Below are 72089 nucleotides of genomic sequence, written 5' to 3'. Positions count from 1 at the left end.
TTCTCGATTTTGAGTGGAAACATTTTGATATACTCCGTATCAACCTAAATTACTCATACAATAATGTATTAAACAACGCTATCGACCCGAAAGGAAGGGCTAGAAAAGACTCCTCCGCCGACATTTTGAAAATGAGGAATTTATAGTTGAGATCATTTGACTAAACATTGTGGGTACTTATAATCTGGAAAGAAAAAACTTTTTTGCTGATTTTGAAAAGGTTATACTTTTACCACTCCAAAAAAACTAAGTATGATTGAACTGTAAGCTTTCGACCGGGACATAAAAACACTTGTAATATTTATTTATTTATTTATTTATTGATTTATTTATAAGACTCTCTAACACTCCCTCAAAGAGAGCTAACAAAATTCATAGTACTGTCTATATTGTGTGTCAGACTATACAATGACAAACACACTGCGCATGATGTATGCATGAGTCTATTGCCATTGTTCTATGTCGCGTATAGCTATTCCGTGAACTTTGTATCACACTCTCACCTCAGCAGCTTCGCACTTGTTGCGCAGGTAGTTCAGTTCTTCCTCGGCTTTAGCGCAGGATCCGCTGCTGTGGTTGAATTGCTGGGTGGTCAGTGTTGACTGCGCGGTTTCTGTAGTTTGATGGTTCGGATTGCTGTTGGTGGTGACAGAGCCACGGGCCGCCGAAGTGTTTTCACCTATCAACTTTGCTGTTACATCGGTACGGTGGTAATGAAGCTGAAACAGAATGGCGCGAAGGTCAGATATGTCTGCTTGAAGTATCGCATATATGACATATGTGAATCGATAATCTTCTTTAACAAAATAGAAAATTTATTTTGAGTTTAGACTGTTAAGAAGAGATAACCGTGCAGTAAGAAATCGTAACGTGAACGAGCCTATATCTTTAAGTGGGAGAAAAACGTTGTACATTTGATTACAATCTTTTGTGATAATAAGAGTGATTTACGAAGTATACTGAAAGTATATAAAAGCAATAATACAATCTATGGTGACTTATGCTACTTTCAACGTTGTGGTCCTGGTAACGCAACTCGGCCTGCTATGGTCAGGCTATCGGATTGTTAGGGAGTATAATGATGTTTGAACATTAGAATAGATCTTGCTTGGTGCGCTATGTCCATTACTTTCACTACAACTTTCAACATTTTGGCTTTACCATGTTGATGCAAGTCGAATTTATAGGAAATTAACGCCGCCAAAGTAATTTTACAGATGGAATTAATTAATAGGGGACGTCGAAAATGTCAAATTTCACGCAAGACATTTGGTTTGTGGAAACTGCTTCAGAAAGTGGGTACATGAAGTTAAGTAAGGTCAAATTTTCTGAGGGCTATGACGTTGACAATGTTGTATCTTGGTTAGTCAATGTTGTATGTTACAAATACTCAAACAAAGTCGCGACCGGCCACTCGTTGGACAGTGCGTAAGTTGACATCGTGTGTCTTAATAATATAAGAATAACATATTTATTTCTTACACGCACTACACATACGCTTCAGTGCGATTCACACATTAAAAAACAAACAAACACTAAATACCAGCGACTGACCTTTCCCCATGAACGGCACAGATCATCTCTTTAATGGTATGTGCCAAGGGCATGCCTTTAAACTTTTAAATCAAAATGTCGCTTTTTCCTAAACCCACCTACTTACAGTATACCTCTACTCTGCCCTGATTGCTACAGTATGGCAGATGTGTGTTTTGAGACAGGAACATGGTGAAAAAATACACGAAATAACTACTACCACAGAATTAAAACTCTTCTATGCTGCTCTAATACTGAATTGTTCAATACCACAAGAAAAAAATAGTTGTACTTCATTTGTATACGTATTTGTATCTCTTGTTCATGGCGACATTTTTTTCATTATATTTACGAATATAATGTACACGTCAACATCATCAACAATTTATTATCTGCTTTGAACTTTACGGGAAAGTACCAAATAAAAAAAGGAAAAGAGTTCCAAGAAACTGAAATTGACCTCTGGTCTCTTGAAATATCAGAGACTCGCAACATATGAGATTATTTTATTTTCTGAACGATGCTCAGATTAGATTTTGACAACGATCGACATTTTGGAATCGTTGTCCAGAATTGCTTAATACTGAAATAGCAAAGTTTCAAATTTCCGCATAACAGAAACATTACCGAACGGTACGACTCTGGGTTTTACTATGCATTCTCACGTACAACGAAATTGCTGGAGAGATCCAGTTGCGTTTTTTTAGATATGTCGATATGTCTATACATGATACGTTCGTCATCGCTATGTACTGTCATTGTGTAGCTGCAAATGATAGCAGAATGATTGATGAGACGGTGACGTAGAAAGGATTATCAATTGGTATAGGTGAAACATGCGTTACAAAACCAGTAATATTGCGGTATTTAATCCGCAAGACGTATGTAAGTAGAGTATTGGCAGTGTCGAAATTGATGACTATGATTTGCTAAATGTTTGCCGTCTCCTTACAAAACTGCCTGAATCCCATTCTGAATGGAATTGTTGCCATAGGAACGTTTCTCAGAAAGATAAAAACATCAGTCTTTCACCCAGAGTCCCCATAACACCCCCTAAGAAAAATTTCTTCCAGCAATGCTATCTTGAGAGAGTGATAATTAACTCGGATGAGATGGTCCCGAATGAGGACTTTGTTAAAATGTTTTAGGGCTGAATATTATTCAAATGTTTTCAACTTTTTAAAATTTTAACGTCGCCTTCTGTACTTACGCAGAATGACAAACACGTCGTTACGATTTGTTCAATTTATGTAACTTTCGATTGATTGTATATAGTTTGTCAATAGAGAAAAGGTTTAGCATTGTGAAAAGACGGAATTCAAATTACACGGTTGCATTTTTAGTCCCTCTTCGGAAAGAGTGACATTTCTTACAAGCACTGTGCATCTTTTTGTTGCTTACTTGAGAACGATATTTTGATTTCTGAGTTATTTTCCGTGCGACGAATTTTCACTCTATGAATAATTGAGTCGCACTCTGGTGGTTTCCATTCACAAAGAAAAATTGTTCTGTTGGCGGCAACAACAAATACCTTGAGAACATGTTACTCCGAAATGCGAGACCAAGTGCCAAGGGCCGCAGCAATGACGTCAACATACTTGTAATCTCTCAAATGTTTACCTGTCTCTGTACCAGGTACAAATCTTTTTACAGAGTCGTCTGATAGCCTAGTGGTTCGAGAAGAACACGAATAGCTGCAGGTACGAATTCAGTAGATTTTCGATCGGATTCAAATTCCCAACGTACGGCAGCCAGTCACCTAGCGAAGACGTAACATTCAAAACCGCTCGGCGAAATCCCCACAATTAAAAAAGAGTGGTTCAATAACCGAGTGATAAAGTTGTTATTCACAATACGAACGATGTTAAACTAAAACGACGATGATTACATGATATGTGTTATACACTTAATGAATGTTACAGCATTTCGAACCCATACGAGGTATATCGTACCTTTGGCCAAGACACCTCATGCACGTCCTCACGCCAAGAAATGCATGGTGATAAAATAAATCCATCAAATCGGGACCGTAAAAGTTATTTACGCGTAAAAAGGGTCTACAAGATAGCAGTATGATGTTTCGAAAATTTAACGTACAGCAGCTACAGCAAAAAACAGGATGGTTGGACAGTCTCATATACATTACGTTTACTTTTTGTACGTCTAACACAAGTTTGTAGATACATTGTAGATAAAAAGAACCGACTCATTTGAGTGAAATACTAATCATGTAACTCTCCACTCCACTGTTTATCTTTGTGTGTCTAGACAGATTGGCATCAGTACCTATACATTGTATTATGGTTTGTTTAGCCAGAGTGCTGTCCTAATTAACTTCGGTCTCTACTATCAACACGATAACTAATTTAGCAATTCCCTTGTGTGTTCTATCCAGACACTCAAATGACTCTGTTCTTTTTATCTACAATGTTATCTACAAAACTTGTGTGCCACATACAAAAAAGTAAACGTAATGTATATGAGACTGTTCAACCATCCTCTTTTTTGCTGTAAAGCTCCGATAGAGTCAAAAGTCGCGCGTCCGATTTGTCGACAAGAAATTTCGCTTTGACCGCACTTCCAAGAAAGACAGTACATTTCCGCTTTAAGTTTAGATGAATTAAACTCAAATAGTGCACTTTAAAATCATATACAGCTTGGTTTACTTCGTTGAACACCCTACACTTTTGCCATCCTCGACACGGTCACGCTGCACGGGACACGGTCACGCTACACATTTCCTCCAAGCAATGTATTCGAACAAAACAACTCTCTCATAGCATGACTGACTTCGATAACAATATTTTCAACAAACAACGATGGAGTGTACAACTGTACAATAATCCATAACAAAACTGAGTACATTATTATGAATTTTGAACTGGTGTTATATCGGCAATTTTTTGCGTGTGTATGCGGTGGGCTAGGTTGTCCTCATGCTTTAAAACAGGGTTAGTGAAATGTCTAGCGGTGACGGAAAGTGTTATGATAGTGAAAGATCGATGACGTATAACTCGACCTCTTTCTGACTAGCAAAGTATAGTTTACATTAGATCTTTGACCGTTCATTGACTCTCTGTGTCCTGGCTTTGACGCATTCATGGGGGACAATATTTCGAGGTAAGCGTTGACGTAGATATACCTGAATGAAATCAACTGTAAAGTTGGCCACTGTTTCGCGGAAGACACATCATTTTTGCTTAAATAAAACGTTTACAGATTTGAAAGCTGGAACGACCTTAAAAACTGTCGTCTGCAGTCTCCATCCGTCATCTTGATTCAAAGAAATCGGCTGCGTATTCATCGCTTGTTTTAATCCGCGCAGCCATGCGGAAAGATCTGACGCTGGGGTCCGTATAGGATCGCATCAGGGTGGAGGTTTTCCTTTTCTAAAAATTGGCATCGCGAGGTCCTTTCGTCAGGAATTTGTGTCAGGCATACAAATAAAATCTGGCGTGTCGCTGATGGTACAGTTCTCGCCCATAAGTGCGAAATCAATTATTGAAATAGCAATTTTGCACGACACCACATGTCGCGATCAACCCATCCGTTAGTCTCTATAATTGTGCGACACCTTCTAAGACGATTAAAACGAATGTCGCAAGAGCGAGGAATGGCAGCGTGGCAGGTAACAAAACCAACTGCGAGTAAATTCCCTGGCAACAGAATGAGGATTATGAGAGAGGTTTCGTTACGTGTGAGATGGACGATCGTAACACGAGACATCTTTGCCATGTGCTCGGAAGGTGGCATATACCCAAAATACAGACGTTCTTTCGCCGTGAAGGATGTTTTGCACTGGGTTATAATTAAGGGCATTGTATTTGGAATACCTCAACCAAGGTTGACGTATTTCTAAAGCAATTGCCTTGACATGCTTAGGAGCACGCATGTAAACGTATTAAGGGTATGGCATTTGAACATTTTTTCAAGAATGACGAACAATGTATGCGCAAAAACGGCGAGCGGATGAGAAGTTGTTCACCACGTAGACTTGTCTTGAACTTCCATTAGGTTTTCTTCATATTTGGGATTTGCACAACGTATGAATGCCCCTATTTTCGAAGAAATACAATAAAAAAATAGAATTTGTATGAAAAAAAGTATCTTTCACTTTTCAAATCGATCACATCACATTTTCATTGTGCATGCTGACGGATACGAGAGCTCGATCGCGCAGCTATTTGGGCTTATATATAGAAAGCATATCAGTTGTGGGAGAGTATAACAATATACCGCTTGAAAGCCACGTTGGGCAGAATAAGAGAGAAAGCCACGCGCACGCTCAAGCAACTGTGCCCCGTCCTTGTGACAGTTTTTCGAAAGGCTAATTGATAGTAGTCGTGTGGTTTCCCATTATGTCCAGGGACATTGGAACGACCAAAACATGGTGGCCTCCCGGTGGTTTGTTGTTCCAATTTGTGAAATTAATAACAGAAAGTGAATATTCCTCTTGATATCAAAAGGGATGACATTTATGCCTTACACGAAGCTACGATTGCGATTATTAGCCTGCAAACACGCATGCGTGATACATACACATACATACATACATACATACATACATACATACATACATACATACATACATACATACATACATACATACATACATACATACGTACGTACATACATACATATATACATACGTAGGTACGTAGATACGTACACACACACACACACACACACACACACACACACACACACACATATATATATATATATATATATTATATATATATACACGTACACACACACACACACACACAAACACATATATATATATATATATATATATATATATATATATATATATATATATATATATATATATATATATATTCTACACCACCACTTACAAGGAGAATGAGGCTCATTTACCATAGCTTAGTCTATTTGAACTGGTTTAAGTGAGATACGGGGATGAACATCCGTCCTTGACAAGGCCCATCGATTTTCATACGTAGTAGGAACTTCATTAAGGGAACTGACGGTGAAAGAATTAATATACCTTCTGAAATTATATGCCAGCCTGGAGCAAAGTGTTCTCTGACTGTTCTGTCGTTATCATACTTATTCAATCTGACCTAAGCTTACATTTGGTCCATACCCGAGTCGTATTCAATTACTAGCCTCGAATTCGAGGCTAGACCTGTAAACTGCTGGAGAGGTTGCTACTTTCAAAGAGTTAGTACAATCATGTTTATGCCGAATTGCACTTCTCAAGTGGAGGTATATAGAGCCGATCAAAATATAAGTGCTTTTCCAGAGTTTCTTATAGGAATATCTGGGAATGGAAAGACAGCATGTGATTTGAGAGAATTTGTATTACGAGAACGGAAAGTACTCGTGTAACCGAGTCAAAATACCATGGTGACGGGGCGTACATTTTCTCTCAGCGCCGACCGTGTATTCAAAAAGAAATCTCTAGATGCTTCAAAACAATTGGTCTTAGTTTTTTACAGAGGAAGCAAGCGCACTGGCATTTCGAACAACACGCCGAGAATACACACTGCGCTTCCATTTATGTGGACGACGAAAAAAAATCGGGGCGGTAACATGTCACACTGGTTCAGTAAAGACACCAAGGGTAGTCGTTTCAGTAAACATCGCTGACTTGGATGACGTACATCCGTATCTGCTCCGCTGTTTGAGGATTTTGCATAGTTCTTTAAAACCCTTTAGTTTCCTGTCGATTAGAACAGACCTTAATATTTTTGCGATAAATGTGCTCCATTGTTCATGTGCACTTCCAGGTATATGTATGCTCCTGGGAGAAATGGATTGGGCCTGTATCGCACTGGTTCCATCACGAGGAGGAACGTCACACAGATAGGAAATGTATTTTGGAGAATGCGGCACATTTTCATGAGCCGAAATGAAGTCACAGGAAGGGTACGGATATTATTTTTTTTCTGCGTGAACTCGTCATCCTTTGTCGTTCGATATTTCGCCGCTCCGGTGATCATCTGCGATAAAGGTGATTCACACAGCGACGTGGTTTAAGAGTTTCTGTAAACAAAATCCGCACCGTGCCGGCGGCGATTTCGCTCTCACAGCACGGTTTGACGATGCTCGCGCTACAAGTATACGCCCTCGGTGCATTGCTTTCATTGGCTGAGGTTTACATTTCAAGAGAGATCCTCTCTCTCGATGTTTTCTGCACGTGAATTCTTGGCAACTGTGGTACAAGACAGACTTTGCGGGCCTGTGTGTATATAACGTGCCTCGCCAGAGTTTTTATCCGTGTCTTTCTGTCGATAAAAGTTAGTAATACGATCTTATCAGCAGTCTTACCAAAATCAGCACACTCGAAAGAGATTCTCGATCCTAGCGAGAGCCAAAGACAACTAATACGACTGTTGACGTCTGATCCGCTGGCGGTCTCTGAATCTCTCCTTGCCTTGAGATCGTGAGACTCGCTTCAGCCTGATGCAGGCTTAACTCTTGTATATCGTTAATAGTGCTTGCAAAAACGCCGCGTTCGAAGTATTCTTGCAGGAAATATAATGTCATTTCTCGACACACCGGTCTTGTAAATAATGACCCTCCTGCGGCAAGTTCTTGCTACGTCCTGTACAATACATCATGTTAACGTTTAATTGATATAAATCTCCCTCGTGACGTAAGCATGGCAGCGTATGTGTGAAATTCTCGTTTGGTAATTAGGGGAGGCATACTGTTGAGCGCATTCTACCGGAATACACCTTGAGGGTCAAAATAGTAAAGTTTATACGAATGGAAGGACCTGGTTTATTTATGGTATCAAACCTGAACAAAAATTGCATCTAATATTTAACACGCACTCAGAACTTTTCTGATGTTAAAGGGGACAGTCGTCGGAAATCTGATCAAAGTTGCCAGGGATCACTACCACTACCGACGTAAACACTTTATCTAGTGTATGCTGGCGATTGATGAAAGTTAAAACATGTTTGTCAACAATAAATATCGTAAATTTTAAAATACAGCTATGTTGTCTTGATGCATATAGATATCATACGTGAAATACATTGTTCGTAAACCAGGAAGTGCACGCGCAGTACCGACGACTACCTCCTTTTAATAATTAGCAATCTCTGCAATTACTCTGTATTTATTGGAATATTCATGGTCTGGCGTCTAAAATACAGGGTCTTGACTTCACCTCCTACTTGCAAGAATTTGATATCATTGGTTTATCTGAGACTTGGGTTAAGAATGAGTCACTGTATTATAATAGTAATGATGGGTTCAGAACATTTCAAAAAGCTGGTTGTAAGAGATCAAAATATGGACGACATCCAGGGGGGATAAATTTATAACGAATCACTCATATCGTCAGTCAGTGATATGTTAAGCAGCTCCGACAACATTATTTGGCTTTCTTATTACAACAATACCGATAAATTTCCTGTCATTGTACTTGCAGTTGTTTATAATCCCCTCAATGACAATGGTAAAGTTGATTCTAACTGTACACTGGATATATTACAACAGGAGTTAGGTAGATTTATTTGAAAGTTTCCTAAATCCCAATTTTATGTTTGTGGCGACTGTAATGCCCGAACTGCGGAAGAGCCTAATTATGCAAATGAGAAAGTTGCCATGTTTGTGTTCCCTGCAGATGTAGTCTCGGATCATTTTACTTGAGTCCTAACCGAAGTTCAAGTGACGATGTCTTAAATAATGCTGGTAGAGGGTTCCTTGAATTCTGTAAAACTACAGAATAAAGATTGTTAATTGGAGACTATTCAAAGAAATGTGTATAACTTTACGTATCTTAGTTACACTGGATGTAGTGTTATTGATTACCTTGCTTAAACTCATGCAGGTGTTTTTTTAAATACCTTTATATCGATAATAGGGCTGGATCTGATCATCAACCCCTTGTATTTGACATTAGCCGTGATGCTCCAAGTGAATGCCTTTCTGACACTTTGCCTATTACTTTTGATAACAACCCTCATACTGGTTTATTTGGGATAGCAATGAACAACTGAAATTTCTTCAGTAATGCAACTCTACTGACGCCGGAAATCAGATCGATGAATCGTATGCCATTATCGACAATGTGTCTATTGAACAAGCTCTTGAATGTCACATTAGTATGATCAAATCCGCGGCAAGTGGAACGAAACGCACTCTTACTTGTGATCGGCAGCAACACACGGGATGTTCTGAAAATTCATGGTGTTATCGACATTGTAAGAGATTTAAACGTATTGTCAACTCGAGATTGTAAGATTTTTAAACGTGTTGTCAACGCGAAATTGAATGATTTTAGAAATAATAGATCCATTTACAACCTTGACTTGTTGTAAAATGGAAACGAGATTACAGGGATTCGATTAATCAAAAGAAGAAAGATCTTAACAGCAGTCATTGGGAAAAATCGTAAACTGCAGCTAGAAGAGTAGATTCTCAAAAGAATTCTGGTCACTTATTCAAGGTAAATCAGTCCCTCCATCTCGAATAATGAGTGATTTAATCATTTTTCAACTTTACTAAATACTCCCGGTTTTTAAAACGATGAATTTACTCAATTTTAGGATTAGTTTAGAACTTTGTCGACAACGCTGAAAATGATGGAGAAATTAATGGATGTTGATTTAGAATTTTTGAACTTTGCTATTGTAATTGAAGAAGGGAATGTGGTGTTAACAAACTCAAGTATGGTAAAGCTCCAGGTATTGATGGTGTGTCACCTGATTTTTTAAAGTATCTACCCATCCTCTTAAAGAGATGATGTGTAAATCGTTCAATTCTGTCCTTGAGTTTGGAAATTTTCCACTGTTTGGGCACAAGGTGTCATTGCATGCCACAATTCATAAAAAGGTGATAAGAATTGTAACGGTAATTATACGGTATAAATCTGCTTGCCATAATGGGTGAATTTTTTTGTTTGTTTGTTTGTTCGTTTGTTTGTTTGTTTTTGCATTTTAGACAATAACCAGTAGACTACTGCAACGCCCTTCTCTACGGTTTACTAGACTCATACATCAGATTACTACAGAGAGCAAAAACCTCGGCTGCCTGTCTCATTACAAAAAAAAAGAAAAGGGATCACATTACACCAATCCTGAAGGAACTTCACTGGTTCCCCGTGTTTGACAGAATTCAGTTCAAAATCCTACTTCTCGCGTATAAATTAATACATGGACTCGCTGCTTCGTACCTGTCTGAACTCATTGAAGTCAACATCCCTAGCAGATCTCTCGGATCAAGTCTACAAACCTCACTTAAAGTTCCACGAACTCTGTTAAAATCATACGGTGACAGATCCTTCTCCTATTAACATGATTGGAACTAAATTGGGATAATTGGAACGGCACAATTTCTCAAAAATTTAAGGAATTTGTTAAATATTACACCATATTTACTAACCATCTTTAAAATTTTACAAAAAATTTGCGATATTGTGCTCATGTTATGAGTAAGAATCATTGCATGACTCCATCTAATGCAATATTGTTCAATACTTATGAACAATATTTATATTTGAATGAAAATATGTGAACTTGTCTATACTTTCTTTGGTACTGATATACTAGTTTTAATCTCGATTTGTTACTTTTCCCCAAAATGAAGTTTTTCGATCGATTTAAGGCTTAGGTAGTCAGGGTCATTTCAAAAGTGCCCTGACTACATTTAGTGTTCATTAAGCCCAAAATTGACGAAAAAGTAAGGGACATTTTAAAAGTGTCTCGTCTCAAAGTCATTAATTAGACACATTTTGTGTCGTTTTTTTAATGACATATACACAAAAATACCACCTTTTCATAGAAATGAATACGATTTAAGGGATATACAATAATTGACGTGTTTTTGTTGTTTTGTTCGATGAAAACAATATTTTAATTTTTACAGTATTCTATCATTTTGTAAAATTTAAGCAGTAAAAATTTCGATTTCATCAAACTTTCGCTATATTTACTCTCATCCAATTATCCCAATTTAGTTCCAATCGTGTTTATTCTTCATCAATTCTATGGAACAAATTGCCAGCTCATATTCGATCAGCTCCCGACATTCGCACCTTCAGATTTATGCTGAAGACTCATTTGCTCAAGAAAGCTTACCTGTGACCTAGTGTAAAGCGCCAGTGAACATTGCTGATGGATACTAGGCGCTATATAAATTATTTATCCTATCCTATCCTATCCTATCCTATCCTATCCTATCCTATCCTATCCTATCCTATCCTATCCTAGACTTCGTGTATGGTTAGGAAAGAATTATCCAATTGTAGACAAACAGGCGGGCTTTAGAAAGAATTATTGTACATCAGATAATATTTTCTTTTTACACACTATTATTTCAAAATACTTGGCTCATAAAAAGTAGATTATAAATAGCATTTATTGACTTTGAAAAACCGTTCGATCGTATCGATCATTACAGTTAGTATTTTAGAAATTTGTTTCAATGTGGATCGTCATGTAAAATTTTGGAGCCATCTAATCAATGTATAGAAATGTGCAGTCTTGTGTCCGGATATCAAAAATTGTGTCCGACTTCTTTTGATTGTAATTTTGGTGCCCAGCAGGGTTCAATACTGTCCCCTCTTTTATTTACGATTTTTGTCAACTACAATACTTATCGTTACCCTGGTGTTGAAATCGGTCCGTTGAAAATAATGTATTAACATGTATTATTTGCTGACGATCTCACACTTGTTAGTTCTACCAGAATAGGAATACAGCATCTGTTTAACCAACTGTATGAGTAATGTTGTGAATGGCTTACAGTAACTGACTGTTAATATTGACAAAACCAGAATTATTGTTTTTAGGAGAGGTGGGCGTCTAGGAAGTATTATGAGAAGTGGTTTTACAATGGTCGGCAGGTCACGGTAATTTCCTTCTGTGGTTATCATGGTATTGTTCTTTCTTGGGCTGGTCATTGGTACCAAGCACAAAAAGCTTTAAGTGACCAAGCTAAAACAACCTTGTTCAGTGCCACTACCTGCCTTTGTAAATTTGGTACATTGCGTCTCTCAACCTCACTCAAAATATTTGACTGTAAAATACCGTCCAATCTCCTCTATGGTGCTGAAATTTAGGGTTTTCATTCAGCGCCACATATTGGAAAAATCTACAACAAAATCAAAATGCTGCGTTACATTTTAAAACAGTATAACAACACTTCAATCATTGCTATGAGGGGTGAGCTAGGAAGACCAACCTCGAAGGTACATATGTATTATAGCAAACAAGACTGTATTTTTAAGACTGTTTAAGCAAAGATGTATAGATATTGATATCCGGGGCTGGATGAATGACTTGAAAAACTCCGGGAGACTAAATACTTATTGTACATTGAAGAAAGAGCTCACTTTGGAACGATGTTTTGACCTGTTGAGAGAAACCTATTTTCAGACTTGCCCTTTGCGAATTTAGAACTTTCATTCAATCACTGAAAATTGGAAAGGGCCATTGGAATTATATTCCTAGACCCGTCAGAGTTTGTGACTTTTGTAGCCTCGGTGACGTCGAAGATTTCATTTTCTGCGTTTTTTTGTCCAAAGTATATGGACTTAAGAGCTAAATATATACCTTACTCTTACTTCTGCCTGTCATTTACAAATTTAAGACCCTCCTTTCATCTCAAAATACCATTACACTAAGGAAGTTGAGCAGATACATTTTTGCGCAACAAAACCACAGGGAAGAGATTGCTAGAGACATCCACATTATAAATATCTCAGATCTTTTGTGTGTATGTGTGTTAGTTCTTTTGAATCATCATTTTTGTCAACTATCGATCTATATTGTTTTCTTCTGAAGTTTGTACATCTCGACCGGAGGCCATAAGCATTGAACAAACGTAATCAATCTATATCAACGTACTACCCGTATCTTGTCTGCTCGAAGGTTTAAACAATTCTGTGTCTATTTTATATGTCTTCGAAACACGTCACGAAACATAACTTCGCCATTGTCAATGACGTACTCATTGGTGAACTTGAAGTACAAAGTCATCATTAGGAAAGATGTAACATTGACTGTGTTTTAGTTTGCGATTTCGATTTCCTTACTAGACCCCTCTTAGCTACTTGTATTTCCGTCAACTTGTTTGGTTTATCCTAAAAGTGGGGAAAGCGAAACTCAACATTCGATGCAGGAAAACGGAAGTTGATCATGAATAACTTACTGTCTATACCATCGCTCCCTGGGGATCGAAGTATACAATCACAATAATTGTCATATTGAACACAAATCTAACGTGGGACAATTTATAAATTCACAATATATTTTAGAACAATAAAAATTTGAACGTTGGTGCATGTCCGTCGTGGCTGATAAAAGTCAGCGAATAGCGTACATGCTCCAGTCTGTTGGTATGTATGATACGGATGACTCACAGGAGCAAGAACGAATTGTTTGGAGATGTAGTTCTGCTATTCGGCATATCTACTACGTTGTACGCAGCTTTTCTCTACTAACGCCGAAATTGGCCTTTCTTCCAGGGCGGGAATGTGAAGGTTACGGCGGAAGACCGTCATAGTGGAATGTATTATTTATACGATTTTCCCACTTTGGAGGAGATCTTGGACGCCAGTAAAGCTATTAGACCCGATGACGTATCAGATGTTTGATAAGTGTGCAGATCATGCCACCATGTAGTCACTTGCCCAAGTATCTCCAAGAGATCAACTAAGTAATATGAAACGTTTATATGCAAATTGCAAATAGTGTTGTAACTTTCTGAATTTTTAGATAATATACCAAGTCTCATGTATCTAAGTTGAACTCACACCACTTTATCAAAGCCGATAAGCAGTTATTCCGTTCAGCCGATTATTCTATTGCACGAGTACAAGTTGACTGTGTTATATTACACCGAATAACAGCATTATGCCGCTCACTAAAACATCAAATCTCAAAAGCATGTTTCAAACATTCCCTTTATCGGTAAGAGGCTTTTCATTGATGGGAATGCTATGGCCTTCGCCTAAAAAAGTAAACAGATTGATCGATCAGGAGGTAATGCCGAAACAAAGGCTTTTCCGAACGCCTTAAGTTTGTGCCTTCATAAAACATAGGGCCAAAGTCCCTGAAGCTACTATAGACATGGATACAAAATTAAGTATTTCCTGACTGTATGAAATTATCTCACTAAGGTCATCCTAGGGACTTGTAAACCAAATATTAAAGCTGTCTGACCAGCGGTTTTGAAAAAACAAGCGATTCAACATTAACAGTCGACAGAGCTTTGCTGTGTTATGTAGACAACAACTTTTTGTGATAAATGTATTGATAAAGAAGGTGGATATCTTTGATAGCTCATTTCAGAATGGCCTGACCAAAAATGGAAAAAAAAATTCTGTAAAAATACAGATTTGCATATTTCATCACAATTTTAACAAATCTAAGTTGGGTTATCCCTAGGGACCTGTATACCAAATAACAAAGCTGTCAGACCAGTGGTTATGAAGAAGAAGATTTTTTATCAAAAACGCCTTTTTTGGCGCTAATTTGCATATTTTCAACAATATCAAAAAATTTATAAAAATGGTTTCTCAAAATCATATATTTTATCCACTCAACAAATATCAAATCAGTAAGTACTGCAGTTCTCAAGATATTTGAATGGACGGACGCCTCATAAACGGACATACATACATACATACATACATACATACATACATACATACATACATACATACATACATACATACATACATACATACATACATACATACATACATACATACATACATACATACATACATACATACACACATACATACATACATACATACATACATACATAAATACATACATACAGACTGACGGTGGACGCTGGACGGATACCCATCCCAATAGCTTCTACAGACTATATTAGTCTATAGTAGCTAATAAACGAGAGTTAATTACATTCTAATTAAAGTAAACAAGGCTTGCTTAAATCAAGATTTACGTGATGAAAAAGCAGCATATCTGTCAGGTTATAAAGAATCTTAAGCTGCTTAACTTATTAGTATTTTCATCCTATTAACCAAGCACATTTTATCTTTCATATTAACATTGTGAGTAAGTTCTGTTGAATAAGTTGAGACTGAACGTACTCAGAGAAAGCACACTGAAGAGACAAATGTTTGAAACTTAAGAAGTTCAAGGTCATCAAAAGCATTATAAGGAATCATGTAACACTTTCATTGCACTGTTTACACAGATTGCATAATTGCTATAAATAGCACATGAGGAATCTTACAGCCCAGCTTTACCATAAAAACCCTATCACTTTGACCACTCTTTTAACTGACCACTCTATTTTTTTCCTCAAAAAGTAATTTCATTTTATCCTTACCAAGTCAACCATAAATGGAAATTAGAACTTTCTCTATCTCTATTTATTTGACCACCCTATCATGACAAACTATTATGAGCAATTCCTTTTAGATCACATACAGGGCACAATAAATGATGGTTCTGAATATGTCAAAGTTGGGATTCAGGAAAGTTGTCTTTACACGTTTTAATCCTCCAAGATGGTAAGCATTTCACTATGAACTGTCAAAAAACTGAAGTTGAACTTTCTGATAATTCTACACTAAAATTATTTTGGCTTTGATGATTTCCTATAATTTTTAATTATTTTTTTCTGGGTGAATTGATAGGGTTTATACAGTACAAGAATTACATACAATGTAAGTCAAATTTTGACCAATAATGACAAAAAAATTCCTTAAAAATACAGATTTGCATATTTCATCACAATTTTAACAAATCTAAGTCGGGTTATCCCTAGGGACCTGTATACCAAATATTAAAGCTGTCTGACCAGCGGTTATGAAGAAGAAGATTTTTTGCCAAAAACACCTTTTTTGGCATTAATTTGCCTATTTTCAACAATATCAAAAAATTAAAAAAATTAGTTTCTCAAAATCATATTTTTCATCTACACAACAAATACCAAATCAGTAACTACTGCGGTTCTCAAGATATTTGAGTGGACGGACGCCTCACAAACGGACATACATACATACATACATACATACATACATACATACATACATACATACATACATACATACATACATACATACATACATACATACATACATACATACAGACAGACAGACATACAGACATACAGACTGACGACGGACGCCGGACGGATACCCATCCCAATAGCTTCTATAGACTATAGTCTATAGTAGCTAATAAAACTCGCAGCAAACAGGGTAATATAAAACTAACATTTATTTTTAATTTCAAAATGTTACAACTCTGTATGCTTAACTCATACAATGTTATCGCGTTCTAGTTTGCGTTTCCCTTTTCAGAAGGGAAGAAAATATATACTAATGGAAGATATCGTCAAGTCAGCGTCTGCATTGCCTGGAAATACATCAGTTTGAAAGTCTAATTTCTCTCAAGGGATTCAGTGTTTCTTATTCAGCCGATTCTTCACCCAACAACCAGATGTGCAATTCGCCACGACACCCCGAAACGTGAATCTCTTCCCTCTGACGTCATAACTTTTAAGCCAGACTCGGCGTGAAGCGAGAGGTAATTTAAACTCCTCGGAGAATTCTTAACCGACTTACTCATCAAATGTGTCACGCTGTGACACCATTCAAGGAGAGCAAAACCATTATTTGATCAATATGGGAGATGCCTCTGAGATCCGATTCCTTTCACAGCGATCTGCTGCCATAAAACAGTGTATCGCATTTGGCAAAGAAATCGTGGGCCTATATGACAATCATTCGAACACCTCAGGCAGAACAAATCTCGATAAATTGACTCACAAGAAAAAGCTTTCGAAGCCACAGCAGTGCCTCAGAATATATTCATTGCTGAAGATAGCCGACAGGTAATGGGCTGGGCTACCTACCGATGCAATTATGTTATTTGATTCATGAGTCATGATATTTCAAAATTGATATATATATATATATATATATAATATAATATATATATATATATATATATATATATATATATATATATACAATGTCCTCTTGGGAATGAATTAATTGCCGATGCTAATATATATATATATATATATATATATATATATATATATATATATATATATATATATATATATATATATATTGTTGGCTGTGCATACAGTGATTCGCGTATGGAAACGGTATGCTGTGGTAGATTACATCGTTGCGCAGGTTTTGGTAAAGTTCACATGTTCATGTGTTTGCCGAAATGTTCGAAGTACTAACTGACTAAAATCGACGGATCTCTTCCCAACTATGCTATAGGCTTTACACTTTAAGTATTGAAACGGCTGAACGACATGGGTACACTTCGCCAGACACGATAAGTCCGAATCGCATTGCCACATTTACTTCCCACTTTCATGAATACATTTGACAGCATCGAAAAGAGGGTAAGCCTAACTCAAGCGCCACGGGCCACATCCCACGTGCCTCGAGCCGCGAGCCAAATTTCACGATTCACAATCTGCATATTAAGCTAGAAATAGATGCATTTTCACTCTAGTTTAATTTATCGATTCATTTTCACGGATAAATCAATATTCGGGCTTCAACGGCGCCTTCTAAATGCATGAACTCGTGACCAGCGAATGTGTGTTTACAAATTCTTCGTCAAGGGGCATATGTAGTAAGGGACTGGGCAGAAGTTATAGGGAAGGAGGGCCAGTGTTTTTCAAATTATCATACTGCGCGTAAAATTGTGACATTGAAAATTGATCAATCAAAGTTGTGTACATTGATTTTGTAGACAATATAGCAAGTTTGCTATATTTCAAATATCAAGGTCTTAAGCCATGTTAATTTTAAGACGACTTTTTAAGTATAATTTTTCAGAATTTCTATGACCTTTGACCTGCCCTATACCTCTGAAACTAAGCTGTGGCCATATCTTATCCTATATTAGAGTCAAAGACGGCTTGTGTCTATTAAACTGTTGCCGGCATGGGCCACTGACCTTTGACCCTCAACTCATCCTATACCTCATTAATCATGCACATCTATAATTATAGGCTAACCAACTTCAACAGAGATAGAAGTCTGAAGTTTGGTGGACGGGGATGATTATGTCTGCTAAGTTTTCTGCTAAAATATCTAGAGACAAGGATAACCTTCGAACATTATTTAATGAATATTTCTATAAATCAGTAACTACAAGTTCTACACCATTGCTATTTATTGACATGAGGCGACCAATGGTTTCACATCCTATACCTTATTAATTATGCACATATCTAATGAGGCGTCACATTATGGCCTTCATTAATTATAGGTCAAATAAAATAATATTAATGTTGACTATGACACGTACAGGGACATTCAATGTTTGTTGGGCATAAATATTGGGGAGGGCCACCATTTAACGCGCAGCATCTTTTTGAAAAACAAATGCTCTCCCTCCCTAGAGTATTCGCCCAGTCCCTTACCGGCAAGTATATTGCATTCGTGAACACAAATATCGCAGGTCCCCACTTCATGCATATGGAAGGCGCCTAATGGTGATTTAACAGTGTAGAAGGGTCGAAAAAGTGAATTAGAGTGAAAATGCATCTATTTCAAGCGTAAACTGCAGATCGTGAACCGTGAAATTTTGCGCACGGCACGTGGCTCGTGGCTTGCATTAGGCCTACCCTCGAAAAGGATAGAGCACGCATTTGGTTATATCTTATCCTACAACCGTGAGTGCATAAAAACCGTCTCCTGTAAAATGACGGGGGAAACACGCAAAAGCGTTGAAAATATCAGGGCAATTATATGTTATGTAGGGCCTAGGTCATTACCCAACCCATGACCTGGGTTTAGATAGTCCAGAACATTCTTAAGGTTATTCTCCTCCATGACCTTGAATGCAATTAGTCATGTTCTGAACTTTCTGGAAATTCAATTAGTCGTTTTTACTATAAGTGAAGATATTTTTATAACAGTGATTAGCATATCAATGGAACTTCCAGCTTGTTCTTATATACTAGACTCATTAAGTATAAATAGGGGCAGCACAGTTTGTCAGAGAGACATTTGGGATCATGTCACTGACGTGTTTACTTCAAGACTTTGGGATCACTCCAGCAGTGTTAATTTCAATACATCAAGAAATTCACAGTCACGCTGGATTTATTCTGTGGACTTTGCACGGACTAACCTCAAGCCTGCAAGCCAAAGGATTTCTCATTCATCAGTCTGTCTGATTCAACTCTGGAGATTTGTGCTTTGTCCTAGCTGAGATAAGTAGCCTGATTTTAACAGTTTGTACATTATCCCTTGACTTAGTGATTAGTTTCCCTTTAAGCTTATAGTTCGACAGATAAATATGTCAATTGATCTTGGTTGTGTCTTATCGACTACTGACCTACATGTCATCATGAAAGTGAGCTGAAACTCGGAATAAATACACAGTACCACACATGCATCGACCATAATAACTAACAAAACTGACATGAAAGGGAAGTCATAATTATCGAATGCCCATAAGGTATTACAAAGATAAGCTCAACGACAGACACACCCAAACAGTACAAAGTTTACATAATTTTCTGAGTAAGGGCAGGAAAATACATTTTGAAAGTGATTATTCTATGATAACAAGATTTCATTACAGGTACAGCTGAGGAAAATGAGTTCACTGCAGGTACAACGGAATAGACGACAGAGATAGATGACAGTAGCATGTTTCATTGATTCATCCCGACCATGGGACCCTTCTTTTCAATCATTTCTCTCTAACATTCAAGACCACAATTCAGAACTTCTACCCACCCACGTGCACCCATCCCCCCCACAAAAAAAAATCACCTCCTTTTAGAACGTAATCTTTGGCCCGGGCTCACTTCCATAGGCACTCACTCAGTGGCCTGGCATAAATACGACACCTGTGCCGTTCTAACATGTAAAATATCTTGGGTGAGCCATCCTTTTATGAATATTATATGATTTAGGCGTGGCTGCTCAATGACAGACACATTCTCGTGTATTATTGCGCGAAAGTGTACTGGCAATGTGTAGCGGCTCGAAAGGGTTTGTCATATTAACAGCGACTTAAGGAGTCCGAAACTAGGGTAATTTTCTACCAGATTGGCTGTTTGGAAATAATTCAATAAGAACAATGAGTTTAAGCTAACCATCTGGCTAAAAACTTCGGTTGACTTGCAGCGTGTTTGCAAGGTTATATCTGATTGGTCGGTTGTCACCACTCACAGCAACTTAGGGAGTTTATTTATATTATTCAATTATAACGGTCAGATTCTGCCAACCAATTGGATAACAGCAGCAAATCACTGCAAGTCGGCTAGAAAGCTTTCGAGACCCTGCACACAAGCCCGAAGTATGTACCGGTACATAGTATAGTCCTTCCTCTTCACTGAGCGGGATATTTCATCGTCCAGCGTAACGAAGCGCTCGACATCAGAAAATTTATATCGGTTTTTGATAATTCATGGTCTTTGGACAGTAATTTTGGTCGAGATTTAGTCCGCTTTTTTTGCAGAAATTGATCCGCATTGGCGCCCGTGTACTCTTAGAGTGTGATGACTATTGACGCGTGGCGCCCGTAAGGCTACTGCCAAGTCTTGTATATAACATTGTATCAAAAGTTGCCGGTTTGAAATTCATGAGAAAGCACTGAGCTGTTGACTTTTTTTAATTATCCTGCAAAAGGATCGTAGCTTCATGCTAAAAACGATAAAGCTAAATGTAGGAAAGGAGGGGTTTCCTTTCAATACGATGAATGAAAAATAAAACCCGGCGACTTGTTCCACCACGAATGTCACTGAAGATTGAAGCCTCGCCAAAACAGGTCTTAGGATGGAATGACTGTGGGGCGTGAAAGCTATTCGGTCTGTTTTATATCTCTGAATCCCTAGCACAGTTGGGAGAACTACCAACTTCGACACTGTCATTATTAATATTGTCTTGATTGCATCTTTCTGAATAAGAAACTCCACATGTACATTGTCCATTTCAAAGTCACACTTTTTTAAAATTGTGCAATGTATCCATCGGCTAATAAAGTCAGCGCCATTACATTGACGTTCTGGTCACTGATCCATAAAATGATTGATATGAGCAGGATCAAGAGGGCGCTACTATATAGCTAGTCCTTACTTGTTTTATATCGATGTTCACAATGTGAGATGTTCACAATGTGAGACCTACAGCATGGCTGAACAGGTAAACCAAACAAGTAGACTATACTTGAAGAGCTTGGCTTTGGCTTTTCTACACAAATACTCTGTTTTGGGCGAAAAGGGCCGCCCTTCTCGACGTTTAGGGGACGCAAACGAGTATAAAATGCAAAGATGGAAAGAACAGCGATCTCCTTCATGAAATCCCTTGTTTCACTCAAGAGGGCGCTGATAAGCGGATTTATGTTCTCGGTTTAGGTTGATGGTAGCGTCCGCCTTACCTTGGTACAAATACGATGCACAGGGTCATGGTAGTACAGAAGGTTATGCAAAGCGTACTGAGAATGAATTGGAGATCCTGCTGTCGCTGATGTAAGAACATCGTGGAGGGAACGCCAATACTGCAAAACACCGTGACGTTGTAGACTGCAAAGCCAATGTAGCGCGAGTCATTCAGCTGGGCGTACGTTACCTGCAAAAGAAGTATTCGTTTTATCATCAGCGTTTCTAGGGTTGGATAGAAATAGGGGTGGGGAATGCAAACCACTCTGTAGACAACTAAAACCTACCGTGGATTGGGGAAAATTCCGTAAATGACAACTTGATTTCATCACGTACCCCACAGAATAGTTGACCACTAAAATAGTTTTAATGCCCCATTCAAAGAGAAAACTATTCGAGAATATCTTCGTCCAGTTTTCTTCACAGCAAAACAGACTTTTTAAAAGAAAGTTGACATGGGTATTCTCGAATAATTTTCTCATTTGATGGGGTATATTTGCGGCATAGAATCCAAATTATAAAAGTAGTTGAACACCTGTAATTTGCGTAGAAAGCAGGCCTCTTTGTGTCTCTTCAATTTAGTAAAATGCGATGTAGATTTCACAATTATGAGAAACTGAATGATATGATAGCATTAGCAGCAGAATGTTAAGCCCAATGGGCTAAACATTCTGCAACTAATGCTATCAGATCAGAATTTCTTTTTCGGCAACTTATTTATACAGAATAAGAAGCCGCACAAAACGTTCGAACATCGTTGAGCAGGCATTTTTCAGCAAAATGAGACGCGCTATAAGTTGCCCTAGCATTGTGCATTTAGGGAGCAAATATAAAGTCCTTAGCTAAGACTGGTTAACATGGCACCTTGTCATTTTCATTCGAGCACGTGTGACGACACCACCTGTCATTCATAATCCATACATTGCATCATCCGGGCACTTACCTTGCGAGTTTCCCACGCCAGAAAGACACCCAGTAACAGTATAACACCTTTGTATCCGAACAGCAGTCCCAACCAAATGCCGCTGTATTTACATCTACATTCCTCCAATATCGGGATAATGAACAGATCTTCTCCATCTGGGGCTTCCTGTATTTTACCATTTAAAGACGAGTTAGAAATTGCTGTATTCAATCATATCTTAAGATTTAAACCTCCGTCAACTGATGTACGACGCAAAATGGTTAAAATTAGTGGGCGTTTATCCCCAGTGCATGTGGATGTGTGACTCTGATTTATTGCAAAACAAGAATGATTGAAAACATTTCTCCATAGTGACGATATTGATTGCTACATCTTAACAATGGGCCTGATAATATTTTGGCTTCTGAGCAAAATGTAAATCCGATTATGTTGTAATCAGCTTAATGCTTTACAGGTATACTCTAAACAACATAAATGTATGACTTTTAGTTAAGCAGATGGGTTATTTTTGGGATTACTGTAAGCTTGAGAAAATTTATAGGGCATTATGTAAAACTTCGGTCATTTTCTTTAGGGAATACGGAGCAGAGAAAAAAACCCAGAAGTTATAAATGCAATATGACAAAATTGAAATCTTTAATGACACGCACGTGCCAAGATCAAGTGTGCACTACTGTAAGCTGCATTTTCGTAAGACGGTATACATCTAGACATCCATAAACGCCCGCTGGAGATAGCTTTAATGAGCGTATGTACGTTACTTCAAAGAATTTGTAAAATAATGTACACTGAGCTTCGAGATATTATCTGCCAGTGATGCATTCGTCTGCAAGCATAATAATTTCTCATGCTGGGTTTTCAGTGCTGATCGTTCGACCTAGTTATGATCAGTGCTTACTTTGTACTCTCTTTTCTATTTCAGTTTGTGTTTGCTGTATCGTGATTCAAAAATGCATGTGTCTTTTTTAAATTCTGTAAGGTGTTTGAAAATAACAGCTAGGCAACTAAGAAATTAAACAGGTAATTTTAATATTCTCTAATCTTCTGCCATGAAAAGGGGGTAGGAATCCTTGTTCTTCCCTAGCCGGTTTCTATTTCAAATGCGACATCGTATAAATTGCTCCTAGATCATTTCGCTGTTTTACGGCCCATTACATTGCTGCTCCCTTGTTCATCAAGTCACTTCAACGCAAAACCACTTCCATTTTTTTGAAGTGAACCAAATACATACTTGCCTCTTTTGGGAACGTGTACGTCAGAACGACTGTTGGATCAATTGCGGTCCATGCACACAAGACTGTTATGTCGATTAACAGCAGAGATAGTACTATGCAATACAGATGGCTGTCTTTGATTTTCTGAAAATCAAAGAGGGTAGATTTTATACGCGTCCGTTGAAAACGAAAGTATGAAGATACTTTCGTAGATGGAGTTCCTGCACACATAAACTTAAATGCAATATTCGCAGTTAAAAGAATTATCGAATAATGCGGTAGCTTTGTTTACCATTACCATAATATGTTTACCATTTTAGAGGATGACCATCATAATTATCACTTGCACAGAATGAAAGTCTCTTACTATTTTTTTCTCTCATTGCTCCACTGCCTCCTTTAGCATTGCAATAATTTTCGTCAAACGCTTTGATACTGAACATAACTGGAGATTTTTTGCTTTCTCTCCGTACGTTTGGCTGCGACAAAATTTTATCGTAGAGCGTCCGATGAACATAGTTTCAGCGTTGACGCCAACGCTGATTTTACTATCATCATGTTGATCTGCCAGTCATCAGTTAAGTGCAAAGCTCCCGGAAGCGACTGCGACACGAAACTAACTTGAGTGCTAACAAAGATTTCATGATCGGGGCTTACCAAGGACTTGGTTGTTCGATGGGTGAAAATTCTGTGCACTCGCCATGTTTTGCTGAACAGGGCACCAAAGCCGACCGTAAAGCCGATAGAAAGTAGCCAGTAGCGAGCCTAAAATCAAAACGTCAATTAAAAGTAACATCACACACGTTAAAATACTGAGAACAAACCAACAGAATGTCAGGTTTTGAACAACCATGTGGGTTTTATCACTTACTTCTTCACCATAGATCATCAAAATGTAAAATGTTTATTTGCTTGACAATGTCTGATTGAGTAACTAACGGCAAAGAGATGTGGCGAGGGCAGTCCAAAAGTTCAAATGGCCTCGTATGACCATCCATACCAGTCAATAACGTTCTATTTCTAATTGAGTAGCTCACCATGCACATCCCAGCTTTCTTGGGCACAGTCACTAGAACCTCGTCCCCAACGCATAATGCAGCGACGTAGACCAATAGACCACCCGCTATGATCAAATTATTCATATTAGGACTCGACATCTTGATAAGCCTGCAAGATAATTCAATAAATCAGTACTCTGGTGTGGAACAGCATTCCAGAAGACAATCAAAATATTTCCCCGAAACATAGATTTGAAGAAGACCTTAATTATTTGTTATAGAGTTAATTTTCATGTGTTTTGAAATTTATGATGTTTCTCTGCAAATATAGCAATGTCTGTTTCTACTTGTGTCCTGGGTCAATTTCTTGCAATTTCCGTTTTTTTTTTCTCGCTAACATTATAGATTGTGGATCAATGTAATTTTGAGTACGAGGCTGGACTCAATTAGTGCCTATGGCAACCATTGTTTTATTTTTTCACTCTTTACCACGCGACAATTTCTTATAAATGACAGCAAAAATATTTTCATCATCATAAATTGTTTCCGTTATCACATATGAGAATATATTATTGACGAGAACGACACTGAATAGGGACTGCGTAAATTGAACAACTTTCTGTAGTATTGTTCTTTTTCTCTCAACTTTCTGTAAAATTCATTCTCTCTCTCTCTCTCTCTCTCTCTCTCTCTCTCTCTCTCTCTCTCTCTCTCTCTCTCTCTCTCTCTCTCTCTCTGCTTGGTCCCTATGGTTGTACGCCCAAACATTGCCGTTGCGCCACCTAGCGGCCGCTTAATGACTACATTCGTTTGCCATTGCTCCGAAAGAGGAGCACTACCAGTTAGTGCATATAGGTACGTGACACTGCTGTCTTCTTAGCATGACGCGCATGCAATTCCTCTTAATAACACGACTCGATTGTATGAGATAAGAATCACATTGTGCAGGTACAATGATGGGTAACATAATATATGGCTAAATCGTCAAGAAATATTACTCATGTTCATCGCATGTAGGTAGGTCGGAAAACAAAGCAAACAACACAATAGCAATCTGGACCTGTACCCAAACAATCGCTTTCTATCTCCAGAGTGTGAACGAGCCTACACGCGATCGAGGCACACGATTAAGAAGTGCGCCCTCAAAACGACAAGAATCCACGTTCACACTGAGCTGAAAATCGAGCAATGCCTCCTTAGTAACTTGAGCATGTTATTGTTTTATGCGTGTGGCCTCATACTTCCGGATGAAGATTGAAAATTGCCATTACGCAGATACACTGTTTTGATTTCCAGAACCAAAAGTAAAACTTTTACAGGTACAAGACTAGTACGTGCCCTATCAGTCAGCATTTTTATGTTTAACGTCATGCGACAAAAATAGCTCACCGTCTATTCCGGTAAAGCACATTATACGTAAGGAAGTACAGCGACAGTGCCATCACACAGGCCACGATCACGACAGCTGCGTAGTACAAGGCTGGCTCCAATCTCATTGATCTTATTTCTACCGCTCCTTTATCAACTGGTATCTTGCCATCTTATTGAGTGGGTAAAAATGCATAGTGTTATTAATAAACATTGCAAGATAGCTTTTACTCAAAAGTAAAATCAGTTATGGCTGGATCATATATCAAAGTTCACAGGTGTCCCCGTGCGAAATTATCGTGCTCGTTGCTAAAAACAGAACTTTATAAATGATAACACAAATCACTTTTAAGTACAAAGTCATAATATTGTTACTTAAGTTTCATGCATCTTGCAATCATCAGTTAGACAGATCTAAACTACCCCTAAATCTTCACTATCATTTATGTGGTTGGGAAGTACCATTTTAATCTCTTTTTAGATGGATTTGAAATTCGATAAATAATGTTTGTTTTGGTTCTGAAGTAGGACTTGTTGCGGCATCAGAACTACATTCATCGTTGGTTGCGCTTTTTTGTGCCTAACGACCTTTTTTGTGTCATTTGACAATAACGGCAATTGTTTCCACGCAGCCGTGCAGCTCAAGTTCACTGTTTTTACGTTGTAAATCTTGCGTAGTTTTGATTCCCTCGGGGAGTAACTATCGAGTAGACGTTAGATAGAATTCTCTCCCGATGTCAGTTTTCACGCTCCTACATGATTATACGCTGCCTGTTTCCTTTGCTCTGCGTGATCCTGCATCGAGCACTGTGCGAGATACTTTCCCCCGAGACAGTGTCACTTTCCATCCAGCTTTTCATCGAGACAAATCTCATTTGCTGTGCCATTGCAGTCAATAGGTGCAATACAGTCCCATGGCCTTTGCAAATCTATAACAAGGTCTCCGAGCAGTCGTTTGCCTCACCATAATATTACACGACTCCTTGCTAGAAGCGCGTTTGTTTTCGTTTTTCCCCCGAAACTTGCGATAACGAGTCAAAAACTCATAGGTCATTGCATTGTAATTTTAAAAGCATTACCGCAGGGAAAAGACGGCACGCTGAGATTTTCGTATGTTTATAACGAACACGTTGCACGGGAAAATATTAGGACTTAGAATACCAAAATTGTTCCTGTCGGCACTAATTGCAGATTAACGACCTCACTTAAAGTCGTACCTGTCAACACAGCTAACATTTAAACTGTTGAAAAGCATGAAAAGGAAAAAAAAGACGACAGACATCCACCATTATAAAACCAGATATGAACTGAAAATGCTCACGTGTTTCATTATTATTGCAGTTATGTGTAAATTTGAACCTTTGCCACATGTTTGCAACTTCATCGAAAGTATTATGATCAACATAATGAACAATATTCACCGCCGATTAACTCTAAAAGATCATGAAGTATACAAATATGTAATTAGCTGAAATAAAAATATTAAAGTTTTTTGACTGCTGTCATTGTACCACCACTTTATATAGCAAGTGTAATTACCTTTAGCCAAGTCCTTCAAGCCATATATGCCAAACTGTGAAAGCTCATTAGATATGCAAATTATAAATTAGCTGACATGAAAATGTGAAATGACTTTCGATATTGTTTTAACCTGGTATAATCATCAATGTACATAGCATGTTTTGCCAACTTTGATCAAATAAATCCCAGTATATATCCCTAATTAGAAAATATCATTGAAAATGCAAATTAGAAATTGGCTGAAGAAAAAATGCTTGATGACTTTCAATAACGTTGTATCATAGTATCTTTAATGTATATAGCAAGTTTCATCAACTTTGGTCCAGTCAAATCAGATATATATCCCTAATTAGCAAAGTTCATTCAATATGTAAATTAGGAATTGGCTGAATTCAAAATGCTTGTTGATTTTCAATAATGTTGTATCATAGTATCTCCAATACATGTAGCAAGTTTTGTCAACTTTGGTCAAGTCAGTTCAGATATATATCCCTAATTAGGAAAGTTCATTAAATATGCAAATTAATGACTTTCAATAATATTGTATTATAGTGTCTTTAATGTACATAGCAAGTGTCATCAATTTTGATCAAGTTATTCAGATATATATCCCTAATTATGAAAATTCATTTAATATGCAAATTAGGAATTGGCTGAAGTAAAAATGTCTTTTGACTTTCAATAATGTTATATCACAGTATCTTTGATGTATACAGCAAGTTTCAACAACTACAGGAAAGTTCATTAAATATGCAAATTTTGAATTGGCTGAAGTAAAACTGCTTGATGACTTTCAATAATGTTGTATCATAGTATCTTTAATGTATACAGCAAGTTTCAACTTCTTTGGTCCAGTCAATTCAAATATATATCCCTAATTAGCAAAGTTCATTAAATATGCAAATTAGGAATTGGCTGAAGTTAAAATGCTTAATGACTTTCAATAATGTTAAATCATAGCATCTTCAATAAACATACCAAGTTTGGTCAATTTTGATCAAGTCAAATCAGATATATATCCCTAATTAGGAAAGTTCGTTAAATATGCAAATTAGCAACTATCTTTCATGTCACCCCTTAATGGTTCCCATTGCTGATACATTTTGGTGTTATCAACATTTGTGACAAATCTCATCAAATTGTGTGTTGTTGTTTTTAATGTATATCAATTTTTTCTAAAATCATTAATTATGCAAGTGAGCAAAAAGTATGCAAGCCACACCCACCAAAAACTAATCAGTTCTTGCCATTTGCTAACTGAATCTATGTACCAGATTTGATTCTGATCTGATCAGCCGTTTTTGAGATATCGGACCAACAGACAGACAGACAGACAGACAGACATCGCTGCGACATATGCCCACGTGTGTGAACACATGAGCAAAAAAGAAAGCCATTACTAACCTTCCCATGCTACTGCTTCAATCCACTCGAACTGCCTGCTCCTATAATCATAGTAACCTATTGGTGCTATCTCGAATTCTAGCAAAAGAATAAATGAAATTCGAACAAAAATGGTTTGTTAGAAGCTGATTTCAATTCTAACATATTTTTGTATTTGAATACATTAACGTCAATAAAAAATAAGGGTAACAGTGCTTGTTTGAGAGTATAACAGTACAGTTCCGTGCTATCGTTCATTGCTGGTAGTATTTAATGTCTTTAACTTATGACCAGTTTCATACGCCAATCGGCGGTTGTGTTTAACTTGTGACAAATACAAAGAAACTTCCTAGTGTACTGGTATTCTGTTCTCTCTTGGAGTGTAACGTACACCTTGACCTGTTCGGGGCGTTCGTGTTCTGCTCAACATCGACAGAAATTGAAGTAAATACCTACCTTTTCCTACTCGCATGATAAGCGCTCTACCGTGGCGATCGCCGGTCTCCGTAAACTTAACAGGTCCCTGTAATCAGACAGAAAATGCTATGCCAAGATTAAATAAAACATTTAGCCGGTGAAATGGCTGGGTGATTTATTAAGCGTTTTATTCAAGCTTGTAAAATGATGCTTGTATTTGTTCCTTATCGTGCGCGCACATAGTCCGATACCATTACTTATCCCAGCCGTTGTGTGCGTGCGTGTGTGTGTGTGTGTGTGTGTGTGTGTGTGTGAGAGAGAGAGAGAGAGAGAGAGAGAGAGAGAGAGAGAGAGAGAGGAGAGAGAGAGAGAGAGAGAGAGAGAGAGAGAGAGAGAGAGAGAGAGAGAGAGTATGGAACTTCTCTTTAAAGGGACATAGTCACCATTTCATGACATTGCGTTATTCGTTTCCTTTTAATATGAGCAACTGTTCATCTGTTCACGTGGTTCTGCTCATTGATATGTTAAATTGTCAGTCGTCAGATGTAAACTCCCGCCGTCATCTATCTATATAGATAGCAGTTTACAATAAATGCTTCGATGACAAATATAATTTATGGTACAGACAGAAATTGTTATATCTACATCTACATTAATTTTGAATATCCACATATTATTTGTATACGCAAGGTGTTAGCGGAGCTCTGATGAAAGGCAATCAACATGTTTCAGTAAGCACAGCAACATAAAATTATTTATTTGAAATAAAAATGACAGAAATAATAGCGACTTTGTACCTTTATACTTTCCCTACATGGTCGAAAGGTTCACAGAACAATAAGCTGTAAGACATATTGCCCCTTTCATAGGATAATATATTTTACTTACAGAAACTCCTTCGAATTCCAACGTGTCCAGGGATTCGGCTATCACATCAGCGATGCTCGAATCTTCGTATGAAAAGTCTTCCAACGTCTTGTTAGCCGGCAAGTTTTGCCTCGACTGATTCAAGGCGATAGCAATGGCCCACATGGCGTCGTACGCCGTGGAGTGGTAAGACGATTCACGGTAACCGAGAGAAGACGAGATGTTTTCGTATTGTGCCTTGTACTCATCGCCAGTCTGTGAGAGGAATGCATTAAGTTCATAACTGGTGGAGTAGGGTTTCATTTGATGGTCACCGAAGGGTGTTTACGGAATTCTGAAAAACCACATCAGTAAACATGTCAGATCGGTCACGTTTTAATAATGACAAACCCCGCTTGTGCATACCTGAGGAGTCATCTTTTACGCCTGGACCATCCCCCGACTGTCAACTGTCGAAGTCAACGAAACCATCGTAAACCAAAGTAACCGAGCGAAGCACTGAGCGACAAAATGCAAAAACATGTCGGAGGTACATGCTATTAATTTAGAAAATGTCCAAGTGCAGATACCAACACGAGAAATTGCTTACCAATCCAGAAACTGTTCTAATAGCGTCATGTCGAATGAAGGACTGCTCGACTGTAAAAGTTCCTTCAGTGATTATTGCCATCTCTTCATCCGTGCATTCTACTTGGAGATCCGCGTAAATCTTGTGCCTGAATAGCTCCCAAATATAGACGTATCGAGGCCCGTGCATACCTATCCTGTACAACTGGAACATGTAACATTGAAATGTTGTGACTAGTACTTAAGGGATGGTGCGCCCCGAAGACAGATATTCAGACTCTCAAGCGTTTACAATTCTTTTCTGAACTATCACTTGTGGAGGGCTCATTTTAAAGCTCTTGTAGTAAAAAAATAATACCGTTTTAGTTTTTCGAAATTCGGTATGGTCCCTCATAGAGTTAACATAGGGATGGCGGTCATTTTGAATTGCAAATATCCACAATTGCCAGGTAATTTGTTTCTCTGGTACCAGACTTTGTATGGCGACCCATGATTTTCATTATCGCTTCTGTAAGAGAATTGTTGGAGGATTCATTGAAGAAAGTCTCAGCAAAATTTTAAGTCTTTCACTTTCGAGATGCGTATTTCCTTAACGCAGTCGATTTAAATGGGATACCGAAAGGAAATTCATCGCTGAAAAACAAAATTTGTTTGTCAATTTAGGAGTAGAAATTTATCATTCCTAAGTCCAATCTCAACATTTGTTAAAATTATAATTATATTTTAATAGGGTGATTCCACCTCCTGCCTCGTTGAATATGGAATTGGGCCTTGATGAGCACAAATAGCATCTCTCAATATCTGTATCATCAATAAATGTAAGGGTACTGACTGACAGCCTCGTCATTCATAGTCAAATGACACGTTAAGCAAGTTAGTTCTGGAAAAGGTGGCCTTACAATTACAGAAATCAAGTTACACTTTCATAGGCTTGCAGGGCATATTGAAATAACGCCAGAACAACGTTCGTGTTAAACTCGCTATGGATCCCGAATCACATTATCAATAGTTTCGATAAACGTACCTCGCAATATAGTACCGGCTCCTCGAATCCGAAAACGAATATTATTCTGGCGTCCAAATCCTGTCAAAACAATACTGATGATGTTATCGGCATCATGTGGATGCCTCAGGGGCTGCTGCTCGCTGGGGCAGCGGCATGCAAAATTACACTCAAGGAAATCAAGTGGTCTTTTTGGTCAATTAGTGTAACTACAGGCTATGGTGTGCTCGCAAATGGTGACAGGTGCGTGGGCTAAATTATTGATGATCGAGCTAACGAAATGGGACTGCCGCCTATTGTCCTTGGAAAATAGTCCCCCTCCCCTCCCCGGATCGTCAAATTTCTCGTTACGATACTTTCTCATATCACCATGCCGTCATTTCTGGTCTTGATTCAATTCAAGAACTGAAAACGGTTGCCCTAACTTTCCGCATTCAATAGCACGCCGCAGCCAGCGGCGCAATGTGGCAGGAAACCCGATCAAGTCTTTATATCGCAATCACGGTTCCTCTGCACGTGCAAGGCTGACCCGGAAGATGAGCATAATTAGTTATATATGAATTACACACCTGTTTAAACAATTAAGAGATTGGTTTGACAATGAAACATAACAGTGGACCCACAAAACCTGAAAATCTTGCGAGATAGGGGACTGGTCAGTTTCTTCGGCCGGGGGGGGGGGGGCGGTGGATTATTTTTTGCCGACGTCAAAAAGTGGCTGACCCCCCTTATTCCAAATTTTGAAAACAGGGTGACCCCCCTATTCCAAATTTCGAAAACAGGGTGACCCCCCCCCCCCCTGCGCGACAATGGTAAAACAAAAGGTTGACATAAATTATATATATATTATTATTGGGTGTTAAGACTTGCCAGCCATCCAATTAAATCTCCTGAGGAGCCATAGAGAGGTATTTTAGGCAAATCTGATGTGTGCAGTATCTGAGATGACCTTTTCTTGTAACATTGAAACCATAAAAGCACGGCTAATAATGACGAAAACTGCCTTTTTAACTGTTATTTTGGTCATAAAAAAGCATCTTTCTACAGAAAACCTGAGACACAAAGGAAAATAGTTGCATCGATGAGAACGAAAGATATCTTGTCATTTTTCTATCTCTAAAATAAGTCACTGTATAAATATGTATTGTGAAATATTTATGCATGTTGCTTTCTCATACTGAATTCTCATAGAGAAAACAGAAAAGTATCTGGAACTTGTCATGCTTTTCTTATGAAATGCAGATTTCATAATGGTACACTTTCACTTAGCAAACATCAAGATATCTCTGACATATATCTCTGATTTATTAAAATATGGCGCCCGAAGGGTGCACCGAAAAATCTGAAACATCCTGATATCTCTGCTATATATGTCTTGTATATTAAAGTAATGCACTCGAAGAGCACGCTGAAAAATATTGAACATACAGATATCTCTGATATGTGTATGCCTGATATGTTAAAGTCGGTTGTGTACTGAAAGATATGTCTAATTATCAAAGTTACGCGCCCGAAGGGCGCGCCGAAAAATGCAACTGAATGATGAAATTTGTGGCTGACACGATACATTTTAGGCAATGATGAGCCTGTGTCAAAATTCAAAAACACACTGACCCCATCTATTGGACATTTCAAAAACATGGTGACCCCCCTATCACTTAAGTCAAAATCAGGGTGACCCCCCTGAATCCAACGCCCCCCCCCCGGCCGAAGAAACTGACCAGTCCCTAGCTCCGGGCAGCCTCAAAATTCTTCAGTGCAAACATGCAGCGCCTCTGAATATTTAATATCATACAGATCATACTATTAATAAATCTTGTGAACACCTCTTTGCATGCAGGGTTCAGCTGCGCGAATAGAGAATGTCGTGAAAACTTTTCAAGACTACCGAACAACAGTCTTGAATTGGGACAGCAGTGACAGATCTGCACGTGGGACAGCGCAGATCCGCGGCTCGTCGGAAGATACACTTTTATTAGTTGTGGGATTTACATTCCTGCTAAAGCAATTCTCCCATTGGTCCCAAAATGAAAAAGGAGTAGACCAATCAAAGATAGCCTTACGGACAATGCGATCCAGGACGAAGTGCACTGGCGCAAATATTTTGATTTCAAAGGCAGCATCGTATATTCCCGGTGCACACCTCTCTGTGGATTCAGGGAGTTCGTGAAGAACTTTCTGAAGAGCATAAAAGATATTTTGCGGGTCTGCTGAGCTGCCTGCTGAGAGATATCCAAATAGGGGAACGCAGAATTCTACTTTTCATGTTAAGTTGGCGTTTGCAGTTGTAAATCATAGGGGCGGTCATAAGTTCTCTGCAAAGCTTGTCTGTGATTGGTCCGTTCTTCTTATGTTTCACTGCGATGCCTGCTCCGACTTTGTTCAATAGATGCGTAAATTCTATAACTAATGGTATTGCAAATTCTGACGAGCTGCATTTCAGCTCAAATTTTACACCGCCCCATTTGCAAAATTTTAGCTTATAGCCGGCATAGCAGGACAAGTCCCAGATGGAGCTCAAACTCGCGTCGGTGACATAATGGATCGTTGCTAAGATTTGCATTCTAGTGCAATTGTAATACTGACGATGAAATATCAGCTGGGTGTTTTAACTCTTTGAGCGCCAAAGTCAATTTTTGTCACCTCTATAAAATATACTCTAGTCAATATTTTTTTCAGATTTTTGCAAAATTTTGATGTAAAACTGTAGCAAATGAAATGTGATGTCTATTTGGTCCAAAAGTATTCGAAAAATTACAGAAAAATTCTCAAAAACTGGTAAAACGTTGTATTAAAATTTTGCAGGGAAAAATTCCGGCACTCAAAGGGTTAAAGATGGCGAATACTATTGCAAGAATAGCTTTCTTCAAAACTATCAGTCCGAGAAAGGTTTCCATATACCTTGATTTTTTGCATTTTCACTGCTGCTTTAAGACGAAATGCCAGCCCTTAAACATGTAGTGTGCTTATTTAGACGAAAGGTATTACTATTTTATAGTTCGAAAAAAAATCCTTTACAAATTACTGTCAGATTGTACGCATAAAATGAGAGTTGCTAACCTATTGATCATATACTATTTGTCAAAAGCACAGAGAAAAACTACTGAGTCAGCTTTTTTGCAGGTTTTTCTGTGTGGAAAGGAATAATCTTGGTATTTTATCTTGAAATCTAGCACGATGACAGCACTATTTTGAATATAATTTTCACAGTAACTTTTCATAGTAAGTCTTTGGTGAAAGCTTCAAGAAAATGACAATTGTTTTTTGCATTTCTAAATGTAAACCTGTAGAATTAGCTTATCCTGCACTACGTCCATGGGTTGTCCCCCACCTTAAATCGAAATATCATGCGAAAAACAAATGTCCTAACCTTGAGACGCTTGGCGACGGCAGTCATTGGGTCGTTAAAGCTGTATGTTTCCATGGTAACCAATGTCATATTCGCTGCCAGTAGTTCCTCGGCCAGACGTTGTGCAGGCTGGTGGAGAAAGAACATCATCATGAAAGATTGCGCTGTTGGGAAGAAGCATGAATATGGCCCAATACATGGCCCAACATTACATATAAGGTCAATCCGCTACAATACGTCATTGCTATGAAAACATCTTAAATTCAGTAAATTTTTTGTACTGTAAAAAGTAGTCTGATATGTTAAAGGGTATTAGGTCGAATTTAATGCAAACGAAGAAAACAAATTTAGCGGTGCTATTTATGGTTTCGTAGGGGGGAATAAATACAAGTGAGGTATATTCAAGGTCCTTTATGGCACGACACGCACTACAATAGCACTTAGAATTGACGTCAACGAAATTTGGGCATAGTATGCCTTACAGTTAGTGTAGATAAGACATTAAAATAATACAGCCTACATACAGCACTTAGTGTTCTTTATATTACATGGGGATCTGCAGAGAAAATGTACGATGTTGCCTTTGTAATGACTGTTAAAGAAAACGTGCGTTAATTGAAGTTGCAGTGTCAGTTTTGGGGGTGGGTGAGAGCGAGAGTGGACCGCTTTACAACGGTTACCCTCCGTTTGATTTCAAAATGGCTTCACACTAACATTGATCTCCCATTGTATACAGTCCTACATTTCTCATCACAGCGCAAAAAAATACGTGATTAAGCCCTCTCTCTTTGTATTGATAATAAAATGGAATTGAGTCATCGGTTGAACAATTACTTCTCGTGCTTTTGAAAGCTTAGCCACAAAGGTTTCACCATCGAACGTGATGTTATCACCATGTTTTGAACTTCTCGTCAATGGCGGCTTGTATAGTTGAACACGATTGGAACTAATTAGGGAGAATTTGATATTATATTTTTTCAAATTTCTCAAAAGAGTTGGATGCCTATAGCTGAATGTTGCATTATTACAAATTACTCATAAAAATAAGTACATTGCTTAAAGAGAAAAACAGATGAGCTTACATTTGCAGATTAATCCGGCATTTGTTCACTATCCAATTATCTGAAATTAGTTCCAATCGTGTTGTTGTTATGTACAGGTCTCTTTAATATCTGAACATAAATCAGAGATGTACTCTTTTTATTCAATAGTAAAAGTACAGTAATATTTTAAGCAAAACGAACACCAAAAGGCTTACTGTGTTGAAAAGTGCCAGATCCTGGTGAACTACCGCAGCGCGTTTCCAACCAAAGTATTTCATTAATTCGATTTTAGCCTCCGTGAAAGTTGTTGACGCCATCCGAGTCCGATAGTACAATGGGAAACGTGCCCTTTCGGAAAGATCCGCATACGTTGCCGTTGGTCCAACCTGTTGAAAATATTATTCAAAGATCAACGCATTTATCTTGTTATCATTCAGTTAAGGTAGTTCGAGCCTCGAAAGTGAAAGACTAAAAATTTTGCTCACACTTCCTTCTCTTATTAAAGCAAGAATAAAAAATCAGGGGTCACCGTGCAAACTTTGGTACTAGAGAGAAAAATTACCTAAGATTTCCCGATATTTGAAATTCAAAATGGCCGCCATCCCTGTGTTCAATCTATGGGGAAAAATAAAAATTTTCGATTTTCGAAAAACTAAGATGGGGAAAACTTTCCTTTAATCAAAAGCTTTAAAATGAGCCCCAACAAGTGGTAGGTCAGAAGAGAATTGATACAATGTGAAAGCCCGAATTTGTGTCCCCGAGGCGCGTTCTACTTTAATGAATATGTAAAACAAAAGCAGAATATATTATGCAACTAGTAAGCTTATTGTGTAGATCAAGAGGGAGACTCTGAATCTAAAACATTGTCTTGAAAGGAAATAGAACAGTATTTCAACGTCAAACTCTGTCCTTTTTAATTAAATATCAGTGCACTTTAAAAAATGGTGCCTCGGCAAAAACACATTTACGATTAAATGATCTTCCCTTCCAAACTTCATAAATCATTTCCTATTATTCCATTATAATCCTCTTAAAATGAGCTGTGTTCTTTGTTCGAAAGGCCTTCTTGTGTTGCCAGTATTTAAGATACTAAGATCTTAAAGAAAGAAAGAAAGAAAGACATCGTCACGATTAAAGCGGATTTCAAACGAGGTAAATGAATAATTTGCCCCAGGTGTAGATTTCTTTTTTGTAATCATAATCAGACACCACTCTACTTCATCGCATTTCCGACTAGTAACGGATATAACGGCGTGAAACAAACAAACTAACACTCAAACATATTTATACCCATAAGGATAGAGGGACTGTGATATACCAGAAGAACAGAATTTCAAGAAATAATCTTTTTATTCTTGAAATGCATAGATTCTGATGTGGAAAAAGTGCTGGTCATATAGATACATGTATTGTGTTTTTGACCAAAATATATCAACGGAACTCGACAAGAGATGTTTGAAAATTCTTTTCCTTCATCTGATCACCAGAAGTTTGTCTGGAGAGAGGGCAAAATGAATCCGTTAATAAACCAACTTTAGGTATTAAAACTTCGAATGGCAAACTTTTGACTCGGAGTAACCTAAGAGTCGGCATTCTGCTTAAATGACATTAAAGCCGCCTCTTCAAAGCGAACAAAGCAATATCACAAAGTCGACGTCGACTACATGTAATTTCCCAGTTCTGTTTTGACCTGCGTTCTTCAGATTGTAATTTTGTTGTTCTGTTTTGACCTGAGTCTTTCTGTTTTGATTTGCGCTCTTCAGTTTGTAATTTCGTCGGTCTGTTTCGATCTGCAATCTTCCCTTTGTGATTTCGTCCTTCTGTTTGAACTACGTCGTTCTGTTTTGATCTGTGCTCTTCTGTTTGTAGTTTCCTCGTTGTTTTTCCAGCGACGTTGTGTTTTGATCTGCACTATTCAGTTTGTAATTTCGTCCTTCTGTTTTGACCTGCGTCGTTATGTTTGATCTGCACTCTTCAGATTGTTGTAATTTCCTCATTCTGTCAAGGGCACTCCGTTGTTCTGAATTGATAGTCTCAATAAGCCAATGTATGATAATACGAACTTTGATGTTGACATAAGGGACCGTTCAGTTTTTACGGCCGGGGGGGGCGGCAAAATCCAGGGGGGGGGTTATCATAATTTTGGAATCCAAGAAGGGGGGTCATCACTTTTTCACTGGTAGGAAAGGGGGGGTCACCACATTTTCAAAAACATAATACCTACAATAAAGTCCACTTTATGCCATGGCCTTGATTGACCCTCTTTAACGGCGGGCAGCCTTTGGCGGCCCAATACAATAAATATACTTTATGTATTACCATGACCCTCTTAGCGGGCAGGCGCCTTTGGCGGCCCCACTCCAATTAGGTTTACTTCATGCAATGGCCATGATCGACCCTCTTTACCGGCGGGCTGCCTGCGGCGGCCCACTACAATAAATTGACTTTATTGTAATACCCCATGACCATCTTAACGGCCGGACGCCTTCAGCGGCCCTGTTCAGTAAAGTTTACTTCATGCAATGGCCATGATCGACCCTCTTTTTACCAGTGGGCCACCTTTGGTTGCCCACTAGAATAAAGTTGACTTTACGTAATGGCCCATGACCCACTTAACCGGAGGGCTGCCTTTGGCGAACCACTCCAATAAAGTTTACTTTATACAATGTCCATGGACATAAGTTGTCTATGGAAATAAGTTAAAATTGCCTTACAGTCGTCCTAATTAACAGACGTTTGCATGGATGTGGCTGAGAAGTTTGTACACTGGTATCTCTGCTACACGAATAAAGTGGAGTTCAAACCGGAGTTCAAATCCAAACCGTGCGGGTAAATTTGACATATGGGTTTTGGTTATTTTTCAGTGGGGGGTGGGGTCATCAAATTTTTCGTCTGACAATGGGGGGGTCATCATTTTTTCGCGAAAAATGCAGGGGGGGTCATCATTTTTTGAACACCGGCGACAAGATTTTGCCGCGCCCCCCCCACCCCCCCGGCCGTAAAAACTGAACGGTCCCTAACTTTGTAAGAGGATTGACAGTGAATGCCGTTCAGAATGCCAATGACAGAACGTAACTTGGTCGGGCTGTGGTGCATAAACGTCACAATGCAAGTAGCCACATCAACAGCATTCTATCGTTGCTAACACGGAACAACGTCCACGCAGTATGCGTATGTACGCTAAGGCGACCTAGAGGTGATTATTTTCATCTGGATGCTATGCTCAATTTGGAACAGATACTTTCTAGTGGTAGCTCCTTCACCGAATTATTCAATTTTATGTTGCTTGTTTGCTGAACGTTTCATCTATGTTTGTGATGTCAAACTAAAAAACTAGTATTGTAAACTTTAAAACTTTTATGAGTGATATTTATAAAAAAGAAAGGTATATTTCTTGTTATGATAAATTAGACAAACATGTCAAAAAATGGGGTGATATTTTAGAGCTGTCAAACACATGAAAGCTTAAAAGTAGACAGAACATAACAGCTGTTTTTTGGTACTTTTTGTGTAACTATTGTTATCTGTATCTTAAAGTATGATTTTCCATCTTCAAGCATCCCCCTAAAACATTTCATTGGGCGATTTTGTATGTGGATGTACACGTTGATGTTATGACTGCACTAAAAAAAGATATCCATGTGACCACAACAGCGTCCTATTAAGCGTTGGATGTTGTCAGACTCGCGTTTAACCCATATCTTACTGCGCATTTAGCTTGAGGACACCTGTGAAGTCAGGCACACTTCAAAGGTTTTTACACAAGGCAGAGTTCTTATCAGCGCGTAGCGCGTATTCGAAGTGCGGCGGATAATGACAAGTATAGTGTCGCTATGATTGCAGTGTATGGCTGCTCTATGAACATGCACGCGATGACAGCCATGCAATTAAGCACCCCTAAACTGTCGTCTGCTCTCCAGCCTCGGAAACGTTAGATACATATTCTCGGTAATATTGTCAGTGAGTTTCATGTCTAATGTTTAAAAAATAGGCTACCTCTTCCGGACGTTTGAGAGGGTAATAGTAGACAAACTTTAAGTACTTTACTTCATGATATTTCATTAGATTCAAAGCGACAGTGGTTAAGGTAGAATGCCCCTCCGGGACAGATATTTTGACTCCCAAATTTTTACAATGCTTTCTGATCTACCACTTGTTGGTACCAATTTTAAACTCTTGAGGTAACAAACATTTCCAGTTTATTTTTCGGAAATCGAAAATTTATTTGTCCCCATAGAGTAAACAGTGTTTGCGGCCAATTTACATTTAAAATATAGGTAAATATCAAGTAAATGTGTTTCTCTAGTACCAAACTTTGCACTATGGCCTGTGATTTTTATTTTTGATTTGGTGAGAGTACGGATGAAGATTCATTGAGGAAAGTTTTAGCAAATGTTTAGGCCTAAGTCCTTCACTTACGAGGCGCATACTACCTTAAGTAGTAATATGGTGTGTGTTGAAACTCTGGAGACATACAGCTACTCGAACTAATGAAATGTTTGCCATCTTCTTTGTTATAAATATATTTTAATTTAAACCATGTGACAGCCTGTCGTAATGATCGTAATCGCAAAGAGCTTGATGAGTGTATTGTTGGATCTCTGATCAAGAAGTAAAAAGGACAAGATGAAACAAAATTTGAGATGAATTACCGGAGTCTGCTGTTGTGATGCAAATTAGAATAAAATTTATATTGAGAGCAATCAATACTGAATCATCGGTTTAACGCACGCAGGTTAATTAAAGAGACTACTGAGCGCTAGAATGATGATTACGCCGAGGAAATAAATCATGTGGTTCCAGTTACCCGATTTACTTACTTTTACCGACTCTAAACGTTTTGAAGCCGTGTGGTATGGAAATGTGTGAGTGAAATATAAAGAATGCCATTAAGGCATTGGCAGTCAATGTGTATATGTGAAATGACAGAGTGCAGGTCGCGCGAGCGTACGTACGCGTACATACGTGAACATTGTTCCCTGTTGGCAAGAAAAGAATGCTATCGATGTGGCCACTTGAATTTTGACGTTTGATCTGCACCCTTCAGATTGTAATTTCCTCGTTCGGTCACGGGAACTCTATTGTTCTGAATTGATAGTCTAAATAAGCTAATGTATGATAATACGACCTTTGATGTTGATATAACTTTGTAAGAAGATTGATAAGTGAATGCCGTTCAGAATGCCAATGACAGAACGTATCTTGGTCGGGCTGTGGTGCATAAACGTCACAATGCAAGTGGCCACATGAACAGCATTCTATTGTTGCAAACACGGAACAACGTTCACGCAGTATGCGTATGTACGCTTTGGCGACCGGGCGGTGATTATTTTCATCTGGATGCTATGCTAACTTTGGAACAGATACTCTCTAGTGATAGCTCCTTCATCGAATTATTCAATTTTATGTTGCTTGTTGCTGAACGTTTCATCTATATTAGTGATGTCAAACTAAAAAACCGAGTATTGTAAACTTTAAAACTTGTATGAGTGATATTCATAAAACAGAAAGGTGTATAGCTACTAGTTCTGATAAATTATATAAACATGTTAAAAAGTGGGGTGATATTTTAGAGCTGTCAAATACATGAAAGCTTTCAAGTAGACATAACATAACAGCTGTTTTTTGGGTACTTTTTGTGTAACTATTGTTATCTGTATCTTTAAGTATGATTTTGCATCTTCCAGCATCCCCCTAAAGCATTTCATGGGGCGATTTTGTATATGGATGTACACGTTGATGTTATGACTGCACTTAAAAAAGATATCCATGTGACCACAACAGCGTCCCATTAAGCGGTGGATGTTGTCAGCCTCGAGTTTAACCCATATCTTACTGCGCATTTAGCTTGAGGACACCTGCGAAGTCAGGCACACTTCAAAGGTTTTTACACAAGGCAGTACAGAGTTCTTATCAGCGCGTAGCGCGTATTCGAAGTGTGGTGGATAATATGAGGTTATACCACGATATCAGCGCTTGGTTGGGACGTATTGCCACGAGTGAGGGCGCGAGCCGCATCACACGAGTCGAAGACGAGTGTGATGCGGCGCGCACCCTCACGAGTGGCAATACGTCCCAACCAAGCGCTGATATCGTGGGATAACCGATTTATCATATGCCCATGACCGTATATTTATGTAAAAGGTAATTAAAAATAAAGAAATTTTATTAGTTTTTGTCAGTCTTTCGAAGGGACTATGTTTTTATATTCTGCCGCCGGTCTGAGCGCATTGATACATGTTTGTTTACAACAGCTGATCAAGTCGTCGATCGCATCGTGTCGAGTGTATACGGTCTAAACAGGATTATTTCAGCACAATTTACCGCAGTTCAGAAAAGGAATGGAGCCAATTTACTAATTCTGGTCACCGTCCCTGTGTTCTGGTGGATAATTATTACACGGACAATATTGTAAGTTTGAATTCACTTTAATAACTCTTGCTGAAACTTGGATGACGTGAACAGGAACGACGAAGTAGCGCGAAATACCACAGATTGTAAACATCAACTTTTAATTTTCTACAACAACCTGTCCTGTAACTCTCTTTAGATCTGAAATAAAGGAACGTTAAATTCATATGTACTAGTAATATGTTTCGTTTTATATCGGTAAATTTTGATTGAATGCAAGATGAACATCATAACATCAAAATCGGAAATAAACAACAATTGATGACGTATAACGTGCCGTATCAGACTGATATTTTACGTTCCACGTCACGACGCGTCAATATGTGATTGCAGTGTATGGCTGCTCTATGAACATGCACGCGATGACAGCCATGCAATCATGCAACCCTAAACTGTCGTCTGCTGTCCAGCCTCGGAAACGTTAGATATATATTCTCTGTTATATCGTCAGAGAAATTCATGTCAAATACAAAAAACAGGCTACCTTTTTCGGACGTTTGAGAGGGTAATTGTAAGCAAATTTTAAGTTCTTCACTTCATGATATTTCATAGATTCAAAGCGACAGTGGTTAAGATAGAATGCCCCTCGGGGACAGAATGATATTTTGACTCCCAAATTTTTACAATGCTTTCTGATCTACCACTTGTTGGTACTAATTTTAAACTCTTGAGGTAGCAAACATTTTCAGTTTATTTTTTCGAAAATCGAAAATTTATTTGTCCCCATAGAGTAAGCAGTGTTTGCGGCCAATTTAAATTTTAAATATCGGTAAATATCAAGTAATTTGTTTCTCTAGTACCAAAAGTTGCACTATGGCCCGTGATTTTGATTTTTGATTTGGTGAGAGTACGGATGAAGATTCATTGAGGAAAGTTTTAGCAAATGTTTAGGCCTAAGTCCTTCACTTACAAGGCGCATACTACCTTAAGTAGTAATATGGTGTGTTGAAACTCTGGAGACATACAGCTACTCGAACTAATGAAATGTCTGCCATCTTCTCGGTTATAAATATATTTTAATTTAAACCATGTGACAGCCTGTCGTAATGATCGTAATCGCAAAGAGCTTGATGAGTGTATTGTTGGATCTCTGATCAAGAAGTAAAAAGGACAAGATGAAACAAAATTTGAGATGAATTACCGGAGTCTGCTGTTGTGATGCAAATTAGAATAATATTTATATTGAGAGCAATCAATACTGAATCATCGGTTTGACGCACCGCAGGTTAATTAAAGTCACTACTGAGCGTGAGAATGATGATCACGCCGAGGAAATAAATCATGTGGTTTCAGTTACCCGATGTACTTACTTTCACCGACTCTATACATTTTGAAGCCGTGTGGTATAGAAACGCGTGAGTGGAATATAAAGAATGCCATCAAGGTATTGGCAGCCCAATGTGTGTATGTGAGACGACAGAGCGCAGGTCGCGCGAGCGTACGTACGCATATGTACGTGAACGTTGTTCGGTGCATGGATGTACAAAAATAGTGTTAGTCAGTTATCAATTGTCTTACAAAGTTATGTTAACATCAAAGTTCGTATTATCATACAATAGTTTGTTTAGACTATCAATTCAGAACATCAGAGTGCCCTTGACAGAACGAGGAAATTACAATTTGAAGAGTGCAGCTCATACAGAACGACGCAGGTCAATGACAAACTGAAGAGCGCAGATCAAAACACAACGACGAAATTACAAACTGAAGAGGTTTAGTGTCATTTTTGGCCACGGTATTAAGGAGCCGAATTATGTTAATAGCTGATCAGGGAACGAATAGTTCTGCATGCCAGGGCTGTGTGTTACCACAGACAAAGAGAAACACACACTGGAAACGCGGCACGCCATTTAATGTCATGGTCGTCTCGATAAATTATGGCCTTTTCAAATTAAAATGAGCTCCACATTTGTCAGACTTTTCGGAAATTTCGTGTGTGGTTGATTATTGCACGAGATTATGCGAAAAGTAGGACGATATTTCCCAGAGTCGATGGCGTCGTGGTGCCTGTCACGTAGCAACCATGTTTACTTTGTGTGCTTTTAAGGCAGAAACACTGCTTCACGCAAATCAAAATGTAAGACGCCAGTAGTTTCATAAACACTTCCTCCTATGACGAACTTGTAGAAGACGATATGATTGACCGTAAACCATTGAGTAAAATCGGACAGTATCGATAGCAGACTTTCAAAATTTGTGTAAAACACAATTATTACATATTCATAAAAATGTGAGAGGAATTTTTAAAATGATAAAACTCACCTCCCCGAGAAGCTCAAACTTTTCCCCATTTACGCCAGCACGCCAATTCCGCTTAGCACTACACAAACAACAATACGAACTTTGCCTAACATACTTTCGCTGAAAAATTGGCGAAAATCCGGAAACTAGCGAAGGCTTCATGTTCGGCACTCTTCGGAAAACAAAGTCGAGAGCTACCTTAGAGAAGGCGTACATGGAGGTGATTACGCAACCGCTTCACACCTTGAACAATACCCGTTTCTAGTCTGTTTCTCTTTGTTTGTGTGGTCATCTTCACTTGTCTGCCTTTCACGAACTTTTGTCTACAGTCTTCCGGATCAAACCTCATTTCCAAAATATCACACTTACAATTCACCTTTGTCTGCACGATATATGAAATTTACCCAGTTGCTTCCTTGAAGTTTTGGCAGAGGTTTATTTTACTGGTATGTTTCAGAATTATTAAAAAACATTAGCTAATATATGTTAATTTTTCTAATATACAAACAGTTGTAAAAGATTGAATATGCAACAGACAAGAAATTAAATTCCCTTTAACAAATTGAAAAAAGAATAAAAAATCAATAAGTGTCTATGAGTACTCTGCTTGTCCGTGGTCTATGTTGTAAAAAACCTTACTACAAATTCACATGTGAATGTAAGCAAATAAGGGCAGGATGCACCCCGGGACAGATATTCGGATTCTAAAACTCGTACAATGCGTTTTGTTTTTGGTTTACCACCCGTGGGGACCACTTTTGAAGCTCGTGCTCAATGAAATTTCAACCGACCTAGTATTGTGAAATAAATAAAACTATTTTTCCCTGTATAGTCAACAGAGATGCACGGCAGTTTGATTGCGGTGATATGTTTCTCTATACAAAATTTTTCACGGTGACTAGTAATTTTTTTTTGATTTCGAAAGGAAATAGTATAAATTTTTCTCGTGGGAAGTTTGAGCAAAAGTTTTAAGTATTCCAGTTTCGAGGCGAGTTAACCATTTACGAAATGTATCATTGCGGGATTTCAACGCAGGAAAAATAGCTTTAGATTCACAATGATCATCAAGGTTCAGGTCCCTCCCTTTGCAGACATCATGGTTCATTTCTCACCTGAACTAGGTTCCACCATTTAGCCGTCTCCGCCAGGGCAATGTCCTCCTTCGACATGGCGCTGCCAAAAATCATTATCTTCGTTGGTGGTGTGCCGATGTGGCTCATCAGATTGCGTATCGCGGCGCCTGGGTCGGCCTAACAAGGAAGAATGACAGGACGTTGATCACGAACAAACAGGCAAACAGAAGACGAAGATATAATACATACATACATAAATACATTTATATATATATATATATATAGAGAGAGAGAGAGAGAGATAGAGAGAGAGATAGATAGATAGATAGATAGATAGATAGATAGATAGATAGATAGATAGATAGATAGATAGATAGATAGATAGATAGATAGATAGATAGATGCTTTGGTGAGTCACGGTTTCTTGGAAAGGAACAGAATAGAAGATTCATTCAGGTCATGGAGGAGTCGGCATTGTGAGACAAATGGTTGTTAGGCAAAAATTAAATAAGCTGTATATTAGTAAGTTACACTTTCACACTTTTCAGAAAATAACGGGAAGTAAGTTTTGTGGAACAGATTGTGTGTCTTCAAATGCTAGAGTTTTATGACAAATATGTCGAAGTAAAGTTCGCAAACTAACTTAGGGTGGTAAATTATCGACCCTTCAGCAGTATAAAGGATCAGGCCCTTTAGATCGGGGAACCGATACGCCGCATGGCGAGGGATTCTACTTCTATCTAACAAAGGATTTGTGAGCGATGGGTATGATGTAGAGGCAATCAATTTTTGTAGTCTGTATAAACTGGCTCTTCCTTGAAACTTTGAGGATGTCGTGATTTTGAAAGGTCAACGCCCTGGAGGGATTCAAAAACATGACGCTGGGAAAAGGCGGCTACTGTTAGACAAGAGTGATTCTCGCTGAACTCTCTTGCCGCTATGCCGCTATGACAGGGGATCCCTGCCAGGCCAAGGTATTATAATTTTAAGGTTGTCTAATCTAAGTCTTGGAGATATCCAGGAAAATGGAAATAGACCTGTCATTCATAGCTGCATTGACAATGCAGATTTTCTGATGGAACAAAATTAATTGTATACGAGTAAATACTCGGAATTCGAATGCTTCATCAACTCTTAAACGTAATGCTTCGAACGGTTTATAAAGGTCACTGTGATAGATACAACACAGTATATGTACACCAACATTGTCGTGACTATTGACTGTCATTTGCGGATGCTTTAACAAACTCTGATAACAAATAATAAATGTTAACCGTGCGTTTTGACGAAGGAGAGTATGCTGGATGGGTTGTTCAACGAGAGAGTGACTTTCTAGGAATATTGGATAATGAACAGTTGAGAATTTGTTTAATTGGTCGCATCAATTGCAAAGCATACTCCAAGAAGCAATTCACACCTGTGCTGGGTTGAGTGATTCATTGACGAACGGTGCAACAAAAATATCTTAATGTCATTTTGCACGAATGGTCTATGTTATTTCAGGCATATTGGCGAAGTGATCGGACTTTCCGTCGCTGTAACCTTCATCGGCTTTTTGTCACCGTCCGTCTATCTTGAAACTGTACATGTGTGCCAGAACACGTTTGTGGGTCTTAGTTCGGCTAGCCTAACACTGTCACACTTTCCCACTGGTATAGCAATACCATGTATTCGTGACATAGATTACATAAACGGTTGCGAAATCAGTTCTATCGAATGACAACTCGTCTTGATGCCAGGGGGCCACACCGGACAGGCGTCATTAACTAATAGATGTAGCATGCCTAAGGACTGAAATCTGAGATTGCGTTTCAAAAGACACCGCAGTAAAATTGCATCTGTCAGGCCGTATAAATGGAAAACAATGCCGATAAATGAATGATGTACGACTGTTTAAAAGGGGAATTTTACCTTAACTCTCTCGTTAAATATATAAATGATGTGAGGTAATGTTACATTACATCACAACAACACCCTCGCACGATAGGCGTGAAATTCTACCTCATACAGTCGATGTATATTTTAAAATGAGATTGACGCGCTTTCGAATGGCATTCGTGTCATGTAGACGTGAGATATTGTCTTCAACCATAAGAGAACAAAACAGTCAAATGGGTAGGAATCCGCGTCCTTGAAATTGTTGACGGAAAGAATCATCGGGGCCAACAAATTTAACCGAAAAAGTGAACTTTGGTGCTGTCCATCGTAGAAATTCAATTGACTTGGTTCTCTATGCTGAAATGCCAAACGTTTGCTGATATGCAAATTAGTACTTGTGATATGCAAATTGGCATTGTCAATCAATAACCTGTCCAAAATGTTATTTTGTCGAATTTGTTGAAATTTCGGTCCCTTCCTCGACCATTATTGAACTGTAAAAATGACCTCCATGGACTATGTAGATGTGAATTTCTCGTTTATGACGCGCAATGCTTGACAAGCACAGAACCGAGCATTGTGAATCGGACAACTTGGTCTCACAACGGCCGTATGGAAAAAGAGCTCTTGGCATTGAATTGTATTCCCGTAAATAGAAACAAATATGCAAACGAGGTATTAACCTAAAAATAAGTAGGAAAATGAATTCAACATAAAAATGAGATGTTTAATATGCAAACAATTACTTTGTATAAGTATTAATCTCTTAATCAAGCTCATTGTGAACCATATGATAAAGCATAGAGATAGAAACTGATAGCTCCATGGAGAAAGATTACACTACCATTTGTACCACAAGAATTGCATAGATCGCATGGAGCCGTTTCTAGCTCCATGATAGATCGCTTCTTCCTGAGTGATCACTAGTTAACCAATGTAGGTTAAGTTGCAGTTTTGTGTCTTCCTAAGAGATTTACTGAGGCATACTGTACTTTCTCTGCTGTCATTGAGTCGGCAATTCAGCACGGTTCACCCACCAGGCAGTATGTCAACCATAAAAACTCACATTACCAAATTGCCTGACAAATTTGGCCTGCGCATATCGAAGAGTTATTTTCTCAATTAAAAGTTCAAGCGACTAATCATGGCAGAGGCCCCTGAGCACGGTCCTATCGATTAGTGCACCCCAGTAAATGTCAGCCAGCGTAATTTTAATGCATTTGAACTTTAAAAACAAGTATGTAGCTACGATGTTATTCTTTCCAACGCCGACATTCCTCTCTCTCTCTCTCTCTCTCTCTCTCTCTCTCTCTCTCTCTCTCTCTCTCTCTCTCTCTCTCTCTCTCTCTCTCTCTCTTCGCGAGTCTATGACACCGTCTACAACAATATCTACCGTGCAATCGACCTGGGCACCTAAATGTAAATCTAGGACTATGACTGGGTCAATTAAACATGCACGTTAGTTCAAATATCTCTCCAAATGCCGATTTTGAATAATGTGGCACTTTAGAAATTGATTGTAGAACATCAAAATTGATTTCACTGAGGTTAACGGTAAAGCGGTGTTTTTCTAATACATATATCATGGATATTGACGCTTTTACACTCTTCATAAGCAAAGGTGTTATCCTCATTGATCAACTATCTTGCTTTTCACCTAAACCTAGAGGCACAATCTTCCCAATAATGGGTATTTGAACGATCAACAATATCTAGGAATAATGGATATTGATAGCCATTTACGCTTCCGAGACACGCAACTAGAGAATTTCCCTGATATTAAAATATTTTCGACTAATCAACTGGGCCGAACATAGTACACTGACTTTGAACACTGCTAAAATGTTGGAGAAGAAAATATTGCCATTAAATGGTAATATTTTTTTGGATTTTGCCGAGGGAAAATATAATTTCACTTAACCTAGTGTACTTGTGGTCATTGCTTCTGTCATCTGAAATACGCTGAAGCTATTTCCCCATTGAAAAGAATGGGCCAGAAAATATCGGTTATGAAAGTAGGAAGATATCATGATTATCACAATTATTTCTTGTAATTGGAATAGCCTCAAGCCTAAACTATTACACTCCACGGATTTTTAGAACAGAAAAGGAAAAAAAGTTGTTTTAAAGTACCTATTCGGCTAGAGAGAAACGGGATTGCAATAGGGTCAACCCAAGTGCAAACCCTGGGCATGTCAGTCAGACTACTTGACTTGTGATTAACATATCCCATTGCTCAGAGAAAGACAGCTAGAAGGATACAATGACACAATGATATGATTCCGGAGTGAATATTGACTGGATACTTATTCATCTCTTGTAAAGAATATAGCCTTTCTAAAGCAATATAGTTAGTCATAGGTGTGTATCACCTGGTAGTCGTTCGTGACGCCAAGCTGTTTGCAACATATGAATCAAAGTTGGAAAAGAAAGCGAACTTCACCTCAGTTATTTATTTATTTATTTATTTATTTATTTATTTATTTATTTATGATTGGTACAGGTTACATAATGTCACAGTCTCGACTCAGATCAATAAAACCATGTGTTTTCGTCGTACATGTTTTCATTGATTTTGTCAGTACGCTAGCCTAGTTGACTTCATTCGGCAAGACAAGGCATGACAAGATAAGGCAATACTGAAAGAATACAGGGCACAGGACTATACCTACCGTAAATGATCACAGTGACTGAATCAGTGTTAGAAATTAGAATAGGCTAAAGACTAAAACCTGTCTCAGAATCGTTAAAACCATCTTGATGTAATTTGGACGAGTGTGACGAAATATGACGAAACGAACAGAAATATTAAGGTAAACTTAAACTACCCTAAACTTTATCACTTTGAAGAAACAAGAAAATTAAATATCTTGCGAGAACAAAAAGGCGGAAAATGACCATAGTCCTAGAGTATATGTGTGATATTGAATAGTCTTTTATTCCAAGGGTTCTCCAAAGTTATGACCAATACTTAACAGTTATAGGCGATCTTCTAAAGACCGGGAGCTATCACTGTATGACCCAGGGGGCCATGTAGCAATTCCTATGATGGTTTCGCAAGCAAGGATGGCCGTACTTGTAAAAAAGACGTGGGGACTTGTGTTGCGTCAGTCTAGACGTCTTGTCTTCTGTCAAATACAAATGATCTTTTAGACTCTTCTAAGCTCTAGCCGGATGTCAACAGGGATTTCACTGTTTGTTCTGACGATGCACTTTTCTTCAGTTCATGTCTTCAGGCGTTTCTACTTCATATGATCGTTTGTCTAGACGTGATAACGAGACCGAGCACATTGTGCACAATTCCTTCTCGCCAAAGATCTTCTAAGAATAACTGCTAATGTATTACTCTGGCTAGACGTCCTGTCAGTATTTCCTTTTCTTTTGTCACTTTTGCTGCTGTTATGGTGTCAATATTTGTAAATGCTCGTACAGCAAACCCAACAAGATCTCCTAAATTAACTAGGGTTTCGGAAACGATTAAGTGATTTCTCTTGTGCGAATCGTCTACATATCTGCGTAAATCACAGGAAGGTCGAAATAACTAACGATCAAGATGGCCACTGACAGAAGCAGTAAGAGCCTGCTACCATGGAAACATTGGGGGATCATTGCATAGACCACCGAGGTTTCCAAGGAGCGGTTTCATCGAAGCCGTGAACTCAAGGTTTTTTTTAAAACAAGGTATACGCATAAGTTTTATTAATAGCGCGGATCTCTGGGATCTACCTTCATCGTTACCATGGCTACCATCGTTACTACTGTAGCACTGCATATCTTCTTTGATTCTGCGCGGATCGAGTGCAGTTAGCAGACTTGCCACACTCTGACAACTAAGTGTTTGTCCAATAGGGGTAATAATCTTTCAATTTTTTTCCGAAGTTGCGTCCACCTTTTTGCACTTAGGTTAGTATGCGTAAGAAAAAATTAAAAGGCCTGGGCTCTTGCTCATACTTTATATGAAAATCAGAAATAAAAATTCCGCTTCGCTGTGCAAATTTGATACCAGACACACAACTTAGCTTCAAATAATTGATATTTGAAATTCAAAATAGCTGCCATTCCTGTGTTAATTCTATGGGGAAATATCAAAGTTTCGATTTCCACGAACATGAAACGGCAATAACTTTACTCTCTCCGAGAGCTAACAATTGAAGCCATTAAACGCTGATGATAAGAAACGTATATTCGCCGATATGAAAACTTTCTCTCGGCATTTAATCTTCCCTTAAGCAAAGTCCTGACATTTATCGACATGGCTCCTCTAGGCACATTACTTTATCTGATCCTAGTCACAGGTATTCCTTTTTCCTACTTCCCACCAACGGGCATACGCAGTGCAACTGGATCAGGCTTCGGTTACGCGTACATTAGTCCAAGGTCGTTACAAAGATATTATCTTGTCTGATTCCATTCAAAATAAGCAAAAGGATAATTCTTGCCTACTTATATGCACGTCAGTTATTCGCAACGCTGATATGCAGTCTATTTATTCAGTTTGAGGTCTTGGTCTTTGGGAATAGTTTTATCTCAGGCGGGCCTGAAATACAATTTTGTTCAAAACAGTAAAATTTTAAAAAGGTTAGTTAGCATAATGCAACACCAGGGAACATTCCTAAGACAAGCTTTATACAAGTGTTCATTATTACACCTCACTCATTCAGCGTGCACTGCCATTGGTTAAACACGACTCACGTGACATGTAAAAGAACGTGATGATGCCCTCTGCATTTGATATTACATGGATGACGTCATTTTACTTACTGCGCATACTTTCTGCGCAAAACAAATTGTCGTTCGCTTGTTGTACTTTGCAGTTGGCAACTTATACTGTCATGCAGAGCTGTCACCGGCACAGTTAGACGATATTTTGATGCAAGTAAACAGCAAACGAACGAAAATGGCAACAAGGAATGCAATTTCTGTGTTCAGCGACTATGCAAGCAACAAATTTGGATACGCCACCGAGGAGATCGGCAAACTTTAGCAGCAACCCTAGACTCGGCACTGACAACATTTTACGCTGAGGTCCGGACTCAGAAGGCGAACTGTACTCGAAGAAGTCTTTGTGTTTTTTGCTTCTTTGCATGTTAGCTTGTTCGGTGTAATGAAAATAATAACACATGAGAGCTTGGGCAATATCACGATTTTTTGCCTGCCCTCGGGCTGGTGGTCATGATCGAAATACTGATGATGCCCTCGCCTACGGCTCGGGCATCATCAGTATTTCGATCATGACCACCATCCCTTGGGCAGGCAATAAATCGTGATATTGCCCTCGCTCTCATGTGTTATTATTTAACTAGTCACTCCCTTTTAGGTTGATATAACACTTCATGCAGACAGAATCTTCTCTACAAAAACAATCGTTTGATAATTGAATCATTAGAATAACGAAAAAAAGGAAAGAACGAAGTTGCAATGGATTTCAAAATAGGAATAATGGATTTTACCGAAGAGTCGTTTGCTACAAGTTCCAGGCGGTATCCAGGTAGAACGGAGTTATCTTTATTAATGTGTTCCAATGCCAATAGAGCGGCTGGATATAACCCCGTCGTCCAGGAAACATGCCTTCCAGTGAGAGCAAAGTGCCCGCTTATGTACAGGGGTATTTCTTCTCCTGCTTCAATACCTTCAAAAAATAAACAATTGCCAATAAGTTCGAGGATGGCATACATACATACATACATACATACATACATACATACATACATACATACATACATACATACATACATACATACATACATACATACATACATACATACATACATACATACATACATACATACATACATACATGTGCACCCATACACAGTTTTTATTATATCTTAATATGCATGTCTTGGTTGAAAATTATGAATATATGAAACATTGTTCGCTTGAGCAGAGTAATTTTAACGATATGTTAAATATAATGAAATTTAGTTCAAATAGGTAGAATTTATGGAATGGTTGTCATAAACAATACTTATGCAAATACGCACAGCCTGGTGTGAACGTGAATGATAATGCCATACCCATCGAAAGATGGTCCCTGCCATATCATGTGAAGAAAGCGCCAAGCTTGTTGGTGCTTTTTTCCCATGATTTTACATGGGAAATAACCTTCATAAAAGCCCTAGTCAGAAATTAAGTTGGTGAAGCCCTAAACTGCAACTTCCACCACTATTTTTATCCGTTTTTGTAAAAATCGTACGAGTTATAAATGGCAAAGTTGGCTTTTCCGGTCCGGGAATAGGCGACCCCAAAGCAAGCACATATGTAAAAGTCAGCTTCGGTGAACTTCCCCTTTAAGTGTGATAGGACCTGATAGAAAGACATATTTTGTAAAAAACCTAACGTTTTTGACGCAATATCATTTCGATGACTAGCAGAATGAAAGCTCTACAACACTATGATCTGTTTAAAGTCAGCAAAAGACTAAAATACGATAAAAATATGTTGCTGAGCTAAAGATTATATTACATACCAATTTAAACGGCGCACTTTGAAGATTAAGAAATTTATCGGAATGAATACTGACCCAAATATCGTACAGTGTGATACACAGAGCTACATTTGACAGTTTGGTGTTGAGGGTTTGCGTGAAGATTCATTTTCACAAAATTTATAGAATGATTCCATAAATCGCATTTCCATGAAAATGCGAAATGCTAACTAAAAGGTTACTCAGTTTCGAATACACCGTTCTGATTTCAAAAGGTAAAGGACCGGAGTAACCAGTCCACGTTTTGCATATAGTAAATGACTGGTATCTTTTGTAAGAACTGAACAAGGCAACGAACGGTTGAATGATTGAAAACAGCGATATTTTGCCGTAATTGAAGCATCATTCTCGTAAAGAGGCGGTGGTTTTATTCTGTTTTCAAATTTGCTTTGTATTTAACCATGGCAGTAAATAATTTAGAGCATACAAAGGAAGATAATTCCTCTTTAATAGTCTCGTAACTCATAATACGATTAATGGGAAAGAATAGAGTCTGTCCAATTCGTGTAAATGGAATGACAATTCCATCTCCTTAGATGGACGGAAAGCTGTTTTGTTGTACCGGGTTACATCTCTTTAATATCTATATATGGCACCGCTTTTCAGTCTCGTGCCGACGCTGACATTTCGGTAAGAAAGATAATCTACGTATGGAAGATGGTTGAAGGAGAGCCAGGAGGCATTCCGTCGGTTGTCGCATTGCCTGTCGCACACATCGTTTTTTGACGCAGGACCCAAAGTGAAGGGTCGAGGATTCACAGAGTTCCCGGTAATATCACCTACGTGAATGTTCAAGTTCACTCTTCAATATATCCATTTCAGCCCACTGAGATTATCGTGATATTTCGAATACAACAAGTTCCCCGGCAATTTAAATATGTTTATGGTCCGCCTTGATATACCTGGCACCTAAAGCACGTCAGCAATATTTTATGCTACCCATCTGTATTACCTCTATATAATGACGCAGGTGCCTAAAAGGCGTATTATTTGAGTTACTGGTTAAAACATTGAGGTCGTACAGACACAGTTTTTTACATTTCGAGATTCTCATCAAAGCCTGACCCGCTTTGGACACTGTCACCCACATCTCATCTCTATGTACACTATGTATCAAGCCTCTGCAGCAACCCCCTACCCTCCATCTCCATACGGGACAGGCTCAGGATAGGTCTCTATCCCATTCATTTTGTTTATTGGCAAAGTGATATTTCCAATAGGAAAGTTTGTAAAATAATGACCCTTTATATAATACTTTCTACCCGATTCCTTCTAATCTAACCCAAGGTTCCCATGATAAAGTAAATAAAAGAAACCAATACACCAACGTGGATTCGGAAACGCGTACAGTCACAGCAGTTCATGTAAAAAGACAAACTTCAAGAAGTACACCGAGCGAAGTCAAGCCCATGAAAGAAGCATGTGTGGATTTCAGATGCAAGACGTGATGTCAGGTGTTTTAAAGGGTGTAAGCACATCCTGTCCAACTCGTGTATCCTACCGTACAATTGGTAGTTAAGAGTAGGAAAAGAAAGTCTAAAGAATACCATGCTCTCATTGAAATATATGAACATAATCCGATGTGTCCCTTTTTTATCAACTATAGGGATGGCAACCTAAAACACGGAATGTTTTCGTAAGAACGATTTGGCTTATCGTTTTTCGGTGAGCTACAGGGCAAATTGTGGAGCCGAATGTCTCAGATATTATATGATATCAATTGTATACAAGATGTGTTATGGTATATGTCGACAAGGTATATTCTCTAAAGTAATCTTGACCTACGGCTCTGAAACGGAAGAGCCGGTGTCTCTTTAAAAACGCAGTAGAAGTATTGCATGCCATAGTATAATAAATCGGTTTAGAAACATAAATAAGCCTACCATATGCTAGTGACACTGGTATGTAAGTGATAAAGTGGCAATGCATTTTCGTAACATCTTCTAGATATGTTATTTCAATATAATTTTGCGTACCTGTGCTTTGCTGTCTGTTCTGTGCTATTTTGTGTCTTTGTTTATAACAAGTGACCATGTATTACGAATGTTTACCTAAAGTGTTATTGGATTATGGATAGGTATGATAGATCACATTATTTCAATACCAATTGTCAATATTTGATCTCGCAATTATTCGTAGATATCGAGAAATCAACTGTAACTTATGTTTCTTGAGAAGTTTGTATTTCGATGGATTATCGTATGTGACATGAAACGTTAGTCATCGGCACTCTTCTAATCTGAGCTAGGAAGTGCGGATACGTTCCGAATCGGGTAAGGGCATTGCGTGACACGGGCTATACGGGTGCGCCTTGCATTGTTTTGTGAGCTCAATCAGAAAAATAAAACGCACGTTCAGAACGCTTCTGTTTAAAATCAGATACGGTCAGACAACCCTGGATTACAAGAGTTGCGCCATGAAACCTTTTTTTTTAAATTTTTCCCCTTTAATTTGTTGACTGTTTAAGTGCTAATTAATTTCAAGCTCAAATATTTACCATTGACATCAAAAAGCAAAGATGTGTAAGAATGTTACAAAAGAGACAGTGTCATTGTAAGACAAGCGAAATTTATGACGGTGAGGTTAAAATCGTCCCCTTTCTCCGAAAGCTCTGTTGATAGATTACTGTTTATGTTATATATCATGAGAATGTATGAGTAGATGAGAAGTAGAAAAGGATTTACTGGCTTTATTTATCTCCAATTCAAAGGAATAAAGCATAAATTATTCGACTGCGGTCACATAATACCAAGCACTAACATATTAAGTTGATAAGAACATATGCTGAACATCATCCGGCAATTCTGCAATTGGGGACAATCTTTCGATTAAATAGTATTAGAAGATTGGTATGAGTCCGAAACTGTTCATATGGGCAAGGGATTTCATTTAAGGCATGGCAAACTCCGTATCGTATGTATGGCAAACTCAAGTAGCGAAAAACAAGGAAATATCAAATTAATGGATAGTACTTCCTTTTCTTTTCCTGCTTCATAAATACTGTGCTTGTCATTGCCAATAAATCTACATAGCGATCATAACTCGCAGGTCTTCCCCTCCTTTCCCCGATGTTGGTCAAGAGAGCGAGGCGGAATTCCCTGGCGGTTCATCTGTTACGTACATCAAAATTGACTTGCGTAATAATGACTCTTGATTCTGTTCGATTCGGGGATCAAAAAGGGGATATGGCGTCACCGCAATGTTCCCATGCGCAGAAAACGAGACTCCCGTTTTGTCGAAAACTCCTTGGGGACAACTCAGTTGGAATAATCATAGTCGACATTTTCAAATCCGTTCTCAGTTGTACGTGATGAAGCGCAGCTTATTACAAGAAAGGTTGCAAGGGACACGTAGTCCAACACCGGCAATGTCTATTCGTTCTTCAGTCAGTCTTCTCAATTTTGCCTTTCCTTTTGGTTTCAGTTTCATGACTTAAGCAGTGCCACTTTTTTGTATGATGGTAATGTGTGTAAATAATTCTCTGAAAATACTTTGAGTATTTGGTTTGCGGATTCATTTACAACGCGGCGGGATTCGAGTTGGGATAGATTTCAGATAAATTTGGCCAAATTTTGCCCGCATTTTGTTCAAGATGCGCTACCTTGCATCTGGTCGCAATTATGGGATTCCGTTCTCAAGCTTGACGTGATAAATCACTTAATATGACTTTTCTCCTTTGTTGGCCGTTGGCCCTCTTAAACGGATAAGTCGACTTCTTCCTTTCTAGAAAAGTTGATAGTTGTCGTCTGCACATCATTAACTCTTACCTTTGCCGTTAGTAATAGCATATTACGGTGGAGTGTGCTTCAATCAAACAGAAATGATAGAAATCATGTTTGCCGTGAGCAGTCAATAACACAAGGCATACTCCTTATACACGTGACAGCACGCACCGCGCTTTCGTATAATTCTTGCGGACATGTAATTGTCACTCTAATTACCCGCAATTTAGTAACGCTGACATGTTTTGTACGGCCTTCCTTATTTTCCGTTTTCACTATAGTGCACTGTACTGTATCGTAAATACGCAAAAGTTTGTGACCGATGTGCAACGCTGATAGCAGGAAAAGTTTCTTCGAAAAGTTTCTTCATACAATTTGCTAAACCTGTACAAAAGGGGGGAAAGAGTTAAGATTCGTGACTTCTTTCAATTCCTTCCGTTCCATACGATAATGTCTCTTATCACCACATTAAGTCGGGAAATGCTATCTTACAATGGGGTGAATGATTTTGCATTATATTTCTTGTTCTTTCGTTGATAAACGAACGACCCTGGTAAACGCATCACCGATCCTAAACCTTTTTGCCACAACATATACCCTAAGCACTCAATGACATATAACTGAACAAAATGCCGACTAAGCTGATTTTCAAAAAAAATGTATCATAACGCTGAACTATTGCGGGCATTTTACATGGAAATAACTTCATTCATACTAAAAGTACACCAATTCTAAACTTTTTGGCAAAGTTGCAAAAAGTATGAGGCGCAACTACTCAACGACATAAACGAGAAAGTTGGGTTTACCGATTTTCAAGAGGTCGGTTAGAAAGTCGCGGCATCTCTTGCATTTGCTAGCGTCATCGTCATTCCTTTCCGAAGGATGGTGGAAGATCCTGTCTCCATGTAGCCTTCGAAAATGCCTTTTGGAGGTATTTTAGACTTAGCAGCATCCACTGGCCCCAGAGGACGCCGTACTGCTGTTTTTCAGATCATCAACAGTCAGCGGGGTCAGCGGACAGATTTCCTGGCGCCTTTGCTGACTGTACATGAACGGAAATCGGCTTCCGTGCTTCCATCGCTACAAACGTTTCTCCAAAATCTACGATTTTCTGCTTAACTAAAATGTTTGAAACAAGCTGTTTGCTATGGGTTACATTATGAACAATAGGTCTGATTTCTTCAGTGAAGTATACGAGGGTGTGGGATTTCACTGACATGTATGAAAACATTTAACTCGACAAACGCGGGGAAATGAATCTATATGTCATTATGTATGACAGTCACTGTTTAATTTTAGTTACATCATGAAGTTCGGATATTTTTCTCTCATTCTTTACTATCCTTTGTAAACGTCAAGAGAATTCAACTCGACATTGGGCATTTGCTAAAACAGCAATTCAAGTTTATACTTGTCAAGCATGTCTGGTATTTAATGCTGTCACCTACACAACTGATTTAAAAGCGAAACATTCTTCTCTGAGCAGAGAAGATGATTATTGTGAAAACTAATAACTAACTGCTAAAGCAAAAAAAAAAACGACAGGTAAACGCTGACGCCTGTTTTTAAATAATGTCCTAAATCTCTGTGTGATATAAAAGCTGACTTAAAATCTCGCAGTGTATGAAAATATGATTTTGCGAGGTTTCAAATTGCCACGTGGTCATGTGATTAAATGTATTATCGTTCATTCCAAGAGTCATATCCTATCATATTCCATGATTCCAAGACAATATAAGTTACTCATTCGGCATTTTGAGCGATTTATTCCAAAGGGTTATGTTTCTTGTAAAGCTACCGTATATAAAACTGATGAAAAACGCCCCAGAGATTTGGTATTATCTAATGTGTAAATTCGCCGATTTTCATATTTCCTTTTACTATGACAGAGGAAGAACAGACCTCCCTTATACGTGTCTGATGCATCGAGATCACTTTACACATTGGTAGACATTAGCTGTAGTAATACAGAGTCTTACATTTCGTTAATACTCTCCTCGAAAACCGAAAACTTTGCATTTTTTTATCATATATTGCTCAAAGAAACTTTAGACTGGCCTCTTTTGAAAGTCAGCGGTAAATGAAAGGTCTTCTTTCAATTTATACAATGAGATAAATGATTTGTCCTTTGAAATTAAGGGTAGCGTCCTTATGTGCGTTGTCTCTAGATTGGAAAAAATACATGTCGGGCTTCCCAAAGTCGGGATTTGGAAACGTTACTGTCTGTTCGTCTCTAAGAATGCACCGACACACTCTGTAGTATCATGGTGCAGAAATACGATATTCTAAGATTCCAAACTACGCCCCCGGGGCGAACTTTGCCACGATGCATTAAACATTTGGCGATTTGCACTTCCGTCACCATTTTTGTCTATTTTACGGTAATTTATCGACGTGCTTTCTTAGCGTCTTTGAGTCTTTGACAACTGCATCTTCTATGCGATGCACAAAGTGAAAGAATAAACGCTGAGAAAAATGCAAAATATGCACTTATTAATGAAAAAAGAATGTTGTCACTGATATTAATACACGCTTTCACGTGAAATGTAAATTAAAAGTATTTGATAAGAGACAGACTATTTTGTAGTGGATTTACTATACTGGCCTTTAGTAGCACAATCACCAACATACAGAGCAATCTCACCGAGGCATTGAACGCAGGGATAGAATTAATCATGTTTTTTTTTAAATTTAAAACTCCTATAAAGAGTTATATGAAGCCCTGTCTGTCGTTCGTATCAATACTGATATTGCTACAATGGAAACACTACTTTATCTGGTTGACGCAATCTTTAAGGAGGCAAACAACTCTGAAGATTAAAAACCATTCAATGCCCAGAAAAAAGCTCGAAGGGCGTCTTTTGTAGGAATGGGATACTTTTTAGTTTTTTTGCTGCTATATGTCCCGATACAGCGTCGCAGTTATCTGTGTACTCTGAACTAATCCAATGAAACAAAATAATACGATGTTGAATCGGAACGAACAGAAGAACGCAGCATGCAAAAGGACTGATCGCTCGCTGATTGTCGTGCAGAGACCATCGATATCTTATGTCCGTGATAAGATGTCGTCAACAATACGTAGGCCTAACCCCTGACATTTATCTCGTGCTTCACACAGGAAATTCGTTTTTCTGCAACATGACCAGATAAAGATGCTTTATTTTCCTTGGAATGATCGCTTTCGATGCGAGATGTTACGAGAGTACACACTTTCCCTTCCCGTTTATAATAGTGGCGGTACCTGTACTATGACTCTGTTGGAAATAACATCGATTGAGTTTGTCGACGAATGTTAATAGATTTGCCAGTTGAAATTCTGGACAACAGCATACATTTGCTCAGTGGATGACTCGACAAATCGCTCACAAGGAGCAAAAATGATAGCGGACCTTTAAGTACACAGAGTTTACAATAGACAATAACATTATAGCTTCGTCTCTCTGTGAAGTAACCTGATTTTTTAGACTTCTCTCTGAGAGCTAGCTCGAGCAATAACAAGTTTGGCGATTGGATGGGTATGACCCGAACCAAGCCATCCCGATGGTCTAAAAAGCCGTCAAGTAGCAATTTCTGAAACAAGATATCATGGTTGATAATGTCAAATACCCGTAATATAGTGTGTACAGAACGTTGTTTATGATCCTCCAAGAGCTCATCTGTAAAACGAATTACAGAATGTAAATTGGAAAGTGACAAGAACAATATATCATTCTGTATTTTTAATGTTCGAAATCTATTCCAAATACAGGGACACTTATAGGTAAAATTGCATAAAAATTTAATTTCTTTAACCAGAAAATAGATCGTATGACGCAATGTGGCATTACTTTCACTGGTCATTCTTTAATTTAAATATAAAAAAGATTGACCTAAAATTACAAGGTATTAATGCCAATTTCTTTACCCGAACCTTCATCTAATGTAGCAACTAAATATCTCTAAAAAATGGAATTTTATACAGCAGCAATACATTCAGTCTATTACCGATCGACTTCGCCTGAAGATCAAGAGCATTCTTAATAGAAGGAATGTCAGACTTCAGTAAACATACCAGCTATTTTTTGAAAACGTCCAATGCAGAAAACTAAGATGTGTCAATATCACGGATGACATCGGCTTAATTTTCAACCAGACCGTTGACAATATGCATTTCGCTCAATGGACAGACATTTCACCAAGGTAAATGTGGACCTCTATAAGCATTTGAGATTATCTAACTTTCACAGAATGATTTGCCAAGCTGTTTGACATACTTGACTTGTTAAATCAATGTTTGTCAGAGAACTCATGGAAAGGGTTTTCAGCCTCTTTGATGAGATGAAAAACGTTATTTCTGTGACTTGTATGGCCGTTCCGAAGACTTACAGGAGATTTTAATCTGCAGATTATTTTAGGTACGTGCCACGCGGTTTTCTTGCATGAAGAATATCTATTGCAGACCACTTCACTTGTCTAAAATCTTTGACACATCTTACAACAGCAAGACAGTGTAAGTTAAAACATTAATTTATCAAAGAGAAAATCTAGATCCAAAAATGACATCGACGTCATTAAGACCACTGAATAGATACGAGAGACATTTTAATGATGCTAAATTTGAACAAGTATTCGTCATAGAAATTCTTATAAAACTATGCTCTAAACTGAAGAGATGAAAGTTGAGTTCTTAAAGTGGGTGAACTGTCAATTTCCAGTGGGTAAGAACAAGAAAATCAACTGACGCACCGATCACATGAATATTTAACACGATTGGAACTAATTTGGGATAATTGGATCTTGGTGTTTTTCCAAATTTCTCCAAAGTGTTAATTGCCCTAAGTCTGTCTTTTGAAATCGTTTCGACTGATTGTTCCGTCTTTCTCTAGCCAATAAGGCAGGCGATTTCAGTGAACCAATATACAATTTACATACGTGCGATATCAGAGTGATTTCGAAATGGTTCAGGGGATGCATTTATCTTCCTTTCCAATTTCCGGTTGAGGATAAATAAGACTTTTGAGATAAATTAGCGAGTCAGATTTATTAAGGGCTCGTTCTCTTGGTTTCATAGCGCATTTCATCCGCTACGGACGCTGGGCTAGATTTGTACTGTTTTGACAGTCTTGTCTGATCAATTACAGACATCGTAATTGGCTAGCGCTGGTTTAACTCTAGCTGCTCTGCAATCAGTACTCCCGGAGGGAGTTAACCGAGCAAGTTCACTGTCAAATTCTTGTAGCCGATCATAATGTGAAGATTCAGAATCCATTACCGCGCCGAACAGACTTGCGAGATTGTTTTCCCATCTATCCAGTACGAAATCATGATTGTATGGTATAGGATATACATGTACATTGTAAACTACAGTGAGTGTATTTCTATTGGTATTGAGTTCTTGCGTTTGTTTGCAAACTGAAGTTCATTGGCTGCTGCCTTTAATGTACAAATCCCGTTTTTCGTAGAATCCGATTCGTATTGAGGATGATCAAGTTAACTAATGCTGAACTATTTCAATTTAATATGACCTTCTCAACTCGAAAATATGATGCCATGATTCCCTTCCTGTTTATTTAAAAGCGTATCGAAAATACTTTTCCTTGTTCATCATGAATAAACCTATACATTGGTTTTTAACTCAGTCAGTTCTTTCATCTGCTGAAGGTCTCAGTAACTGAACGAAGAAGGTGGTTTTGGTTTCCCAAAGTCTTTCCCTGGGGTATATTTTAATACATGTTCAATGGTATTATGCACGAATAAGGGATCTTCCTCGAGGGAATGCAAATTCATGACTGTGATGGACGAAGATCTCATAGTAAAGCCAATTTCACATCATTTTCAGGAACTTAAGTGCTGCCGATAGACTACCTATAACGCTGAAGGCATGATCCTAATGCCTTGATCCAATCCATTTCCGTCCGGGCGGATATATTTCCTGACAGTTAATTTAAATTTAACACAAAAAACTTTACTCTAAAGTTGCTCAAAGTTTTGGCGGCATAAAAGCCCAGTAGAAACACTGACACCATTCCTCTTAGACAAGGTACAGGACAAAATGTCATTCTTCCTAAAATTTTCTGAAGTAAATATTTCGGTAGAGACTTTGGACGCCTGAGCCACCAAGCTGAAAGACACAGTCGCTGCTCTTGTATTTTGCTATGTCACTGAAATTCCTTAATGATGTCAGCCACACAAACTGTGAGTGTAAGACCTCGCTGAGTCTTATGTCCACAAACACAGTCCCTCTACACACCGGTATGGAAACAGCTCCTGTTTCTTTGTTCCGAACCGCGTTGCGGGTAAATACATCAATTACACAAAATCCGATAATCCCTGTGACAGATACGTGAATATGAATAAAAAATGCGCCAATTTCACCAAAATGACGAGAATGCACTGTGATATTCACTACAGCGATTCCGCCGACAAAATTTGTCGTCGAGACCAAAACGAACCGTACATGTACATCGGTACATGTGCATGGCGTTCCTCGTCGCTCGTTGTAGTGTATACAGTGTTTACATCATGTCGACCGACGACCTCGTCAAGCTGGACAAGAAAGTTGATTAGGACTTTGTTTTAGAAGATCTCGATGCGGATCAGGATGACATTTGCTCACTCCTCACATATCCGAAACGAAACAAACTCTATTTCAACACAAACTTTTTGATATTGTGGTGGGGAGCCTCAAGGCTCTTTCAAATTTTTATACATGAAAATTCCTTCAACACGATTGGAACTAATTTGGGATAATTGGATTTTCCTATTTTTCAAATTTCTCAAAAGTGTGAGGTGCCCTATAGCTGAATGTTGCAATATTGCAAGTTACTCATAAAAACAATTGTGTAATGTAAAAAGAAAAGCAGATGAGATTACATTTGCATATTAAATCGACATTACTTCACCATCCAATTATCCCAAATTAGTTCCAATCGTGTTCATTTTCTTTTCAAAGCTTTCGCGTACCCTTTTTGCCTCAAAAACAGACTAAGCTTGCGAGGAATTCGCGCTACTAGAAAGCTTCGCGCGACTTCGAGCGTGTAACACTAACACTTCAACTATAGGGCTTACACGGAGAAATATCCTGATTCTTAAAAAGGGTAAAACAAGCCACAAACAACATTACTATCCCAAAAATCATTGTATCGAAAGAAAAAAGCATCAAAATAAGAGACTCGCCAATCGTTAAATATCATAAATTTAATCTTAAGTGAGTGAAATATGCTGAGTTTGGTTACATTCAAACATGGAAGGGAGGAAAAACCTTGTGACCGAAGAAACAACCTGCTCGATCAAAGTTTCAAAATGACGTTAAACTCAACAGCTTTCCGAAACATCGAAAGAATCAATTTTGAGTAATATTAGAATAAAAAATCAAGCCTAGAAAAAAATTGTTTATTTTATGTATGTGGAGGGACTCTGGTCCAAATTTGCGGTTTGTCAGAGCTAGCACCCTTTGGCTATGTAAGCATATATTTCCGAATGTACCTGAAATTATGATACAACGCTTCTCCTAAATCGCTCTATAGTCCACTCTTTCACCATGTTTCAAAGTTCTGTCTTCTAAAGAAGAAATCGACAAAATTATGTCAACAGATTGTCACGCTTGTCCCTCAAGTAAGATTAAATTTTGAAACGCTTTCCTTTCTCATCCTTTTGGGGTATCGTACATAGCCGCAACTCGCATGACCACCTATAGGGATCACGAACATAGCCATCTACATCGTGGGGTCAGATTTCAGAGCTTACTCAGCCAAGATTTGAGAAAACAACACCCGGATCACACGGTTTGCAAAGCTTGCATTGAAAATGCTGTATTACTGACTACACGTTTCTATGACAACACTTTCGTTTAGATTTCCCCTAAGACTTCCCATGTGGCCTTCTTGAGACTTGTTGTCCCTCACCGAGTTCATGACTTTGAGGTGTTCGGCGTCCTTGAAAGACTAATATCTTGTGCCTAAAGTCACTGATAAGACGCTTATGGAGATTGGATGTGCGGTTAATTGAAAAGAAATGGCATCATGTTGTTTTGAAAGATGGGCCACCTGCACCATCTTGGGGAAATGAGCATAGGTTTGACGGGGTTTCATGCTGAAAATGTGAGGGACTGTTTAACAAATTTCACGCGTATTTTTCACGCGTATTTTTCTTATTTTATATTATTACTCCTCCAACAGGCGAACCCAAGTAAAGGATGAGGTACCCATAACCCACTACCCAATGGAGCAATAGGTACTAAAGTGCCTTGCTCAGTCGGTAAATAGCGGCATGAGCCAAAACTACATGAGTTTTTGGCTCATACCGCTGTTTACCAACTCAGCAAGGCACTTTACTCCATATTGCTCCATTGGATGGAGTCTCGAACTCATCATTCTCTGACAGTCTGGTTCTACCGGGCCTCGAACTCACCATCCTCCGAAACTGAGTCCGATACCCTAACCACTGCCCCACGGTGCCTTTCTATTTTATTATGTAAAGGAATCACTTGTTCGCGAAAAATTACCGAGTGCTGGTAAAAATTTTGTATATAATCAGCCTTCAGGCTTTTGTCCAGAATTGTGAAAAGTAGAATCTCATCCAGAATGCCAATCAAATATTTTATAGTGTTGCCAAGACACATATTTGTACCATAAAAGTTATACATACGAAGCGACTTTATTAAAAATCAAAATTTTCTTCTCCTGACGAGATACTTCTGCGATTAGATCTGAAATGCGCTTTTAAGAGAGACAAACACAGACACACACAGACAGAGATAATAAAGGCATATAGAGATAACATACTCCATGATACTGCTGTTTTAGTAACTGTACTATACCTCAAATTATTTGGAGTGATCAAGTATCGTGTATCGCTCGGAAACAGTGTAAACGTTTTTCAAAATACACTCGAAGTCGAACCCTAGAAAATTTCCATCTTTCTTAATAAAAGCGCTGGTATAACTCCTGTAGCTGTTAATTATGAAGCCGATTTGATGGTTGAACCACAAGCTGTACAATTTCACATCAACCAAGGGCCACAATAATATTACTCCTTTGAAATGGATAGGATCTGCGAGGCTGCTTGAGCTCGGACAAAGAGACTACTGCAGTGAGTCTTTTTTTTATTTTAATAGTGTCCACCAGCAATCAACATACCATGGGGGTAAGTATGCATTTTTAATTGATTGATGAATTATCCCCCGGAAAAGCTACATTATCCCTGTAAGTTTTCGGGTTGATTTTTTGTGATCCTGACGTAGATCAATAGATTTAATGAGAGTTTAACTGGAAGACTTTAAGACTTGCTTTAATGTCACAGGATGATGATGCCAAAGACGATGAGCACAGTAATAGTATACTCAAAGGTTGGCCAAAGACTATTAATGAGCTGGTAATCTCCGAAAAAGGCAGTAAAGTTCCCATTTTTAGTTCCTTTGGATAGATATATTTCATAAAATTTAAGAAAGCCTCATTTTCTATAGTAACCTTTCAGTAATCTTTCAGTTAATCAAAAATGTATGGCCAGGAAAGACTAAACGTCCAAACGCGTTGCATGTCCACATCTAGTATTACGTTTGGCTGTTCAATCGTATTCTCAAAAGTTAGAAATTGTGTCCTTCTTGACAATGTGTCGATGCCTTTATCACTAATGCTTAAATCATACAGCGTATTCGTGTTTTGTGTTAGATTCACATTTTTTATTTTTTTATATTACTAGGAAAGAAGGCCCTATTCTTTTTAAAACAAGGAAGACGTGAATAAGCTCTAAGCTGTACTGCTTCTGGTCAGATATTTTCAGAGTTGTGTCACTGACAGCAAAATCTGTGTCTGACTTCCGGAAATCTTACAAGAAAGATTAGACTTGATACATGACACCACTCTGGAAACGACTTTGGAGACTGAAAGAGTTTAGCAGAGAATTCCTGGGTCAAAATATCAAAGATTTCGCCACTGATCGATCGTTTTTCGTCAGGAAATTTTCAAATTACAACAGATAACAAAGTAATAGTGTTCGTATTCAGGCCAAAGAATGAAAAGATATGTTGCAAAGTTTCGTCTATATGAAGCCATGTAAGAAGACATATCATGCAGCTATACCTTCAAACAAACAAGCGACCTAGCGCGCTGTTTTATGTACAGAATAACTATTTTCAACATGTGCTGATGAAGAAGGTGGAAATCTTTGATAGCTCATTCCAGTGGCCTGACAAAAATGGCAAAAATGACAAAAATGGCAAAAATAGCTGCAAAAATACACAGTTAAAGCTTTCGTTATAAATGAACATATCACATATCATAAGATCATCATTAAGAACATGTCAACCAAAGCTATCAGAGCAGTTGTTTGAGAACCAAAGTTTTTGGCCAAAAATGGCAAAAATTGCCCCCCAACGTACACAATTGCAGACTTCATCATAGTTTCAATATGACATGTATAAACAACCGCTTGAAACCTGTATACCAAATATCGAAGCTATCAGATGAGCAATTTTTGAGAAAGAAATTTTTGATTAAAAATTGCAAATATTGCCCCCAAAATATGTAATTGCAGATTTCATCATATTTTCAATATTACCCATTTATTTCATCTTTAGGAACCTGTATACCAAATATCAAAGATATCAGAACAGCTGTTTGAGAATCAAATTTTTTGACAAAAAATGGCAAAAATTGCCCTCTCCCCGAAAAACATACAAAATTGCAGATTTCATCATAATTTCAATATGTCATGTTTAAATAATCGCTTGGAGCCTGTATACCAAATATCAACGTTGTCGGACGAGAACTTTTTGAGAAAGACATTTTTTGACCAAAAATGGCAACAATGGCCCCAAAATTACAAAATTGTAGATTTCACTGTAATTTGAACATATCACACCTTGCTTATCGCCATTAACCTGCATACCAAATATCAGAGCTGTCAGACAAGCGTTTTTTGCCGAAGAAATTTTTGACCAAAAATGACAAAATTGCCTTAAAAATACAAATTTGCATATTTCTCCACAATTTGAATATATCTGAAATAGGTCATCCTTAGGGACCAATATAACAAAAATCAAATTAATCTGAATTGCAGTTTTGAAGGAAAAGGTTTTTAAAGATTTTTGGAACAAAAATGACAAAAATTGCCTTGAAAAAATACAAATATGCAAATTTCACTTTGATTTGAACAAATCCAACTGAGGTTACCCTAAGTAACTTGCATATCAAATTTCAAAGCAATCGGACATGCGGTTTCAGAGAAGAAGATATTTTTACCCAAAACAGCAAAAAAAACGCCTCAATGGACGACGACGGAAAATCAGGCTATTTGATAAGCTCCGCTTCCCGACAGATGAGCTAAAAATCCGAAGCAAAACGATTTATCCATGTCACTTCGAAATCCGATAAAACAATGTCTTTTTTAACTTTCTGGTAAGAAATTCCCGCGCACGTTGGGTTTTCCAATGCTGTTTGCAGTATGCAAAATTATGGTTTAACTTGTACAATCGATAAAATGGTGAACAGACGATCGGCAAAGCGACAAGAAGTCGAGTGCCGTATAATTTATGAGAAATCGCACAAAGCATGGCAAGTATACATTGGAACGTGTTTACACCTTCGGTGATTCCACTGTTCTGTCCAATGAATAGTCCTGGTACATGGCGGTATAACTTTGAAAGTTAACACCATCAGATTTGCACCCGACCAACAGAGCCATTTACACAAGTTGCACGGCGCGAGTAACTGTTGCAGTGTCGTACAGTAAAAGAATTGATGAAAGATAGAAAAAAATGGTGCTCACCTCGCCGTCAAATTGAAAGCAATAAAACTTTCATCTAATTAATTACTCAGTTATTAAAGACCGTATACAGAACTGCGCTGATGCTAAATAACTGAAACAGAGGACGAAATAAAATACACAGCTTTAAAAGGAATAAACGAATAATCTCGTTTTCATTTCGATAAACGCGATCTTGTGTATTGCTGACAATCTCAGCAAGAGTTTGCTGCCTGGAGAATTTCATAGCATTGCTTATGGAACAGCTGTAACTCACAAAATGTTTGATAACTATAAGATAGACGTACGGACTGACGCGTACGGATAGCTCAGAAAGACGGACCGTTTTAAATGTATATGCGTACCAACGAGAGGATAATCTACTCTATGCACCAGCCTGAATCTTCGAGGTTCAAAGGAGATTTCTTTTTACCGCAGCCTACAGTGACTACGACGTGACGAATCGAGCTCAAATACCCGTCGCATCAAACAAATCAGAAGACGGTGTGTGTTTTTCAGCGATGTCACAGGATGATCTCTGTACCGCTGATGTTGTACAAGGCTCAATGTTCATCTTGAGAATTTAAACGAATGATTCTAACTCTTTGCTTACAGACAGTCAGGTCGCAAACAGATATCGACGGCCGATAGACAGATCCTAAATGTAATCTCTATCACAGGTATACTTTCACGTTTTACTTTAGCTTTACTGTCGAGCAGCCTAACAGATTACCCTCAACTTATTTTCGTTTTTCTCTGTAGGAAATATTCGATGTGACAGATAATAATTGACGCGTCTACTGGTTCTGAGCCGAGAATAATTAAGTTCATTCGTAAAGAATTGACCCATTTATCTCTGGCGACACCGACAGTCGAGGTGCTTGACATTTGCTAGTCGAATTTATTCTGTTGCAGAAATTACGAAATGGGGCGTATAAATGCAAAAGCAGTCACAAAAATGATTAAAACTTTTAAATAAGATGAGTATGGTGTTTTACGCTTACCTGTAATGAGGAGTATTATCGTGAAGAATGCCTTGAAAAGCAGCTGACTCACCATTATGAGTGTTAGTATCTACAGTCAAAATGAACATTTCCGTGCCGCCTATGGAAGATATATGTATGTACATCACCATGGAGACATCATCGCGCATGCCCAAGAAGACGTCATGATATGCAGGATAAATTTCATTAGACTTGGATACGGGGTAGCATAGAGTGAGACTTATAACCCCGGAGACCAGTTTTAACTTCGTTTTCACTTCATTGTTGGACTTTCCATCCATCTCCTATTCCGGTGAGAGACACTTCTTTGGAAACCCAGGTACATCACGAGATCTCCGATTTACCTGTCAAGTCTTTGTAGTACAATTGACCGCTAACCGTATGAATGCCCGGAAAGTCAGCACCCCGAGTGCCGATCAGAGACAAGCGCGGGTGCTTTCATTCAAAATTCACAGAAATGGACTTCATAAAATATAATTGAATGCCGGGTGCCATCCTACGGGACTGGTGATCGAAGAAATGTCAACGCTTTGTCCTGAAGCCGACAGATGGATGAGAGGGAGCGGAGATACTCCGGCAAAAGTTACTCTCAATTGTCACTCACCAGTCAACATTGACGCACTACTCTTTTATACAACATGCGATGTAGCGATACTGCAAATTATCTTTTACCAAAATCGCCCCGGTCCGCGTCGATTTTAATCGCAACTAAAGGGGAAAACCTTGAAAGGGGCGCTCCGATTCGGTTTATTGTATATCAACCCATTCAAAGATCCGACAAATGGATTTTTTGTGAGGTTCATCGCAAGAAAGTGTCGGGTGCCTTTTTCATACCACACGATGACGGAGATGTATATAAAAGTATAATTATGAAAATGCATGAAACGGTATGGTTACGTTTAGGGCGGTGCCTACGGTCCTTGACGGTTGTCCTAGAAAGAGTGCATACTTTAAATTTTTGCATTTCATTGTGACGTGGGTACGAAACTGCGAAGCCATGCCCCCTCTACTCACC

The 72089-nt window shown here is 38.3% G+C and overlaps 1 protein-coding gene across 1 annotated transcript; it reads right to left on the bottom strand.

Moving 5' to 3' along the window:
- Positions 1-21757: 21757 nt before the first annotated feature.
- Positions 21758-71157, bottom strand: LOC139149549 (gamma-aminobutyric acid type B receptor subunit 2-like). The gene is made up of 16 exons (XM_070721364.1): positions 71075-71157; positions 53588-53766; positions 46299-46436; positions 36750-36920; positions 35513-35620; positions 32164-32223; positions 31162-31344; positions 30594-30827; positions 29745-29811; positions 29310-29387; positions 26406-26556; positions 25056-25185; positions 24676-24783; positions 24036-24162; positions 22823-22965; positions 21758-22069 (listed from the first exon to the last, which is right to left on the bottom strand). The coding sequence occupies exons 1-16, from the start codon at positions 71127-71129 to the stop codon at positions 21875-21877; spliced, it is 2127 nt and encodes a 708-aa protein (XP_070577465.1). The 5' UTR covers positions 71130-71157; the 3' UTR covers positions 21758-21874.
- Positions 71158-72089: the final 932 nt, after the last annotated feature.

This window comes from Ptychodera flava, chromosome 14 (genome assembly GCF_041260155.1).
Source record: "Ptychodera flava strain L36383 chromosome 14, AS_Pfla_20210202, whole genome shotgun sequence".
NCBI classification, from domain to species: Eukaryota; Metazoa; Hemichordata; class Enteropneusta; family Ptychoderidae; genus Ptychodera; species Ptychodera flava.
This window is presented reverse-complemented; position numbering and strand designations above follow the sequence as displayed.

Excerpts from the sequence above, each read along its gene's own strand:
- LOC139149549 (XM_070721364.1), bottom strand. The coding sequence starts at position 71,129 with ATGGTGAGTCAGCTGCTTTTCAAGGCATTCTTCACGATAATACTCCTC. Across the intron at positions 53,767-71,074 it reads GATAATACTCCTCATTACAG|GTATTGAAGCAGGAGAAGAA; the intron begins GTAAGCGTAAAA and ends TATTTTTTGAAG. Across the intron at positions 31,345-32,163 it reads AGCCGGTACTATATTGCGAG|TTGTACAGGATAGGTATGCA; the intron begins GTACGTTTATCG and ends TACATGTTCCAG.